The sequence below is a fragment of the Heptranchias perlo genome, chromosome 6 (assembly GCF_035084215.1).
Source record: "Heptranchias perlo isolate sHepPer1 chromosome 6, sHepPer1.hap1, whole genome shotgun sequence".
Lineage (NCBI taxonomy): Eukaryota > Metazoa > Chordata > Chondrichthyes > Hexanchiformes > Hexanchidae > Heptranchias > Heptranchias perlo.
Genome location: NC_090330.1, coordinates 88242691 through 88314779, shown reverse-complemented (window position 1 = coordinate 88314779; position 72089 = coordinate 88242691).

The following is a 72089-nucleotide window of genomic DNA, read 5'->3' as shown; positions in this document are numbered from 1 at the left end:
TTCTTTGGTTTAGTACTTGGGTACACCTGTCATCCATAGCATGTAATTGATTTCAAATCAAGTTTGCAATCTGCTGTGGGGAATGAAGTGCCTCCTTTCAATTAGAGAGTATTTTAATCATTATTTGAATGAATGTTGAGAATACAGTAATTTCAAGCTGAGCAGACTGTTTAACTGAACTTGAACTTTCTACTTCCTCCATTTCATCAAATTGTCAGTCAGTTACATTCTGTCAGCTAGCTCCTAAGACAGTGACATTTTAATGGTGAAGAAGGATTCACTATTAAAGGATTTGAGATGTGCTCAGATAAACTTTGTAATAAATAGGACTACATGCATAAACACAGCCTATACAGTAGCTGCCATTTTGCATTGACTCATTTCCCTTGTTTATGCTACAGACCTGAAATAGATTTATTGTCATACTGAAGTAAGACAATAGCCCCCAAATCTGATTACATAGTCTGTTATTACCAAGTTAAAGTAGTAACATGAATTTTAACTTTGCCCTATTTTCACCAAGGTACAAGTTTCCTACCCAGTGGGTTAATGAGAGGCATCTGATCCCTGGTCATCTAGAAAATATTGGAAGGACTATTGGATACCTAGCAGGCCAGTATCTAATGCTTTAGTTTGTTTATTTATTTGTTTTATTACAAACTTCATTGGACTTCATGTTTCAAAAATTATCAAAATTGAAGCTTACGATTTCTGACTTTGTTCCCACCCATCACCTGTCCTTTCCCTACCACTCACCACAGCAAATGTAACACCTGTCTATTCATCTTTCCCTCAAAATTGTTCAGGGCCCCAAGCACCCCTCTGTGTAAGACAGCAATTTACATGTAGTTCCTCCAATCTAATGTACTATAGGCACTGTTTATTGTGGGGCCTCATTTACACAGGGAGGACCAAATGCAGATTGTTCTGACCACAAGTGTGCTCCTAATCGCTCTTTCGCTCACCATTCTTACTCTTACGTTTTCCGTTTTTGGCACATGGTTTTAACCAATGCAAACTTCAGGAATGGTATCTCATCTTTCTCCTGGGCTTTCAGATCTAAATGTTGCCTTTGACGGGCGGGTGGGTGGTGAGGTAATGGGGCCCAGTTGCTGCCCGCCAGTACCAAGAGCAGACTGCCAGCAGCAAGATAAGCTGTGGGGTGGGGGTGTTCCAAATATCTTGCGACTGGGGAGGGGGTTCCCAAGGCAGCAAAGTCCTGAACTTTCCTTGTGGGGTCCATGGGAAGTATTCAAAGGAGTATTTGGTACAATACAAGACTAGTGCATTCCCCTAAAAGGCAAAAGCTCCACTTGTGTAGTTAGGCAAGCATGGTCAACAATGTAATATGCAATATAAAGCTAAAAGAAGAGGCTTACACAAATGCAAAGAAAAGTGGAAATCCAGGAGACGGGGAGAACTATGAAAAACAATAAAGGCATACAAAGAAAGTATTAAGAGCTGCAAAAAGAGAATACAAAAAGAACTTGCAAGGGATATCAAGCTTAACAAAAAACGTTTTTATAAATATATTAAGAGGAAGTGAGTGGCTAAGGGAAATATGGGATCATTAAAGATAGACATAGATGATACTGTAATTGACAATAAGGAAATGGCAGACTTGTTAAATTAATACTTTGCATCCATCTTCACATTAGAGGAAGAGGATACCATACTAGCGGTACAAGGGAAACTAAAAATAAATCAAGGGAAGGAATTTATTGAATTTAATATAAGTAAAAAAATAAGAAAATAATGAGACTTAAGATAGACAAATCTCCAGGACCTGATGGATTCCACCCCAAGGTATTAACAGAAGTAGGCAAGGAAATTACAGATGTGGTAGTCATAGCCTTCTCCTTTTCTTATGTTCCTCCTGGCCCCACTAAGAAAAGTTTTTAACTTACTTTGTTGGCTTCCCGACATCTTCACCTGGCGGGGTTGCCCCAGCGGGTTGCCCACCCAGGAGTTGGTTAAAATTGCGTTGGGATCCTATGTACATCATAAAACCCAGATAAGCATTTATTAATGAGACTCCCACCGGATATCAGCGAGCGTCTCCTCCACTACCATAACCGACGGTGTTAAAATGGTGAATTGGCAGGAACAGAGCAGGATTTGCAGCCGCTCCATTTTAACTCCCTCCCGCCACCCCGGCTCTGTTCCTGCCAACTGAAGAGTGTTAAAATTCCCCCCAGTGAGTACTAGGATTGCATATCCGATTTGTTGGCCTCTGGGGGGGGGGAGGGGAGTGAAATTGATGGTCCTTGTGGGGAGTCTGCACCTGGGGCAGTAATCTGCCTTTTCTCTTTCTGGGTGTTGATGGACCTGCTGCATGTTCCCAGCATTTTGTATATTTATTGCAAGTTTCCAGCGTTTAAAGTTTTGTTTTCCTTTATCTGCCTCTGATTTTCTTCTGTTTCATTTGCCTCCATTTTGGATTTTTTTTATATCTCTCTCTTACCACGTGGGTCGGGGGGGGGAGATCGCAGAGGCCAGGGGAGACCATGCAGGGCATGGGAGAGATCGTAGGTCGGGGGGGGCGATCGTTGGTTGGGGGAGAAGATTGCGAGTCGTGGGTGAGATTGTGTAAGGCATGGGCGAGATTGTGGATTTTAACCCTATTTGCCCGCTGACTAGTCATTATTTTAACCTGCTCCACTGAGCAGGCAGCAAGGACATCCATCCAAAGTCAGTGGGGTTCTTTTTAACATGAGTGCAATTTTAACCGGAGTACAATTTTTCATGGATGATGGCAGTGAATTTCCTGCCAGGCCAACCCAGCACATAAGTGGATCGGGACCAGAAGAGGCCTGCAAAGTTAAGTTTAATTATTTTTTCTTCTTGTGGGGCCAGAAGTGCTTCACTGGGCCCCACAAGGAAATCTTAGGCCTCCTCTGCAGTGATTTCGCACCCCCAGCGGTCATTCCAACAGCAGATTCTGTGCACTTAACTGCTCGGTGGGTGTCCTCTGGGCCAAACAACTATACGCCACTTCCCATCTGGAATGGATGGAAAGTCGGCCGGCAGCATTTAAATGAGGCCCAGGAGGTAATATCCACTGGGCCTCTTTTTGCTGCAGCAGATGGGTTTTGAACTGGCACCAAACTCACCTGCCGAAAACTGGCTCCCAGTTAAAATCAGGGCCATTAATTTTCTGTATCAATACTGTTTACTCTTTTGCTGATGACACATTGCTTCACTTGATGACATGATGATTTTCGTGGAAAAGTGGGTTACTTGGCAATTCTGCTGACACAATGGGCTGCAATGTTAGTTTTTATTTCCATTACAATGATGAAGACAAGCCCGAAATCAGTGCTTCTGTGAAGGATCATAAAAATTCTTTCTTTACGTGAGTCAGCAGACTGCACTTTGCCTGAGCAGTTTCAATTCCTTCAATCGGCTTATTTTGTGACATGCATTATCGATTCTGGTTACTCGAATGACAGTTTGAGACAACCATTCAGATTGAAACTTTATAAATTGAACTTCCAGGTTTCAAAAACAGCTGGATGAGTAGAGACTGAAAGACAGAATCTGTCAATATAATATTTCACGCAGATGAAGATAACCGTCTCATTAAATGTTGTCTGCTTTTTGTATTTTCAAGAACTTGGCCACCAAAAGGAATACTTTTGACACATATTCACACATATCGATATGATGTTGTTTCTCAGCCAATTTGATTTATTTGTGTGTAACATAAAAAATGCCACCAAAAGACCACAGGACCATTTTACTGGTGTTGCTCTCCACAGGCGGAACGTTCATCCACCAGTCCCCTGCAGCATTGACCCCACCAGAGAATCAACTAATTTAAATATACATTGGTGTTTCACCAGTGCCTGTAACACAGGAGTATCGCACTGGGAAGTGGATGGAAATTTGTCTGGCAGGCCTCTAAAAAGGCTGAAGAATGCAGCAGCAGGCTGGAGGAACAACAGGTAAGCACTGAACATCTTGTAAGATTGAGATAACTGTCAGGTATATGTCATGGACGACTCATTTGAGATTTTGTGACATTTAAGGTATGTTTTCAAGTGGAAGACCTGTATTAGAAAGAATAGAGCAAATACAGGAAGGAGGCAAAAAAGAACACATAATTTTACCGAGAACAACTTAAAGATTTTTTTTATTCGTTCATGGGATGTGGGCGTCGCTGGCAAGGCCAGCATTTATTGCCCATCCCTGATATATTGCTGGATGAAATATAGCAACGGAGAGAGCCTGCTTGGTGCCCATAGGAGCAGGACGCAGAAACGTATCATAGTAGGTACAGCACAGGAGGAGGCCATTCGGCCCATCATACCTCTGCCAGCTCTTTGAAAGAGCTATCCAATTAGTCTCATTCACCTGCTATTGTATCTTAGTAGGTATCTCATGACATGTGGAGGGAAGTGGCACTGAGTGCCAACTACCTCAACGCCAGAAGTGCAGACCAGTTCTGCAAGCTGTTCAATGAGCTGGTGAGGACAGGCAAGATACTGGACTTGCCACTGCCCCTTTTCTTCCTTGGGCACCATGGGCATCAGCACGCTATTCACACTTCGAAATTAACAGAAGCACAAAAAACTAACTTGGTTACTTTTAATATGTTTTATCATCTCCTCCAGTTGCAAGCAGAACCTTATAACCCACTTTAACAGGGTGATACCACATCAATAACTTCAGCTACCTGACGCTACCTAGGAAACAATCCTCAAATATCAGCCAAAACCTAATGTACTCGATCTGAGGAATGCCATCTCAGTCACATGGGCCTTTTGTGGCAAAGAAACAGCCAGCCACCCCTTGCTATATTGGCCTGAGGAGAAGTACTAAATAGCCATCCATTGGAAGCATGTTGTGAGGGAAGAGTAGGGTGTCTTATGTTCACTTTTGATTTCCTTATAATGAAGAAGAATGTGCGCTTATTTTGTGCTCAGTACTTCATTGATATTACAGTGGTACAGGAAGAAGAGCACTTATTCATTCAGGTGATTTAGACTTGCATGGTCTTGTAGGGCCAAAGAGGTTTGATGTCATGTGATGATGTAGGATAGGTGATATGTCACCTCATTCTCCTTTCTTCCATTCTTTACTGCTCCCCTCCCCTTCCATTATAATTGCAAACAAAGGAATGATCATTGGGAATGTCATGCCTGGTTCTCTGAACCTCTTACTGTGGGTGGGAGATAAAACATCTCTGTGATCTCACAGACACTCAGTCTGTTACAGGAAAGTACAGCTCTGTCCATCTGGAAAGCAAAACAAAGTGCTGCAACAACTCCTTTTTAGGTTCAATAATCAGTGCTCAAAGTGTCCTCAGTTTTCGAGATCCAAAATAAATCACTGCTGCTAATCTCACCAGTTCCTGTCAACATGTACTTCTCATTTAAATCATTCTAAGTTAGCCCTGGTGCATTGCAAGTGTAACGTCCAGAATTTTAGTGTACCATTGCCATAGGTCCTCAGTTACATGTATTTAAGTGAGTAGAGAATCAGCAGACAGATTGGGGAAGAAGGCCTCAATGGAGATTTGTAGGGGGTGGTGGTCTGTGTCAGCTTCACCTCTGACTACTGAGCGGTCCGAATTGCTCCCACTCCCTGGGTTCTAGACCTTGGACTTATTTGGGGGTTGTGACAAAAAATGCAGCAGACAACTGGTTTTGGTACAAGAAAAGAAACTGGGTTTATTGAAATCACAAATGAACTTATAACATTAGGATAACACTGAGATACAAAGTACACTTAGTTAAGAATGGGGAACACACGGCATAGCGAGGGAAAATCACCCTACTAATCCCCTTACCCTTGTCCCACCCCCAAAACCTAACTAAATTGAACTAGGAGAGGTCAGGAATCATGCTCACCAAACCAGGGTTCCTTGACAGTTCGAAATCCAGCCAGGTAAGCCGGTTGCAATTTTGGGGTACGCTCTTTGTGTCCTCTGGGCCCTGCCGTCCCCACGTGGTTCTGGTCTGTGGAATCTGCGAAGGTTCTTCAGTTGGATGGAGTCTGTTGGTGCAGTAAGGCGCAGTTGTGGGTGGACGATCTTCGTGCAGGGCTGTGGCTGCCTTCTTGCTGCTTCAAAACTGCTGTTTTAAAGCTGAACTGCTTAGAACCTGCTCCAAAACCAAAAACCCCCCTGCTTCATAACTGGTCCCCAGTTTTACTGACTTTCGAATTTCTTATCTGATTCCCAAAACAAGGTTAGTTCTTTGTGTTCTTCAGGTGATTGTTGGCTTCCTGCTTTTAGTAGTTAGTAGCGATAATTTATGCAAGGTTTTGATGGGCTTTAGTTTCGTGTAAGCTGAAGTCTTTCTCTGGGTTGATTGTTTTAAAGGGAAGAATGCGTATTCTGTCTACTCTCATTGTCTGGTTTTCAGGAACAATCCACTCTGTCGCAACAAGTCCAGGCATGTCTTGCAGGGATCCATGTTTTAAAACTAGCAGTTGATACGTCTTCAAATAAAATTCCAAAAGTCATATCCTCATTGATGATATGAAAAATGTGGGAATTTTGAGAACCCTTCAGATTGCAGATTGAATTGCTGCCCTTAGTGGGTGGAAATTATCAGAATCAGGTCCTGTAGGTACCTAAAATAGCACCTCAGAAATGCCAAAAAACATAAGTAATTTCAGCACTAATATTCTCACTACAGGAAAATTTTCTGCCATTTGTCATCTCAATGTTACCTTCTAGAAACAGTTTAATTTTATGCCCAATGACAAGGCAGCATCGCTTTGCTAATTCAAAAGCAAAATACTGCAGATGCTGGAAATCTGAAATAAAAACAGAAAATGCTGGAGAAGCTCAGCAAGTGAGGCAGCATCTGTGGAGAAAGAAACAGAGTTAACGTTTCAGGTTGAAGACTTTTCGTCAGAACCGCTAATTGATCTTTTCTCAGAAGGGAACTTGTGGGAAATTGTTTCCTTCTACATATATCTGCAAGAATCATACAAAATAATTTGTTCAGTTAATGTGTAGGAAAATTGTAGGATGTAAATGTAAAAGATCATCTCTTTGCCTACCTAGCAACAGTGACTGCAGTACAAGTAGTAATTTTATTGGTTGTGAAGCACTTTGAGACATTTGAGGATGTGATAAGACACTACATAAATGCAAGTTCTTCTTTTCTCTTTGAATCAACATGTTGGCACTATCAAACACTTGAAATACATTCTCCAAAAGAATATTGATTAGTATTTGCTGATAAAAAATGGCCCTTCCTCTCAACTATGCTGCAACAAGGCTTGAAGCATGATTCACTGTTCAATAAAGAAACAGGTACCAACAGTGTCATGTCTTTTGACATCGTCTGACTCTTTTTGGATTTCAGCTAAATAAGTAGATGTCAGTATTTTATCAACAGTGTTGTGAGATTTCCAGGGCAAAACTGAACCCTGTCATGCCCGTTTTTTGAGTGCAGAACGGAGGCAAAAAACACCAAATTTGCAGGGCTCTATTCCACGCCCAAATGGCACCAGAAGTACATCTGCCACCATATTGGGTCAGGCGATATTTAAGCATCCCTGGCAGCCACCTGAAACAGGTCCCTTGCATATGCTAATGAGCCTGTCTCACGACCCCATTCTGAAATTTAGCAGCACTGAGCAGAGCAGCGCCGGGCATGCTCAACTCAGTTTTTGAGGTTCTTCTGCAGCTTAACCAGAGCTCCTTAAATGGACCACTGGAGACCGCCAATCAAATGGTGAGCTGATAGATTTTACCTACCTTAATATGGAACCAGTAGGAGCAGGAGTGCTACTCCTGGTTCCACAACGATACTGTAGGCCGCTGCTGGCCTGCTCTTGCCCTCCTCCCGTTCACCTCCCAACCTCTGCCAGGACCGAACTGAGGGCCACTGCTAGCATTGCAGCCAGCCTAAATTGGTATCCGGCAAACCAGCGGGCTGCCATAGGATTTTTTTTATTAGTTCATAGGATGTGGGCGTCACTGACAATGCCAGCATTTATTGCCCATCCCTAATTGCCCTTGAGAATCTGGTGGTGAGCCGCCTTCTTGAACCGCTGCAGTCCATGTGGTGAAGGTTCTCCCATAGTGCTATTAGGTAGGGAGTTGCAGGATTTTGACCCAGCGACGATGAAGGGACAGCGATATACTTCCAAGTCGGGATGGTGTGTGACTTGGAGGAGAACGTGCAGGTGGTGTTGTTCCCATGTGCCTGCTGCCCTTGTCCTTCTAGGTGGTAGAGGTCGTGGGTTTGGGAGGTGCTGTTGAAGAAGCCTTGGCAAGTTGCTGCAGTGCATCCTGTGGATGGTACACACTGCAGCCACGGTGCACCGGTGGTGAAGGGAGTGAATGTTTAGGGTGGTGGATGGGGTGCCAATCAAGCGGGCTGCTTTGTCCTGAATGGTGAACTTCTTAAGTGTTGTTGGAGCTGCACTCATCCAGGCAAGTGGACAGCATTCCAACACACTCCTGATTTGTGCCTTGTAGATGGTGGAAAGGCTTTGGGGAGTCAGGAGGTGAGTCACTCGCTGCAGAATACCCAGCCTCTGACCTGCTCTTGTAGCCACAGTATTTATGTGGCAGGTCCAGTTAAGTTTCTGGTCAATGGTGACCCCCAGGATGTTGATGATGGGATTCGGCGATGGTAATGCCATTGAATGTCAAGGGGAGATGGTTATTCTCTCTCTTGTTGGAGATGGTCATTGCCTGGCACATGTCGGGCGCGAATGTTACTTGCCACTTATCAGCCCAAGCCTGGATGTTGTCCAGGTCTTGCTGCATGCGGGCACGGACTGCTTCATTATCTGAGCGGTTGCAAATGGAACTGAACACTGTGCAATCATCAGCGAACATCCCCATTTCTGAACTTATGATAGAATGAAGGTCATTGATGAAGAGCTGAAGATGGTTGGGCCTAGGACACTGCCCTGAGGAACTCCTGCACCAATATTCTCGGACTATGATGATTAGCCTCCAACAACCACTACCATCTTCCTTTGTGCTAGGTATGACTCCAGCCATTGGAGAGTTTTCCCCTGATTCCCATTGACTTCAATTTTACTAGGGCTCCTTGGTGCCACACTCGGTCAAACGCTGACTTGATGTCAAGGGCAGTCACTCTCACCTCACCTCTGGAATTCAGCTCTTTTGTCCATGTTTGGACCAAGGCTATAATGAGGTCTGGAGCCTGGCGGAACCTAAACTGAGCATCAATGAGCAGGTTATTGGTGAGTAAGTGCCGTTTGATAGCACTGTCGATGACAGCTTCCATCACTTTGCTGATGATTGAGAGTAGACTGATGGGGTGGTAATTGGCCGGATTGGATTTGTCCTGCTTTTTGTGGACATTTTCCACAATTTTTCACATTGTTGGTTAGATGCCAGTGTTGTTGCTGAACTGGAACAGTTTGGCCAGAGACGCAGCTAGTTCAGGAGCACAAGTCTTCAGCACTACAATCGGGATGTTGTCGGGGCCCATAGCCTTTGTTATATCCAGTGCACTCAGCCGTTTCTTGATATCACGTGGAGTGAATCAAATTGGCTGAAGACTGGCTTCTGTGATGGTGGGGATATCGGGAGAAGACCGAGATGGATCATCCACTCGGCACTTCTGGCTGAAGATGGTTGCAAACGCTTGAGCCTTGTCTTTTGCACTCACGTGCTGGACTCTGCCATCATTGAGGATGGGGATGTTGACAGAGCCTCCTCCTCCCGTTAGTTGTTTAATTGTCCGCCACCATTCACGACTGGATGTGGCAGGACTGCAGAGCTTTGATCTGATCCGATGGTTGTGGAATCACCTAGCTCTGTCTATAGCATGTTGCTTCCGCTGTTTAGCATGCGTGTAGTCCTGTGTTGCAGCTTCACCGGGTTGACACCTCATTTTTAGGTACGCCTGGTGCTGCTCCTTTGCATGATGCCCAATTGGCACCCGCAACTCACCGGAATTATTTAGATACCTGAGGTCCAATTTCCGACACATTTGGGCCTGCAACTTCTGACCTAAACCAATTTCTTCCCCTTCCTTCTTTGATGATGTCTGTGTTACCTATGCAGAGTTCGAACCTGGTTTCTTCACCTGGAACAGTCACTGGTTCATGTGCTGGTCATCAAACTTGATCAAGTTGGTATTTTGTCTCCAGAACTTCTCTCCTCCTGTTGCTGGACATTTGAAGCAATCTATGTTTTATTTTATATGTCAAGAAGTTTTTTTGATATTTCTGCCCGTGGCTGGCAATGACTTGTGATGGCCTTTGAGTTTGTAGAATTTTTTTTTTGTTGCTTATCATGATGTTTCTTGCTGTGAAACTTGAAAATGTTACATCTGAATTACAGCTAAACCTGGCAGACTGGAAACAATCAACATTTCAGTGCTATTCGTACTTTTTTGTTTTTACTTGAAAACAATAATGTTAATAGCAACCACTATTTTATAAAATGCTCCTACACACTCTTTGATTAACTTTCATGGTTGTATCATTTTCTCGGCAGTAAGACACGTAAGATGGACATATTCTATGATTATATAGGGGTATACTTTCCAGTGGGTGCTAATGTGAGCAAAAAGTTGGTAACAACCTTTTTGCCGACTTTTATAAGTAGATCAAAATATACTTGATAATATATATTAAGAAAGAAAGAACTTACATTCATATAGTGCCTTTCATGATCTCAGGACATCTCAAAGTGCTTCACAGCCAAAAAAGTACTTTTGAAGTGTAGCCATTGTTGTAATGCACCACAGCAAGGTCTCACAAAAATCAGTGAGATAAATAACTAATTTAACTGTTTTGCTAATATTGGTTGAGGGATAAGTATTGGCCAGGGCACCAGCAGAACTCCCCTGCTCTTTTACATCCACTTGAGAGAACAAATGGGAACTCGGTTTAATGTCTCATCCAAAAGACAGCACCTCCAACAGTGCAGCACTCCCTCAGTTCTGCACTGAAGTGTCAGCCTAGATTATGTGCTCAAGTCTCTGGAGTGGGTTTGAACCCATGACCTTCTGACTCAGTGACAAGAGTGCCAACACTGAGCCAAGGCTGCCACTACTTAAGGTCTGGCACTGGTATATATACGGTTCCACTCCAAGAGCAGGAGCTCAGATCGGACAATCAAATATAGAGGTTAGCACACATGATTTGTGGCACTTTCGATTTTCCAATGAATCACCAGAAAATCAGGAGTGCTGACCTCCATGTTCCTCACTCCCATTAAGTGAGGCTTTGTACCAGGAACACAGCCTTACAAAATTTACCCTCATATGAATATCAGCATTTGCACAGTCAAATGTGATTGTTATACCTATCTTCATTATCAACGCTGCATGTTGTTCTGTCAAATATTGACTTCATTAATATGATTTTCCACAAGTCATATGTAAAACAAGTGAATAAACTGTCAGTTTTTATCCAGTGTGCACTTCAAATTGATAGTTAGCATTTAGCAATGAATGTAATATCTTTATGAATTTTCTTTCTGACTACTACCTTAAGCAACAGTTCCATAGAATTGCTGCTAAAACCTTTGTTGAGAGAATATCAACTACTGATGCATCTTTATATTCAGGTCAGATGACCCAAAATCTTTTTATCATCCACTTGTCATACAAATATGGGAGAGTTTGGCTGCTTTCAGGTTATAATTTCTTTCCATTGTGATATTAATTGATAATTTCTCCATGGCTAATGACATTTTTTAGTATCCCATTGTGCTGGTTTGTGAAAAGTAGTTGTCATCTCTGTTGGATCTCATCCACATTTTGTTCAAATGACTGAATCAGGAAAAAGCTTCTTTTTTCTTACCAAGTATCCAGCGTGATCAGCAATTGTCAGTAGCATATTGTGTTTGGCAATGAAATCTATTAAAACAAAACCAATAGAAGAAACCTCTCAGCACGAACTGTGCTGCAATCAGTGTCAGTTCTCATGAAGCCAGTTATTTTCACGTCACTTGTGGATACATCAAAGCATGTTTTCATCTTCAAGCTTGTTTCATAATACTTTCACCCACCATGAGAACCAAAAATTATGTTTTCATATCTGATAATAAACATAATACATATCCAATTGTGGTTTAAGAACATAAGAAGCAGGAGCAGGAGTCGGCCATCCGGCCCCTCGAGCCTGGTCCACCATTCAACAAGATCATGGCTGATCTTTGATTTCAATGCCATTTTCCTGCACTATCCCCATATCCCTTGATGCCTTTAATATCTAGAAATCTATCGATCTCTGTTTTGAATGTACTCAATGACTGAGCCTTCACAGCCAACTGGGGTAGAGAATTCCAAAGATTCACCACCCTCTGGGTGAAGAAATTTCTCCTCATCTCAGTCCTAAATGGCCTACCCCTTATTCTGAAACTGTGTCCCCCTGGTGCTAGACTCCCCAACCAGGGGAAACATCCTCCCTGCATCTACCCTGTCGAGCCCTATAAGAATTTTGTATGTTTCAATGAGATCACCTCTCATTCTTCTAAACTCTAGAGAATACAGGCCAAGTCTACTCAATCTCTCCTCATACGACAATCCCGCCATCCCAGGAATCAGTCTGGTGAACCTTTGTTGCATTCCCTCTTTGGCAAGTATATCCTTTCTTAGGTAAGGAGACCAAAATTGTATACAATACTTCAGGTGCGGTCTCACCAAGCCACTATATAATTGCAGTAAGACATCTTTACTCCTGTACTCAAATCCTCTTTTAATAAAGGCCAACATTCCATTTGCCTTCCTAATTGCTTGCTGCACCTGCATGTTAGCTTTCAATGACTCATGTACAAGGACACCCAGGTCCCTTTGAACATCAACATTTCCCAATCTCTCACCACTTAAAAAAGTCTCTGAATTTCTGTTTTTCCTACCAAAGATTTTCCTTCCAAAAATGTAAAAAACTTCACATTTTTCCTTATTTTAGTCCATCTGCCATGTTCTTGCCCTCTCACTTAGCTTGTCTATATCCCCTTGAAGCCTCTTTGCATCCTCCTCACAACTCACATTCCCACCTAGTTTTGTGTCATCAGCAAATAAGTTTGCCAACCTGAAAAAGACCCATTTATTCCTGTTCTCAGTTTTCTGTTTGTTATCCAATTCTCAATCAATGCCAGTATATTACCCCCAATTCCACGTACTCTAACTTTGTTCACCACCCTCCTGTGTGGGACCTTATCAAAAGTCTTCTGAAAATCCAAATACACCACATCCACTGGTTCCCCTTATCTATTCTACTAGTTACAGTCTCAAAGAACTCCAATAAGTTTGTCAAACATGAATTTCCTTTCATAAATCAATGTTGACTCTGCCAAATCCTATTATTATTTTCTAAGTGTCCTGTTATCACATCCTTTATAATAGATTATAACATTTTCCCTACGACTGATGTCAGTCTAACAGATCTGTAGTTCCCTGTTTTCTCTCTCCCTCCTTTCTTAAATAATGGGGTTACATTTGCTACCCTCCAATCTGCAGGAACCATTCCAGAATCTATAGAATTTTAGAAGATGACAACCAATGCATCCACTATCTCTATAGCCACCTCTTTCAAAACCCTGGGATGTAGGTCATCAGGTCCTTGGGATTTATTGACTTTCAATCTGATTAATTTCTCTAGTACTATTTTTTTACGAATATCAATTTCTTTCAGTTCCTCATTCTCGCCAGACCCTTGGTTCTCTCATATTTCTGAGAGGTTTTTTGTGTCTTTTTCTGTGAAGACAGACACAAGGGGCCCGATGTTAGCAGGGCTGCGGGTTCTCGGCGGGGGGGGGCTATCGGGCGCATGGGTAACGCACCCGGTGAAATTAGTCAGTTTCCCGCGCGATTGTAGCATCCAATCCACTAATTGGAACCACTTACCTGCTCCTCCGGGTTCCCCACTGCTGATCTGCGCGTCGGGCGGACTGCGCATGTGCAGTAAGATCTGTCAGCTGGAGGAGCTCTATTTAAAGGGGCAGTCCTCCACTGACAGATGCTGCAACAAATAGCAAAAATTACAGCATGGAGCAGCCCAGGGGGAAGGCTGCTCCCAGTTTAATGATGCCTCACTCCAGGTATCAATACATGGGGTGAGGAGGAGGGGGAGGACAGAGATCTTCCTCCCGGCGTGCGGGAGGAAGCGGCCTGCCTCTGCCACCAGGAAGGCCTGGCTCGAGGTGGCAGAGGAGGTCACCAGCGCAACCAACGTATCGCCCACCTGCATACAGTGCAGGAGGCGCTCCAATGACCTCAGTAGGTCAGCCAAAGTGAGTACACGTAGTCTTTCTCCTACACTCCGTCTGCCACATCACTGCCCCCGCCCCACATCTCCTTCAGCACTGCCAACACAACTCTGTCACATCACCCCTCATACCAACTCAAACCTCATCCTCATCTTACCTGCACCTACTCACCTCGCCAGTACTCATCCCGCCACTACCACTCAACCCAATCCTCATACAATCTCATGGCTCTCTCTCATACTCACCCTCTCGTGCATCTCTTTCACGGCCAGCCTCACTCAACCTGCCACTACCTGTGCTGCAGCCACAGGGCATGCATCACATATGTGCAGTAGGCAGCGTAAGGCAAACGTGTCGTGAGCATGAAGGGGATGCACGAGGGTGTTTGAGGGTTTGTCATGGGTGTTACTTATATTGAATTTCTGACCAACTCACATTACATATTATATTGGCACCTCTACTGCCATGTCTTTGTGAATCCTGTCTGGTTTGTGCAATAATGCCCTCTCCTGAGGATCACTATGAGGACCCACAACTGATGCCACCCATTGTGTCACTGCAGAGTGGGTGTAGGTGTATTTGCAGGGCTCTTTTGCGCAGACGACTGAGAGACATTGGCGATGTCCCCGGTTGCACCCTGGAAGGATGCAGAGGAGAAGTTGTTGAGGGCAGTGGTGACATTGACAGCGACAGGTAAGAAGATGGTTCTCGGGCCAGCCAGGAGCAGCTCGGCATGAAAGAGGCTGCAGATGTCCACGACTACATGTCGAGTGACTCTGAGCCTCCGTGTGCACTGCTGCTCAGAGAGGTCCAGGAAGCTGAGCCTCGGTCTGTGGACCCTGTGGCAAGGATAGTGCCCTCTGCGACGTGTCTCTCTCACAGCGAGTGCTGTGACACATCCACCTTTCCTGCTGTAAAGGTGGATGTGTCACAGCACTCTGTTGTGGAGCTCCACGTGTCAGAGGTGGACGGCGTGGATGGCGAGGCTGGTGAGGCTGGTGATGCTGTTCGCCCTCCGAGGAGGTCATGACTGCAGCTACGGCGGCCCCCATCCGCAAGATGTACACCTGAGGGGGTCCGCAAGGTAGGTACATGTCTCTGGACCCCGGGGTAAGTATGCAGGTTGGTGACTTTGACTGTCAGGAGAAGGGTGGTGGAGGCCAAACTTTGTCCCAAGTGACAGAGTGGCCTCCTGCAATGGGTGAGGGTCTCCCCTCCAACCTGTCAAATGGACCTTTGCAGCTGCCACAGGCTGACAGCTGCAACACGTCCATTTGACCTGGGAGTGTTTCCCCCAGTGTGGGAAACAGTCCCAGTTTGCTCTAAAATCCCACATAATCCCTTAATCAGGTCAGTTAATGACCTGAAATACCTAAATAAATACCTTCAAGTGGAACCCTGCTGGCTTTAATTGTCTGCGGGATTCCCACCAGCGGGGGCTGCGCGCGCACGCCGGCGCGTCAGCGGGGAACCCGGAAATGCGCGGGTTCGGGGCGGGCTCCGGTACCGCGCCGGGATTCTCCGATTCTTGGAGCCCCCCCGGCAGGAACGCACCCGATAGCGGGTGCTAAAATGACGCCCAAAGTATTTGTTTAATTTCTCTGCCATTTCCTTATTCCCCATTATAAATACCTGGCATACTACTTTGTTTCATTTCTCCTGGTTTGTTTTTCGTGCCTTCACACTCTTCCCTAGGAGTGATTAGTGTGAAGTGGTGGAAGGATTCGCAGGCTGATTAAAAGTCTAACAGGCTATGATGTAAATGCTCCTTCCATGGCCGTAACCATCTTTATATCAGCTGATAGGGTGGTTAGTCCTATACAGCAGGTTGGTTTCTACAACCCATACGATGAAGGGATGTCTCCCACTGGACGCGAGCATCCCATTGGATGTCAACCCAGAATTTAGAGCCAGATCTCTAGTCTCCAGTCTCCAGGACCATCCAAAGCAGTGTTCAAACCCTGCACCTTCTGACTCAGAGGCAGGTACGCTACCAATAAGCCAAAGGCTCACTCCATTTCTCTTAGTAATAATTTATTTTATTGGTACTAATAACTGCTATTATGATGAGATTCACCAACATCTATTCTTATTTGCAGGCTATTTATTTTTTGTAAATATTTTTCCATTTCATCATTTAGCCTTTATTTTGTGGATACTGCAGCAATCTCTTTCTGTGCTTTTCAGCAAATCAGTTAAACGCAAGTATACTATGTCCCGCATTCTATTTCTTTTGAATATCATGATAAATTTGGCATTTCTTCTATTTATTATTGCCAACAGTAAACATTTGGCCTTTATTAGTTTTCCTTGCTTTAAGGTACAGAAAAATATAGATATAATTTTCAGTCTATCTAAGCCAACAAAATAATGGACTCTGGTGATTGAACTGAATATTAGTTCATTTATTAAAAAATTATGAGAACTATGCATGTAATAGACAGGAAATTGTTGCTTACGTAACAGGCAGCGGTGAGAAACACAGAATATGAATGTTTGTAACCTGAGCACTGAGGTTAACTGGGAGATTGAGAGATTATGGGCTAGAAATTCGGCCATGTAGTGCCCGTTTTTCAGGTGCTACGCGGCCACCTGAGTTCCCAAAATGGCGTCCGGACTGCGCGCGCATGCTTCTAATGTGACATGCTCCGGACACCATCGTGGTAAAGGGGTACGCACAGGCACAGATAACGAATGCCGGCAGCATATAAAGTAGGGAAAATATGCGTTAGATCAGTGTGCAACGCTGATTTAAAGGGATAGATACCATTTTGGCATTCAATGCTCCAGCCAATGCCTTGTCTTAACCACGACCAGTTGAACATGTCTTAGATGGCCTGGAGGATCCCCCGCCAGTGCTATTTAAAGGGTCCATGCAGGATTTACAGGTTAGTTGATGGATTATTGTTTTTGGCTGCTGATGCATTTGTACCTGTTTTTGGAGGTCTTCTATACTTGAATATTAGGACGAGGGGACATAGCCTAACATTTAGAGCCAAGACTTGCAGGAGTGAAGTTAGGAAATGCTTTTACACACAAAGGGTGGTAGAAGTTTGGAACACTCTTCTGCAAATGGCAGTTGATGCTAGCTCAATTGTTAATGTTAAATCTGAGATTGACAGATTTCTGTTAACCTAGGTTATTAAGGGATATGGGGCTAAGGCAGGTGTATGGAGTTAGGTCACAGATCCACCATGATTTCATTGAATGGCAGAACAGTCTCGAGGGGCTAAATGCCACTGCCACTTGCTGCCTCCTGTTATGCACCACTTTCTCCTGCAAGAAAGCAAGAAGTGTGTCGGTGAGTGTCCAGTAGGATGTCTGGGTGCTATGCCTGTCATGGTTGAATAGCTGCCAGTGTGTGTGACCTGTGAGTTGTGGGTGTGCGGCTTGCAACAGTTGTAACGTGTAAGGATGAGAGGAAGCATCTGGTTGGAAGAGTTGAGAACTGATTGAAAGAATTTGTTGGTATGTGGGTGATGGGGGGGTGTAGTGTGCAACCTTTATTCAATGTTTTAACATAACTCAACAGTTTGTAAACATAGGGACGGGACCTGCACCCGTGTTTTACATGTGCAATGCCTGTTCTCCGTTCAGACTCCGTGCGGACCCGTATTTTATATTTTGCACATAAGAGGTACAGGCTGCCTTTAAGAGGTGCGAACGACTCACGTGATATCTGGGCTCCCCGGCTGATGAGAAGTGCAAAGCTGGTGAGAATATCACAACTAGGCCTGACTGCTGCACTATAATCAGGTGAATGAAGAGGCAGTACGAATCTCACGTGCTGCCTGCATCGGAACCACCAGGCGCGGATTAATCGTGCACCACGATCCCCGGATTCAGGGGTTAACCAATTTAACCCCCTATAGCTTTGGTGTCAGCCGTAGTTCAGTTGTAGCACCCTTGCCTCTGAATCAGAAGGTTGTGGGTGCAAGTTCCACTCCAGGGACTTGAGCACAAGATCTAGGCTGACACCCCAGTGCAATACTGAGGGAGTGCCGTTGGAAGTGCCGTCTTTCGGATGGGATGTTAAACCGAGGTCCTATCTACCCTCTCAGGTGGATGTAAAAGACCCTTGGCAATATTTGAAGAGCAGGGGAGTCCTGGCCAATATTTATCACTCAACCAACATCATTTAAACAATTTATCTTGTCATTATCACATTGCTGTTTGTGGGACCTTTCTGTATGCAAATTGGCTGCCATGTTTCCTACATTACAACAGTGACTATACTTCAAAATTGGCTATAAAGCACTTTGGGATTTCCTGAGGTCATGAAAGTTGCTATATAAATGCAAGCCCTTTCTTTTCTTTTTTTGTGAAACAAAGGGGCCATATTCCTAATTTTGCTCATTTCAGGTAAAGAATAGACATGAGTAAGAGGTGGTGGAATGTTGATATAAATGGTTAAAGAGCTATTTGACTTAATCTGAGGAGTCCTACCCCCTTAACAAACAGCAAGAAGTTATTTAAAAAAAAACTATTTTTACTTGTTAAGATTGTCATGAGGAACTCTTGCAGTATTCTTCAGTTTCATATTCAAATCAAAAAATAAATATTTTACTCCACATCAGACCAGTTCAGTGAGCTTAACACCAAAGTAGTGACAGGAGGGAATAGTACATAGCAGATTCTTGCATTGGTCGTTGATGGGTACATCACAGTGAAGCAGTAGGAAAAGCAAGAAGAGGAGAGGCCATGAATGCAAAGGACAACTCTCAGTGAGTCTACAGCAACAGAATCAGCCAGCTGGGTAAAGGAGAAGTGTATGAGGAGCTGAGGCTCACCAAGGTGGCTGTGACTCAGGTACACAAAAACCTGCAGCTGCAGTCAGCCATCTGCAGTGCACTAGAAGCCGGGGTATTAGTAGCGATGCTACATTTCACCTCTGCAGTCTTGAGTTAGGGAGAAGCAATAGAATCATAGATCAGAGAATCATAGAAAGGTTACAGCACAGAAAGAGGCCATTCGGCCCATCGAGCCCACGCCAGCTCTATACAAGAGCAATCCAGCTAGTCCCACTCCCCTGCTCTTTCCCCATAGCCCTGCACATTTTTTACTTTCAAGTACTTATCCAGTTCCCTTTTGAACGCCATGATTGAATCTGCCTCCTCCACCCCCTCGGGCAGTGCATTCTAGATCCTAACCACTCGCTGTATAAAAAAGTTTTTCTTCATGTCACCTTTGGTTCTTTTGCCAATCACCTTAAATCTATGTCCTCTGGTTCTTGACCCTTCCACCAATGGGAACAGTTTCTCTCTATCTACTCTGTCTAGACCCTTTATGATTTTGAATACCTCTATCAAATCTCCTCGCAACCGTCTCTGTTCCAAGGAGAACAACCGCAGCTTCTCCAGTCTATCCACGTAACTAAAGTCCCTCATCCCTGGAACCAGTCTAGTAAATCTCCTCTGCACCCTCTCTAAGACCTTCACATCCTTCCTAAAGTGCGGTGCCCAGAACTGGACACAATACTCCAGTTGTGGCTGAACCAGTGTTTTATAAAGGTTCATCATGACTTCCATACTTTTGTACGCTATGCCTCTATTTATAAAGCCCAGGATCCCAAATGCTTTTTTAACCGCTTTCTCAATCTGCCCTGCCACCTTCAACTATTGGTGCATATATACCCCCGATATCTCTGTTTGTCTACCCCTTTTAGAGTTGTGCCCTCTAGTTTATATTGCCTCTCCTCGTTCTTCCTACCGAAATGTATCACTTCGCATTTTTCTGCGTTAACTTCCATCTGCCACATGTCCGCCCATTCCACCAGCCTGTCTATCACTATCCTCCTCACTGTTTTCCAAGTTTTGTGTCATCCGCAAATTTTGAAATTGTGCCCTATACACCAAAGGGCTTCCGTTACTGATCATTCTTAAATGATTCTTGCTGGAATATGTATATGTATGGTCATTGGATGAGGATAGGATTGGGCTCGGCTGTGATGTACTCCATGGTCACATAGTCTGTTGACACTCACTGTTGCGTACTATCTCTAAATCTGTTACAATAGTAGGACAGCACTTAACTAATATTAATCTAGTTCAGTCCAGATATCTGCGAAGGTTTAGAAAAAGAAATCCCGAGAACAGAGGAAACAGAAACATAGATGAATTTTCCTTTTTCTTTATATATGTTATGCTCATTCAATTACAAACTATTTGATAGGTACATTTGTTACACTAGTTAATAAACAGAGAATCTCACGATAGCACTGGCTTAATCGGAAGTGATATCTTCTTTCTTCTCTGTCTGTTGATCTCTCAACCAATTATTTTAACCTGATATAGACCAGCTACACATAAAAGTTTAGAAAAGGGATCGATAGCATAGGTATAATTGGAAGTGAAGTCTTCTTTCTTTTTTTTTCTTTTTTTCCTCATGGTCTCTCCCTTTAGGGTAGGGCCCAGTCTTTGGATGTTTTTTTCCTTCAGTTGGTCCAGAGCTTGGCTGCTTTCCAGTTGGAAAGTTACCTCTACTTATGTCTCATTTGTTTATTATAAAGTTCTGCCAACTTAGACAGTCTTATTTGCTGTTCCTTAGAGCAGATGTATAGGTTTTAATTCTTACAGTTTCAACAATGGGATTCAGCTCAACTCAGATATTTGCAAGTGATCCATCCCTTTTCCATGTTAGTTTTTCTCAAGGTTCCTTTAATTGAATTCAGTGTTGATTAGTTTTCCTTTTAAGGTTGTTTCTAAAAATCTTTTTGTTTCATTAGGGTTATCGGTTTCATAAACTCCCATCTGACAGCACAAAGAGTTCAAACATTCATTCCTGCAGTTCACAACCAAGCTGCAAGCAATAAATTATATTAAGCAAAATCAAAGCACAACTACACTGAGCAATACAAAACATGATAGAAAGCACAATTCTACTTCACAGTACTGTCCAGGTTCACATTTGATGAATAGACATTCAATGAGACACCGGAGGATTGCTAACATCTGAGGAGCTTTACCCTTGCATAAGTCGGTACTTTTATGGGTGAGGAAAAATTAAATCAATCAAAGTGCAAATAAATGAAATGTTTTTTTTTCTGAAGAGTTGCCCATGCAATTGTAGTGGTGTCCTAAATCACTGTACAGATCTTTCTGGGAGAAACAAAAAATGCTATAAGTTTGCATGTATGTCTAAACATTCTGTTTTACTCCAGCCATCGATCAAGTACAAGTCTGCTCTGAGATCTGAAGCTTATGTTTTGTATCTTTGCGTAAGAATGTGATTGATTATAATTTTAAGGGAGGGAGAGGGGGAGAGACTGTCTACAACAGCACATCTACTTGTAGATTGGTACTGTTGTCTTAAAGAACTTCCTTGTGTTGAGTTGCTTTGTACCAAAGAGTTTCCTTGATGACAATGTGAAGGATAATTTTAATGGAACCATGCTTCTGGTGTTGAGCTTTGCCTCGACCACTGGGAGCGCTAATCAGGAGTTTGAGCATGCCCCCATGATTTTCTGTCCATTAAAGTTAATGGATGAGAAATCTTGGGGGAGGGGGGTCACACCCAAATTCCTGATGTGCACTCCTGGCAGGCAAGGCTCCATGCCAAGAGTGTGATTTTGTATAATTATCCCTACAATGTCTTCAAGGACTCAGTCTTTTTAGCACTGTCCTTTCACTTGTGGGACCCACGGTTGAATCCAGTACCGATAAATGAAATAAAAGTCTCTTCTCTATGAAAGATTCCTTAGTGAAATTAGCTTTAGATCAGTCTCAAACCAACTCTTGGTACATAGGAGCCTACATAAAAACTGTAAATAATTCAGCACTAATTGGAATAATTGAATAGACCATCTCACACATGCACTAAGGTTGATTTGTATGGGGAGAAACTGCGACCATCACACTGGTGCAGGAGGGAGTGTTCTGATTTTGGGGCTAATAGTGTGATAAAGGAGGCTACACAGCTTCTACTGGAGAGTCCAAGGTTCACCAAAACAGGTGGTTTCTGCTGATACCCCCAGAGACACAACTGCCCTTACGAACATGCGACCATACAAAATTGACGGGCATGAAAAGACCAGCTGGTCCATCAAGCCTGCCCACACCTCATGATGGCCGGACCATCATGACTAGACACTTCCTCCCTCCCTCCCTCCCTCCCTCCCTCTGCCCCCGCCCCCCACCCCAGCAGCCATGTAATCTCCTGGGAGAGGCAAAAAAAAACAGGGCCAAAAAGGAAAAAATACTCTGGAAAATTCCTCTCCAACCCCTTCAGGTGATCAAAACCAGTCCAGGAGATCACATGGACCAAGTGTTATCTATGAAGACACTTACCTTCTATATGATGCTATCTCTGCCCCAGTCAAGAATTGGTCCAGCTCCCTCTTGAAAGTGCACAGAGAATCAACACCCACCATACCAGCCAGCAATGTATTCCAGAGGCTCACTCCTCTCTGGGAAAAGAAGAACTGCCTAACATCCAGTCTATTCCTACTCTTACATAGTTTAAACTCGTGACTCTTGGTCCTCCCCAATCTGTTAAACTGGAATAATCTATCAATAGGCATGCTATCCAGCCCTTTTAGACTTCTACCAGGTCACCTCTAAGTCTATGCTGCTCTAAAGTAAATAGATCAAGATCTTTGAGCCTATCTAAGTTGCTGAGATTCTTTAAGCTTGGAATCATTCTTGCAGCTCTCCTCTGGACCTTTTCCAAGGCCGCTATATCACCCACCATGTGAGGGGACCAAAACTGGGAACAATACTCCACATGTCTGACCAGCGACCTGTATTTTGACAATATATTTATACTGAATGGTTCAATTAGCTGAGGCTGAGGCGGCGGAGCAGAGGAACGGCCCATAAAAAGGCGGGAGACAGGAGCACAGGATCAGCTGAGGCGGCGGAGCAGAGGAACGGCCCATAAAAAGGCGGGAGACAGGAGCACAGGATCAGCTGAGGCGGCGGAGCAGAGGAACGGCCCATAAAAAGGCGGGAGTCAGGAGCACAGGATCAGCTGAGGCAGCAGAGCAGAGGAGCGACCCATAAAAAGGCGGGAGACAGGAGCACAGGATCAGCTGAGGCGGCGGAGCAGAGGAGCGGCCCATAAAAAGGCGGGAGTCAGGAGCACAGGATCAGCTGAGGCAGCGGAGCAGAGGAGCGACCCATAAAAAGGCGGGAGACAGGAGCACAGGATCAGCTGAGGCGGCGGAGCAGAGGCGGGAGACAGGAGCACAGGATCAGCTGAGGCGGCGGAGCAGAGGAGCGACCCATAAAAAGGCGGGAGTCAGGAGCACAGGATCAGCTGAGGCGGCGGAGCAGAGGAGCGGCCCATAAAAAGGCGGGAGTCAGGAGCACAGGATCAGCTGAGGAGGCGGAGCAGAGGAGCGACCCATAAAAAGGCGGGAGTCAGGAGCACAGGATCAGCTGAGGAGGCGGAGCAGAGGAGCGGCCCATAAAAAGGCGGGAGTCAGGAGCACAGGATCAGCTGAGGCGGCGGAGCAGAGGAGCGGCCGAGCACGAGGGTTACGGAGAGAGGAAAAAAAAGCCAAAGTGACGTCAGCAGAAGGGAAGGAGCTGATTGATGAGTAGCTGATTCTTTAGGAGGAGGATTGAGCTACTGCAGCTGCTGGAGGCACGAAGTCACAGCCAACAGGTAAGCGATTGGCTGGTGACTGGTAAGTAGTTTTTCTTTCCTTTTTTTTTTCTCTTGACATTAAGCTAACTTAATGGTTAAGTCATGGCAGAAGATCCCAGAGCCGTGTCATGTTCCTCTTGTGGGATTTGGGAATTCAGGGATCCTTCCTGTGTCCCTGGTTCCTTCACCTGCGGGAAGTGTGTCCAGCTGCAGCTACTGTTTGACCGCTTGACGGCTCTGGAGCTGCGGATGGACTCACTTTGGAGCATCCGCGATGCTGAGGAAGTCGTGGATAGCACGTTCAGTGAGTTGGTCACACCACAGATAAAAATTACTGAGGGAGATAGTGAATGGGTGACCAACAGACAGAGGAAGAGTAGGAAGGCAGTGCAGGGGTCCCCTGCGGTCATCTCCCTCCAAAACAGGTATACCGTTTTGGATACTGTTGTGGGAGATGGCTCACCAGGGGAAGGTGGCAGCGGCCAGGTTCATGGCACCGTGGCTGGCTCTGCTGCACAGTAGGGCAGGAAAAAGAGTGGCAGAGCTATAGTGATAGGGGACTCGATTGTAAGTGGAATAGACAGGCGTTTCTGCGGACGCAACCGAGACCGCAGGATGGTATGTTGCCTCCCTGGCACAAGGGTCAGGGATGTCTCGGAGCGGCTGCAGGACATTCTGGAGGGGGAGGGTGAACAGCCAGTTGTCATGGTACATATAGGTACCAACGATATAGGTAAAAAACGGGATGAGGTCCTACAAGCTGAATTTAGGGAGTTAGGAGTTAAACTAAAAAGTAGGACCTCAAAGGTAGTAATCTCAGGATTGCTACCAGTGCCACGGGCTAGTCAGAGTAGGAATGACAGGATAGCTAGGATGAATACGTGGCTTGAGAGATGGTGCAAGATGGAGGGATTCAAATTCCTGGGCCAATGGAACCGGTTCTGGGGGAGGTGGGACCAGTACAAATTGGACGGTCTGCATCTGGGCAGGACTGGAACCAATGTCCTAGGGGGAGTGTTTGCTAGTGCTGTTGGGGAGGGTTTAAACTAATGTGGCAGGGGGATGGGAACCGATGCAGGAAGTCAGTGGGAAGTAAAGTGGTGATAGAAACAAAAGGCAGTAAGGGAGAGTGTACAAAACATGACCGGACAGATGGTCTGAGAAAGCAGGGCAAAGACCAAGGGAAGTCTAGATTAAACTGCATTTATTTCAATGCAAGAAGTCTGATGGGCAAGGCAGATGAACTCAGGGCATGGATGGGTACATGGGACTGGGATGTTATAGCTATGACTGAAACATGGCTAAGGGAGGGGCAGGACTGGCAGCTCAATGTTCCAGGGTACAGATGCTATAGGAAAGATAGAGCAGGAGGTAAGAGAGGAGGGGGAGTTGCGTTCTTGATTAGGGAGAACATCACGGCAGTAGTGAGAGGGGATATATCCGAGGGTTCGCCCACTGAGTGTATATGGGTAGAACTGAAAAATAAGAAGGGAGAGATCACTTTGATAGGATTGTACTACAGACCCCCAAACAGTCAACGGGAAATTGAGGAGCAAATATGTAAGGAGATTACAGACAGCTGCAAGAAAAATAGGGTGGTAATAGTAGGGGACTTTAACTTTCCCAACATTGACTGGGACAGCCATAGCATTAGGGGCTTGGATGGGGAGAAATTTGTTGAGTGTATTCAGGAGGAATTTCTCATTCAGTATGTGGATGACCCGACTAGAGAGGGGGCAAAACTTGAGCTCCTCTTGGGAAATAAGGAAGGGCAGGTGACAGAAGTGTTAGTGAGGGATCACTTTGGGACCAGTGATCATAATTCCATTAGTTTTAAGATAGCTATGGAGTGTACAAAATTATGAGGGGCACAGATAGGATGGATACTAAGGAGCTTTTTCCCTTCGTTGAGGGTTCTATAACAAGGGGACATAGATTCAAGGTAAAAGGCGGGAGGTTTAGAGGGGATTTGAGAAAGAACTTTTTCACCCAGAGGGTGGTTGGAGTCTGGAACTCACTGCCTGAAAGGGTTGTGGAGGCAGGAACCCTCACAACATTCAAGAAGCATTTGGATGAGCACTTGAAATGCCATAGCATACAAGGCTACGGACCAAATGCTAGAATATGGGATTAGAGTAGACAGGGCTTGATGGCCGGCGCGGACACGATGGGCCGAAGGGCCTCTATCCGTGCTGTATAACTCTATGACTCTATGACTCTAATGATAGGTCTGGCCCAAAAGTTAAAATTCTAAATTGGGGAAAGGCCAATTTTGATGGTAATAGACAGGAACTTTCAGAAGTTGATTGGGAGAGTCTGTTGGCAGGCAAAGGGATGTCTGGTAAGTGGGAGGCTTTCAAAAGTGTGCTAACCAGGGTTCAGGGTAAGCACATTCCTCATAAAGTGAAGGGCAAGGCTGGTAGAAGTAGGGAACCTTGGATGACTCGGGAGATTGAGGCCCTAGTCAAAAAGAAGAAGGAGGCATATGACATGCACAGGCAGCTGGGATCAAGTGGATCCCTTGAAGAGTATAGAGATTGCCGGAGTAGAGTTAAGAGAGAAATCAGGAGGGCAAAAAGGGGACATGAGATTGCTTTGGCAGATAAGGCAAAGGAGAATCCAAAGAGCTTCTACAAATACATAAAGGGCAAAAGAGTAACTAGGGAGAGAGTAGGGCCTCTTAAGGATCAACGAGGTCATCTATGTGCGGAACCACAAGAGATGGGTGAGATCCTAAATGATTATTTCACATCGGTATTTACGGTTGAGAAAGGCATGGATGTTAGGGAACTTGGGGAAATAAATAGTGATGTCTTGAGGAGTGTACATATTATAGAGAGGGAGGTGCTGGAAGTCTTAACGCGCATCAAGGTAGATAAATATCCGGGACCTGATGAAATGTATCCCAGGACGTTATGAGAGGTTAGGGAGGAAATTGCGGGTCCCCTAGCAGAGATATTTGAATCATCGACAGCTACAGGTGAGGTGCCTGAAGATTGGAGGGTAGCAAATGTTGTGCCTTTGTTTAAGAAGGGCGGCAGGGAAAAGCCTGGGAACTACAGACCGGTGAGCCTGACATCTGTAGTGGGTAAGTTGTTAGAGGGTATTCTGAGAGACAGGATCTACAGGCATTTGGAGAGGCAGGGACTGATTAGGAACAGTCAGCATGGTTTTGTGAGAGGAAAATCATGTCTCACGAATTTGATTGAGTTTTTTGAAGGGGTAACCAAGAAGATAGATGAGAGCTGTGCAGTAGACGTGGTCTACATGGACTTCAGCAAAGCCTTTGACAAGGTACCGCATGGTAGGTTGTTACATAAGGTTAAATCTCATGGGATCCAAGGTGAGGTAGCCAATTGGATACAAAATTGGATTGACGATAGAAGACAGAGGGTGGTTGTCGAGGGTTGTGTTTCAAACTGGAGGCCTGTGACCAGCAGTGTGCCTCAGGGATCGGTGCTGGGTCCGCTGTTATTTGTTATTTATATTAATGATTTGGATGAGAATTTAGGAGGCATGGTTAGTAAGTTTGCAGATGACACCAAGATTGGTGGTATTGTGGACAGTGAAGAAGGTTATGCAATGGGATCTTGATAAATTGGGCCAGTGGGCCGATGAATGGCAGATGGAGTTTAATTTAGATTAATGTGAGGTGATGCATTTTGGTAGATCGAATCGGGCCAGGACCTACTCCATTAATGGTAGGGCATTGGGGAGAGTTATAGAACAAAGAGATCTAGGAGTACAGGTTCATAGCTCCTTGAAAGTGGAGTCACAGGTGGATAGGGTGGTGAAGAAGGCATTCAGCATGCTTGGTTTCATTGGTCAGAACATTGAATACAGGAGTTGGGATGTCTTATTGAAGTTGTACAAGACATTAGTAAGGCCACACTTGGAATACTGTGTACAGTTCTGGTCACCCTATTATAGAAAGGATATTATTAAACTAGAAAGAGTGCAGAAAAGATTTACTAGGATGCGACCGGGACTTGATGGTTTGACTTATAGGGAGAGGTTGGATAGACTGAGACTTTTTTCCCTGGAGAGTAGGAGGTTCAGGGGTGATCTTATAGAAGTCTATAAAATAATGAGGGGCATAGATAAGGTCGATAGTCAAAATCTTTTCCCAAAGGTAGGGGAGTCTATAACGAGGGGGCATAGATTTAAGGTGAGAGAGGAGAGATACAAAAGGGTCCAGAGGGGCAATATTTTCACTCAAAGGGTGGTGAGTGTCTGGAACGAGCTGCCAGAGGCAGTAGGAGAGGCAGGTACAATTTTGTCTTTTAAAAAGCATTTGGACAGTTACATGGGTAAGATGGATATAGAGGGATATGGGCCAAGTGCAGGCAATTGGGACTAGCTTAGTGGTATAAACTGGGCGACATGGACATGTTGGACCGAAGGGCCTGTTTCCATGTTGTAAACTTCTATGATTCTATGATTCTATGATTCTATTAATACAACCCAATACCCTATTAGCTTTAGCTACGGTGTATTCATACTGGTCGTGAACCTGCAGATGTCCAGATAAGACTGTCTAAGTTGGCAGAACTTTGTAAAAAACAAATGAGACATAAATAGAGCTAACCTTCCAACCGGAGAGCAGCCAAGCTCTGGATCTTCTGAAGTAAAAAGCATCCAAAGATTGCGCTCTAAGATAAGGCCTCGGGCCATAAGATTGCAACTTAAAATAACTGCATAGTTTGCAATCTGGCTGGTGTAGAATCTGCCCTGAGTCAGTATTGCAGAACCGCTTCTTGAAGCTGTTCTGCAACATGAACACATACACTACCACATTACTACTATTACTACCACTACTGCAATAATAGCAACAATTTATATTGCACCTTTAATGTAATAAAACCTCCCACGATGCTTCACAGAGATGAAAACGGAAGCTGAGTCCTGAATTAAGAATTAGGGGAGGTGATCGAAGTGATAAGCAAAAAGAAGCTTCTGAAGGTAGCAAGACAGAAGGGTTTAGGTAGAAGTTTCCAGTGTGTGGGGCATAGATAGCTGAACACTCCGTGACGGAAAGTGAAGTGAAAGATAGGAGGATGCAAAGGAGGCCAGAGTGGTAAGTGTGTAAGATTGAAGGAGGTTGAAGAAGTCGGAAGGAGCAAGGTTAAGGGTAGACTTGTAGATGAGTGGGTAGAATTACATCAAGTTACATCGAAACTACAGCACAAAACAGGCCATTTGGCCCAACTGATCTGTGCAGGCGCTTATGCTCCACACAAGCTTCCTCTCTCCCTTCTTCATCTAACCCTATCAGCATATCCTCCTATTCCTTTCTCTCTCATGTGTTTATCTAGCTTCCCTTTAAATGGAAAGATTGGGGGGGCAGGCGATTAATCTGCTCTCCAGAGGCGGGTCTGTAATTTAATTATTTTAATCAGGTTATGTGCCTCAAATCTTAGCAGATTTTACATTTAACGGCTGCGGGCTGGGCTTCCCAGGGCTTGAGAAACCCGGCAGCTGGAGAGAGGTGAGAAAAGCCGGATCCAGCAGTTAAGTGCCTTTCCAGCACTACTTGTGGCCAGGAGGAGCAGGAGTGCTTCCCCCCAGCCAACCAAGCAAACCACCTTCCCTCCTCATGATCCACCAAAGCCCCTCCCCAACACGATCCAATCTCCCTCCCCCGATCCACGATCACCAACTCCCCCCCCAAGGCCTCTGATCTCCCCTCAACCTCCAATCCCCCCAATTTCCGATCTCCCATCTCCCTAAGGCCTCCAATCTCCCCCCGACCTCCGATCACCCCAAGACCTCCGATTACCCCAAGACCTCCGATCTCCCCCCCAACTTTCGATTTCCCCATGGTCTCTGATCTCCCCGCAACCTCCAAACTCCACAAAGCCTCTGATCTCACCCCCAACCTCCAACCTCCCCAAGGCCCCCGATCACACCCAACCTCCAATCTCTCCAAGGCCCCCGATCTCCCCCAAACCTCCAATCTCCCCCCAACCTCTGATCTCCTTCCGACATCCGATCTCCTCCCGACTTCCGATCTCCCCCAACCTCTGCTCTCTCCAAGACCTCGATCTCCCCCCGGCCTTCGATCTCCCCAAAGCCTCCAATCTCCCCCCGACCTCGGATCTCCCCAAGTCCTCCGATCTTCCCCACAACCTCCAAGGCCTCCGATCTCCCCCCGATCTCCAATCTCCCCAAAGCCTCTGATCTCACTCCGACCTATGACCTCCAATCTCCCCACGGCCTCTGATCTCTCCAAGGCCTCCAATTTCCCACCCGACCTCTGATCTTTCCCACAACCACTGATCTCCCTGCATCCTCCAATCTGCCCCTGACCTCCGATCACCCCAAGCCCCGTGATATCCCCCCCAACCTCGGAACTCCCCGCGTCCTCCAATCTGCCCCTGACCTCCGATCACCCCAAGGCCCATGATATCCCCCCCAACCTCGGATCTCCCCGCGTCCTCCAATCTGCCCCTGACCTCCGATCACCCCAAGGCCGCTCATCTCCCCCGACCTCCAATCTCCCCCCGTCCTCCAATCTGCCCCTGACCTCCAATCACCCCAAGGACCCCGATCTCCCACCAACCTCGGATCTCCCCCCGAACTCTGATCTCCTCCCGACTTCCGATCTCCCCCCCAACCTTCGATCTCCTGCCACCCTCCAATCTCCCCCCCAACCTCTGATCTCCCCCCCAACCTTCGATCTCCTGCCAACCTCTGATCTCCGATCTCCTTCCGACTTCTGATCTCCCAACCAACCTCTGATCTCCTCCCGATCTCCCCATGGCCTCCGGTCTCCCACAGCCTCCAATCCTTCGATCACCCCAAGAGCTCCATTCTCCCTCCCAACCTCCTATTTCCCCCCGTCCTCCAATCTGCCCCTAACTTCCGATCACCCCAGGGCCTCTGATCTCCCCCAATCTCCGATCACCCCAAAGCCTCCGATCTCCACCCAACCTACAATCTTCCCAAGGCCTCCAATCTTCAAGTGCCTTTCTGATCTCCCCCGGCCTCCACGATCTTTCCCTCCCTCCTCTTCCCTCCCCGGTTAAGGCATACCAGCCCAGTTTTTCCACACGGCAGCGAGCCAGCCTCTCAATCTGGCTGCCAGCCGGGAAACGGAGACAAAAGTTTAAGTGAGGTCCTGCTGTTAAATTCGGCAGGACCTCCGGGTTACCCGCATTTCAGGCTATCCTGGCCACTACAATGCCCCTCTCTCCACCCTCGCCCGCTCCATCTCTGCCTCCCTGTAAATATCGGGGCCTACTTCTCTGTTTCCCAAATTGTAACAAGTTTTGCTATCAAACTGTAAAATATCATATAAAATCAAAGCATTATACAAATTCTATTCAAGCCGTGAGAACTTCTTTGGCGTAACTGCCAGAAGAGGACCAGAAAATGGCATGAACCCCAATTCCATCAGAATGCTGCCTGTAGAGAAAAGGCCAGAAAATTCCAGTGGGGGAAGAGGTTAAATCTTCTGTCCACCACTTTACATCAAGGGGGCATATCTGGGGGAGTTCCTGAGCTTCCTCAGGATTCTACCCATTTTACCCTTTAAAACCCTCACAGGGCCTAATGCCAACTAAGAACTGGCATTAGCACTGCTGAGGCCTCAGCAAAGGTTCCACAACTATTGTTGTCACAGAGACGATCAATTATGTACAAGAAATCCCAAAATAAGTCCTTTGGTAACTGAAAAATAAAAAAGAAAGACATTTCTATTGGGCCCTTCTTGCGCCTTCTTCAGCCATTGGAGCAGCAGGGCAAAGTCGCTCCAGCATTCCGGGCCCCCACTTTTTTTTTATTTGTTCATGGTATGTGGGCGTCACTGGCAAGGCTAGCATTTTTTGCCCATCCCGAATTGCCCTTGAGAAGGTGGTGGTGAGCCGCCTTCTTGAATCACTGCAGCCCGTGTGGTGAAGGTTCTCCAACAGTGCTGTTAGGTAGGGAGTTCCAGGATTTTGACCAAGCAATGATGAAGGTACGGTGATATATTTCCAAGTCGGGATGGTGTGTGACTTGGAGGGGAACGTGCAGGTGGTGTTGTTCCCATGTGCCTGCTGACCTTGTCCTTCTAGGTGGTAGAGGTCATGGGTTTGGGAGGTGCTGTCGAAGAAGCCTTGGCGAGTTGCTGCAGTGCATCCTGTAGATGGTACACACTGCAGCCATGATGCGCCGGTGGAGAAGGGAGTGAATGTTTAGGGTGGTGGATGGGGTGCCAATCAAGCGTGCTGCTTTGTCCTAGATGGTGTCGAGCTTCGAGTGTTGCTGCAGCTGCATTCATCCAGGCAAGTGGAGAGTATTCCATCACACTCCTAACTTGTGCCTTGTAGATGGTGGAAAGGCTTTGGGGAGTCAGGAGGTGAGTCACTCGCCACAGAATATCCAGCCTCTGACCTGCTCTTGTAGTCACAGTATTTATGTGGCTGGTCCAGTTAAGTTTCTGGTCAATGATGACCCCCAGGATGTTGATGGTGGGGATTCGGTGATGGTTATGCCGTTGAATGTCAAGGGGAGATGGTTAGACTCTCTCTTGTTGGAGATGGTCATTGTCTGGCACTTATCTGGCGCGAATGTTACTTGCCACTTATCAGCCCAAGCCTGGATGTTGTCCAAGTCCTGCTGCATGCGGGCAAGGACTGCTTCATTATTTGAGGGGTTGCGAATGGAACTGAACACTGTGCAATCGTCAGCAAACATCCCCATTTCTGACCTCATGATGGAGGGAAGGTCATTGATGAAGCAGCTGAAGATGGTTGGGTCCATGACACTATCCTGAGGAACTCCTGCAGCAATGTCCTGGGGCTGTGATGATTGGCCTCCAACAACCACGACCCTCTTCCTTTGTGCTAGGTGCTGGAGAGTTTTCCCCCTGATTCCCCTTGACTTCAATTTTACTAGGGCTTCTTGGGGCCACATAGTTCAAATACTGCCTTGATGTCAAGGGCAGTCACTCTCACTTCACCTCTGGAATTCAGCTCTTCTGTCCATATTTGGACCAATGCTGTAATGAGGTCTGGAGCCGAGTGGTCCTGGCAGAACCTAAACTGAGCATCGTTGAACAGGTTATTGGTGAGTAAGTGCCACTTGACAGCACTGTCGACAACACCTTCCATCACTTTGCTGATCCCACTGGGGCAGGCACTGCTGAAGCAACCTAACTGGCACAATGTGCCTTTCCTGAGCATGTGCACTTAAGGCCTATTCCACTGCACTTCCATTGGTGGAGCAGGCCAATTGGAATTTTGGCCTCTATGACTTAAAAATGGGGAATGAATGATACCTGTGAACTCTGATGTAATTATCCCTCGTGCTCAAAACTAGCTTCACCTGAAGACTGCAGTTGGTCTTGACTCCCCATGCGCAATGATTAATAATATATTAAAAATCTTGGGGTAAATTTTAACATACCGGCAGGAACTCAGCATGGGGAATCAATGCGCGCATGAGAAACCAGGAAAACTTTTGTGCCTTTTCTCGGGCGATCGCAACTCAATAGAGGAGCCCTTAATGTGACTTCCGGTTTCACGTCTCCAAACTGCACAGTGGGCGCACTGCGCACTCAAATGACGTGCTGGGAGCTGGATTATTTAAAGGGCCATTGCAAGCATGGATTTTGAGGGAGAAAGGAGGAATTGGCCAGGTGGAGCAAAAAGGATGAGACCAGCACTCCAGTTCAGTGACTCTTCTCTTGAGTTGCTATTAGGTGGTGTGAGGAGCAGGAGGGAAACATTGTACCTGGCTGACAGGAGGAAGTGCTCTGCCTCTGCCAACAAGGCCAGGCTCGGGTGGCAGAGGAGGTGACCAGCAGGAGCACCATCTGACAGACTTGGGTGCAATGCAGGAAGTGCTTCTATCACCTAAGTCAGGAAAAGTGAGTACAGTTACAGTACAGTTACAGTCACTGATTTACCACACCCTGTGGTGCACATCACATCCCCCCATCCCCACACTGTCCTGTCAAGCCTACTCCATCACATCACTTCTCACACCCACTTAAGGCTCAGTATCAACTTATCTTCACTTTCTGTGCACTTCCTCACCTCCCTATTTGTGAACCCACCACTCTCACTCACTCCAATCCTGATGCAATGTGATGAACCTGTCTAATATACATCCTGTGATGCATCTCTTTCATTGTCAGCCTCATCCAAAGCAATGCATCCACGGGTGATCCTGTCACCCTTACTCACTCTCCCCTTGTAGGAGAACAGAACGCAAAATGCAAGGGAGAGGAGTAGGACTGAAGGGGGGCCTCCACAAATAGTGACCCTGACAGAGGCGGAGGAGGAGGCCTTGGAGAACAGCTGAACGCTGGAATGCCTGACTGTCCGAGCTGCCGAGACTGGCATCCCGCAAACGTCTGGTAACAGAACTTTAACAACATCAATTTATGTTGTGTGTGAAGGATATCAGTGATCGACCTGTTGCACACCTCAGTATGTTAATCGCAACATAACTTCTGCGATGATTCTTAACATTGCTGTATGTTCTCTTCCAGGGCCTTCACGGCTTGCTGAAGCAGCAGACGACTTGGACAAGGCGATTCCTCAGAGGAGCTCCATGCCTCTGAAGGTGCACCATCACATCATATCCAGCCATTCACCAGCACAGATACTCATACCTCAGTGGGTCCTGTTAGACAGTTAGTTGGGTTTCACCTGGTGATTCACCATACACAAGTGAGCACAAGCAGACACCAGTGGCAGTGCAGCTGTGGAGAGTCCGCGTCGGATGGCGCACTCATCTCCAAGCTCTGCTCAGCTGGACGCAGATGCTGAACCTCGGGGCCATTTTTGACAAGGAGAATGATAGAAGTACAGCTGCACCTTTGCAAGGTACTGGAAGACATGCCACGCTCACTCTCTACAACAGCGGAGTCCACCTCCGGCATTAGTGGAATGGTGGCGCAGATAAGTGCAGGAATGTCTGCGATGGAGAGAATGGCAGCCTCCATTGAGCTTCAAACACTACTCACAAATGAGTCCATTCAGGCACTGACAATAGGCATGCGGACTCAGGGTGCTGACTATTCTGCCGCCTTAAACAGGCAGACACTTTTGCAGTGGCCTTATAATGCAGATGTTTTCCAAGCTGTTGTCCAGCAGAGTGGTAGAAGTGATGTGTCCATGCCCTGGAGAGGGATGATGGTGAAAGGGGACATGGAAGTGGGGACTTCACTCAAAGCATTCCCATGTCTCACCCATTGCCCCACTTCAACCAGTACCCGCAATGTTGCCTCCTCTCTCGATGGCTGGGTCTGCCCCTGAACAGGTGCAGGTGGAACAGTTTTTGGAGGAGCCCACACGGGCTCCAAAACCCAGAGGGCATAGGCTGAGAACATCTCAGCAGTCAAGGCAGGGACCTGAGCAACCTGCCACTACCTCTGCTGAAGCCACAGGGGATGCACCACGTAGAAGCAGTAGGAAGAGGAAGGCGAAGATTTTGTAATCACCAAGGATATGCACAAGGGTGTCAGACTAAATGCTATGTTTTTCATTTATATTTATTTTTTGTTACATTCACATTAAATGTCATACTGGTCACCACCACTGCCATGTCTTGTCCATTCTTGAGTCCCTTTTGTGAAAGTGCCCTTGCATGTGCTTCATCATGAACGGCGAAACTTGATGCCACCCATTGGGTGCATTTACAATGGGTGTATGTGTGGTTGTAGGACTGCTTTGTGCAAGCCGGGTTGGGTGGGAGGTGGTGGTGGTGGGAGGGGGCGCTGGTGTGGGTGTTGGTGGTGGTCATTCCAGGTAGTCTGAGTACTTCACTATCTTCACTTTGCAGATCTCCTTATGAGAATTTATCAGTAGCAAAGGCACAGAATATACTCTGGGTTGGGACTTCAATGTCCATCACCAAGAGTAGCTCGGTAGCACCACTACTGACCGAGCTGGTCGAGTCCTGAAGGACATAGCTGCCAGACTGGGACTGCAGCAGGTGGTGAGTGAACCAACATGAGGGAAAAACCCACTTGACCTCGGCCTCACCAAACTACCTGTCACAGATGTATCTGTCCATTTCAGTATTGGTAGGAGTGACCACCGCACAGTCCTTGTGGAGACGAAGTCCCGTCTTCACACCTGAGGATACAGTCCAACGTATTGTGTGGCACTACCACCGTGCTAAATGGGATAGATCCAGAACAGATTTGCAGCTCAAAACTGGGCATCCATGAGGCGCTGTGGGCCATCAGCAGCAGCAGATTTGTATTCCAGCACAATCTGCAACCTCATGGCCTGGCATATTCCTCACTCTACCATTACCAACAAGCCAGGGGATCAACCCTGGTTCAATGAGGAGTGTAGAAAAGCATGCCAGGAGCTGCACCAGGCGTACCTAAAAATGAGATACCAACCTGGTGAAGCAACAACACAGGACTATATGCATGCTAAACAGTGGAAGCAACATGCTATAGACAGAAGCAAGCGACTACACGACCGATGGATCAGATCAAAGCTCTGCAGTCCTGCCACATCCAGTCATGAATGGTGGTGGATGATTAAACAACTAATGGGAGGAGGAGGTTCTGTAAACATCCCCATCCTCAATGATGGCAGAGTCCAGCACATGAGTGCAAAAGACAAGGCTGAAGCATTTGCAACCATCTTCAGCCAGAAGTTTTTTTTTATTCGTTCATGGGATGTGGGCGTCGTTGGCAAGGCCAGCATTTATTGCCCATCCCTAATTGCCCTTGAGAAGGTAGTGGTGAGCCGCCTTCTTGAACCGCTGCAGTCCGTGTGGTGAAGGTTCTCCCACAGTGCTGTTAGGAAGGGAGTTCCAGGATTTTGACCCAGCGACAATGAAGGAACGGCGATATATTTCCAAGTCGGGATGGTGTGTGACTTGGAGGGGAACGTGCAGGTGGTGTTGTTCCCATGTGCCTGCTGCTCTTGTTCTTCTAGGTGGTAGAGGTCGCGGGTTTGAGAGATGCTGTCGAAGAAACCTTGGCGAGTTGCTGCAGTGCATCCTGTGGATGGTACACACTGCAGCCACTGTGCGCCGGTGGTGAAGGGAGTGAATGTTTAGGATTGTGGATGGGGTGCCAATCACACAGGCTGCTTTGTCCTGAATTGTGTCGAGCTTCTTGAGTGTTGTTGGAGCTGCACTCATCCAAGCAAGTGGAGAGTATTCCATCACACTCCTGACTTATGCCTTGTAGATGGTGGAAAGGCTTTGGGGAGTCAGGAGGTGAGTCACTTGCCGCAGAATACCCAGCCTCTGACCTGCTCTTGTAGCCATAGTACTTATATGGCTGGTCCAGTTAAGTTTCTGGTCAATGATGACCCCCAGGATGTTGATGATGGGGGATTCAGTGATGGTAATGCCGTTGAATGTCAAGGGGAGGTGGTTAGACTCTCTCTTGTTGGAGATGGTCATTGCCTGGCGCTTGACTGGCGCGAATGTTACTTGGCACTTATCAGCCCAAGCCTGGATATTGTCCCGGTCTTGCTGCATGCGGGCGCGGACAGCTTCATTATCTGAGTGGTTGCGAATGGAACTGAACACTGTGCAATCATCAGCGAACATCCCCAACTCTGACCTTATGATGGAGGGAAGTTCATTGATGAAGCAGCTGAAGATGGTTGGGCCTAGGACACTGCCCTGAGGAACGCCTGCACCAATGTCCTGGGGCTGAAATGATTGGCATCCAACAACCACGACCCTCTTCCTTTGTGTTAGGTATGACTCCAGCCACAGGAGAGTATTCCCCCTGATTCCCATTGACTTCAAGGGCTCCTTGGTGCTACATTCGGTCAAATGCTGCCTTGATGTCAAATGCAGTTACTCTCACCTCACCTCTGGAATTCAGCTCTTTCCTCCATGTTTGGACCAAGGCTATAATGAGGTCTCCCAAACCCGCAACCTCTACCACCTAGAAGGACAAGGGCAGCAGAAACATGGGAACAACACCACCTGCACATTCCTTTCCAAGTCACACACCATCCCGACTTGGAAATATATCGACGTTCCTTCATCGTCGCTGGATCAAAATCCTGGAACTCCCCACCTAACAGCATTGTGGGAGAACCTTCACCTCACGGACTGCAGAGGTTCAAGAAGGAGGCTCACCGCCACCTTCTCAAGGGCAATTAGGGATGGGCAATAAATGCTGGCCTCGCCAGCGACGCCCACATCCCATGAATGAATTAAAAAAATGAGTGACCCCCTGGCACCACGAGCAGCCAGGTGTGCTGCTGCTCTGCTGATGGGTTGCCCATTGTCATCATCGTCGTTACCTCCTTTTCGTCCTCCTTCTCGTCTTCTTCAAAATTTATGGCAGATGCAGATGCTTCATGAGCGCATGGGAGCTCCTCCACCTGTAACCCTCTTTGCCGAACTATGTTGTGCAGGACGCAACACACGACTTTATTCTACACACCCTCGCTGATGAGTGGTAAATGGATCCTCTAGATCGATCCAGGCACCTGAAGCGCATCTTGAGTATTCCAATGGCTTGTTTCTCAGAGGTGTCATGAGCCACGTCTGCAGGGGGTATTCCTTGTCTCCAAGCAGTCAGCCCTTAAGTCTTGTGCGTGGCAGAGGGCAGGGATGTTGGACTCGCACAAAATGAAGGAATCATGGCAGCTGCCAGGGAATTTTGTACACAGCTGCAGAAACCTCTTCCGGTGGTCGCAAACCAGCTGCGTATTGATGGAGTGATATCCGTTTCGGTTAATGAACAGTCCTGGCTCATATGCAGGTCCTCGGATTGCTACTTGTGTGCAATCAATTGCACTCTGCACCCATGGGAAGCCAGCCAGAGAGTGGAACCCACTGTCCTCTCAGCCTGGCTTATATTGTTGCAGGGGAAGTTGATGACGTGGAATGCCCTGGCAAACAAGCCATCTGTGACCTGTCATATACACTTATGTGCAGAGATCCTGATGATGTCACTGGTGGCGCCCTGGAAGAATCTGGAGGTGAAGAAATTGAGGACAGTGGTGATTCTAACTGTGACGGGCAGTGCGTGGCCACCAGGCCCAGCCAGGAACAGCTCTGCATGGAGGAGTATGCAGATCTGGCGTCTCAATCTGAGCCTGCATAGGCACTGCTCCTCAGGAATGTCCAGAAAGCTCAGCCTCTGCCTGTACACCCTCTCACCTGGGTAGTGCCCCCTGCGACACCGTGGCATCTCAGTTCTGCATCTCCCAGCTCCACAGGCTATGTTGCAGCAAAACTCTTACCCTCCTATCAACTCTTCTTCTCTGCCCCCCAAAAAGCCACATGTCTTGCTATTTAACTATAAATTATCATATAGAATCAAAGTATTATACAAAATAAGGACAGAATGCATGACTTTAAAATGGAGTCCGTATTACATCTGCATGCCTTGTTCCAATTCCCCCCCATCTTTTAACCCCACTTCACCTGAAAACCATACTTGGTCTTGGCTCCCCGTGTGCAATAGCAAGGAGATTGACAAGTTATTTATATACACAGTAAACAGCAATAGCCCTACTGCACAGTCACCGAGTTGGTTACCACCCACTCTACAGTGGGTCACAGTACAGCCAATCATTGATCCAGAACATTATAGTATCTCTAAGGTGGATTTCTCCATCCTTTTGGTTACCATAGTAAGCTCTTTGGCCACAGCATTGTGGTTACATTTTTCGTGCTTCAATACTCTAACTTTGAAAATGAACCCACTGAGCTCTGTGCTTACCATTCTCTCTGTTTAGGCCTTGGGTCTATAACTCTACATGATTGCTCTGTTATGCCCTGAACTAATAGAGCTGCTACATCCTCTGTGCTCAGTGGGTTATTAAGTTCTAAAGATGCAGACAGCTCTGTATCTGTGCTGGTTAGTATCTTAAGCTGTAGCAGTGATAGTGTGAGTAGTTTGTGGTGTTTGATTGGTGTATGGTGTTCTGCATTCCAAATGGTCCAGTGTCCATAAAGCAGAAAATTTTGTGCATGAAGTAAGTAATCATGGGTGATAGCATTTTTTTGAACTTTTAATGTGGGCTACACTTCCTACCACTAATGCACAGTGGACAATGTAAGATTTGAAGGGAGGATTCATTGGCAGATAAACTCCTGATCAGTCTCAGTGATTCCCTTTAAATGCTCCAAGCCAAACTGTTCTAAACTGTTTCTTCAATTAGCATTAAAACTTTTGATTTCTTGCTGCCCTTCGCTTTGTGTCGTACCTGTTTGACTGTTGAAGGCCATTTTTGCTTTGTTTTTTTCACATTAGAGAACCATTTTCTGACTTGGCATGTTTGATGGATAGTAGATACAACATTGACTCCTTTGGTGATGTCCTCCTATGTTTGTTTTCAGGCACACGTATGGGCTTGGGGGTTTGAGCCTGAACTGAATATCACTCCCTTCCTGGCCAGTGTTTCTGTCATGACAATTGATTGACATATCAGTTTTAGAATGGTTTTTGGACTTTAGCTCTAAAGTTTCTTTTCAGCAGGTATTGATTGGTGACCATTTCTTTACTTATAGGGTCAAGAGTCTAATACCCTGCTTCTTAAAGCACAAAACTGAGATAGAGTTGCACTCGGCTATGACCAGTTCATTGAACTACATGGACAGGAAATTGCAGCACCATTTGAACTTTTGTAGCACCATTTGAACATAGAAATTTGAACTTTGTACACCCTCCCCCATTTGATCATTACTCCCTCTTCTTCAACTGTGCATCCCATGGGACTTAAAAAGAGAAATCAACCTTGTAAACATTACTGTATACACCACTTCTTAGAAAAAAATGACAAGTATAAATTACATTCAAAATCCAGCTCTGCTACTGTGAAAACAATTCCAAAATAAGTTTGTACACAACTGCAACATGCCTTACTGTGCTTCTGTTGTCTCAAGCCAGTGATTCATAAACAGTTTGCCTTGCATGAATAAATCCACGGTTAAAGCTTATAATTCCAACAGCCAGAGAATTGACCTCTTAGTTATCTAGTTGTGTCAGCGAACTAGAAAAACAGTCTTGAAAATCTTCAGTGCAAAGGGTTGGCCTTGAGATGGTGCAGAGGCGAGCAACAAAGATGATTCATAGAATCAAAGTTATGAGGAATGGTTGAGCAGGTTGGACTTTTTTTGGAGAAGAGGAGACTCAAAGTGATCTCGTCAAGGTTTCAAAGATTATGAAGAGAATCGACAAAATTGTAAGGTAAGTTGTTCATTACACTGAAGACATCAAAGATCACGGACACAAGTTAAGAATTAGGAAAACAAAAACAGAAAACGTTGGAAATAGTCAGCAGGTCAGGCAGCATCTGTAGAGAAACAGAAGTGGGTTGACGTTTCAGGTCCAACATCCTTCCTCAGGACTTCTGTTTCAGATGCTGACTATTTCCAGCTTTTTCTGTTTTTGTTTTCAGATTTCTAGCATCTGCAGTAGTTTGCTTTTTGTTTAAAAATTAGGACAATAGAAAAAGGATAAATCAGGTGCAATATTTTCACATAAAGAGCAATAAATTATTAGGGAAGGCCATTTAAATATACAGTATAAATGTGTTCAAGAAACATTTGGATGCATTTCTGGAGATAGAAGGGGATTACATAGAACTACATAGGAAATACAACATGGAAACAAGCCTTTTGGCCCAAAACACTCTGTGCTGATGTTTATACTCCAAGTAGTACCCTAATCCCACGTGCCCTCTCTGTTTCTATATTCCTTTAATCCCCCCTCTTCAACCACCTATCTATTCTTAAATGTTGACATGGGGCTCAATTTTCCCAGGAAATTGAGGGTGCGTTGGAAGCTCCAAAAATCGGGGAAGTCCCGATCGGGTTTGGAATCCGGCTCCAATCCGCAGACTACCGGGTTCCCCACTGACGCGTCTGGGTGCGTGCGCACCTCCCAAATGCGGAAGTCCCACCGGCAATTAAAGCCGGCGGGATGATACTTCACACAGTTGTTGTGATAGTTTAAGTAGTTGAATTTTTTCCACATTGAGGCAAGGGTGTGATTTTGAAGCATCCTCATTGTGGATGTGGGAAACACTCCATGTTGCAACAGACGTGTTTCAGCCAGCAGCCAGTTGCACATTCAAATGCTTCTTTGACAAATGGGGAGAAAAGGTCACTTATTGCAGCAGGGCATTCAATTCGTTCAGACAAAGTTTTGGCTGCAAGATCTTTGTGTTTTCACTGAAAATTCTTACTTTTCACTCAAAATTCTTCTGTTCAAACAACTTTGCGGACCCCCTCAAACTCACACCATCAGGATGGGGGGCGCCATGGTTGCATTCACAACTACATCCGAGGACGAGCAACATCACCAGCCTCGCCAGGCATAGCGACAACCTCCGCCACTTGGAGCTCCACAACACAGTGCTGCGTCACAGGCAACTGCACAAGAGCACAGAGGGCAACAACAGAGAGAGCGACGTTGCAGGAGGCACTACCCTCGCCACAGGGTCTACAGACCGAGGCTCAGCTTCCTGGACCTCTCTGAGGAGCAGTGCATACGGAAGCTCAGAGTCAGTCACCGGGTAGTCGCAGACATCTGCAGCCTCCTTCATGCCGAGCAGCATCTCCTTACCTGTCGCTGTCAAAGTCAACACTGCCCTCAACTTCTTCACCTCCGGATCATTCCAGGGTGCCACCGGGAACATCGCCGGGGTCTGTCAGTCGTCTGCAAACAAGTGCATAAGGCAGGTCACCGACGGCTTGTTTCGCAGGGCCTCGCAGTACGTCAACTTCCCCATGGACGACCTCAGCCAGACGGAGAGGGCAGTGGGATTCCACTCTGTGGCTGGCTTCCCACAGGTGCAGGGTACAATCGATTGCACCCAGACAGCAATCTGAGCACCTCCACATGAGCCAGGACTATTCATCAACAGGAAGGGGTATCACTCTATCAACGCTCAGCTCGTTTGTGACCACCACAAAAGATTCCTTCACGTCTGCACCAGATTCCCTGGCAACTGCCACGATTCCTTCATCCTTCGGGAATCCAACATCCCTCCCCTCTTCCACGCACCGAACATCCTTAAGGGCTGGCTCCTCGGGGACAAGGGATACCACCTTGACACGTGGTCATGACACCTCTAAGGAACCCCAACACTGAGCAATAGTGTCGATATAACAACAGCCACATCACCACAAGGTCTACAATTGAGCATGCTATAGGGCTGCTCAAAGTGCGATTTAGGTGCCTTGATTGTTCTGGGGGAGCGCTATAATACACACCTGAAAGAGTGGGGACAGATGTGTTGTGTGTTGTGCCCTGCATAACGGGGCACAACAGAGAGGGGTGCCGCTTGAGGAGGCCCCATCCACATCCGCCATCCACAATGAGGAGGCGGCAGAGGAGGAGGAGGAGGAGGAACCCATGGGTGGAGCAGCAGCTCACTGGCTGCTCGTGAGGCCAGGTAGTCACTGATATGTGAACGGTTATCCTAACATCAGAAAGTGTGAAGAGTCCAGTCCTCAGAGCACCAGGAAAGAGCAGCGCCCACACCAGTCCCTCCACCCCACTCCTCCCTGCACAAATCAGTCCTGCAACTACACATAGGCCCACTGAAAAGTGACCCAATGGGTGGCACCAAGTGTCGCCGTTCTTAGTAAATCTCACGAAAGGGCCCTATCATAAAAGCCAGTCAAGAATGGGCAAGACGTGGCAGTAGTGGTGCCAATCATATCATTTAATGTGAGTTTAACAAAAAGCAAATATAAATGAAAAACATCAACCGTCAATCACCCATGTGCATAACCTTCATGCTTACAAAACATTCACCTTTCTCTTCTGACTACTTCTAAGTGGTGCATCCCCTGTGCCTGCAGCAGAGGTAGTGGCAGGTTGCTCTTGTTCATGCCCTGAGTGCTTAGATGCTTTGGGCCTATGCCCTCTGGGATTTGGCAAGGGCCTCTCCAAAGACTGCTCTACCTGCACCTGTGCAGGGGCAGACTCAGTCACCTAGAGAGGAAGCAACATAACGGGTACTGGTTGGGAGGGAGGCAACGGGTGAGACGTGGGAGCGCTTTGAGTGGTGTCCCCACTTCCATGTCCCCTTTCACCATCATCTCTCCCCTGGGCCAGGCCACACCGCTCCTACCACTCTACTGGACAACACTTTGGAGGATATGTGTGAAGCCTTGTAAGACCAGTGCTAGTGTATCTGTCTGCCTGTTTAAGGCGGCAGTATGTTGTTCACTGTAAGTCTGAACGGCTATTGTCAGGCCCTGAATAGACTCATTTGTGAACCGTGCTTGAAGCTCAATGGAGGCTAGCCTTCTCTCCATCACAGACATTCCCACATTTATTTGTGACAGTATCTCAGAGAGTTGCTCACGTCCCTGTGACACTATCTCAGAGATTCCCTCCCATACCTGTGCCACCATTCCACTCATGCAGGAGTTGGACTCCTCCATCCTTTGCGGTATTGTGGAGAGTGCGCATGGCACCTGTTTCAGCACCTCGCAAATGTGCTGCTGTCCCTCGATCATTCTCCTTTTAAAGGATGGTCCCCAGGGTTCAGCATCTGCGTCCAGCTGAGCAGAGCCTGGAGAGGAATGCTCCCATCGATGCAAACTCTCCACAGCTGTCTCTGCCACTAGCGTCTGCTCGTGCTCACATGTGTGTGGTAACTCACCGCCAACCCAACTAACTGAGGACTAGGACCCATCAAGGTGTGAGTATCTGCGCTGATGGATGGCTCGCTAAGATGTGACAGTGCACCCTCAGAGGCCGGCAGGTCCTCTGAGGAATCTTCCTCTGCCATCAGAGCAATCGCTGAAGGCCCTGTAAGAGAACAGAAGGCAATATTAAGCATCTTCACAGATGTGTCGTGTTGCAATGAGCATACTGAGGTGCTGAAGATGGCAAGGCATGTTAACATCAATTCATATTGTGTGTGATGAATGTTAAAGTTGTGTCACCAGACATTTGTGGGGTGCCAGTCTCGGCGTCCCAGACACTCGACAGTTCAGCTGAACTCCAGCGCCTCCTGCTGCACCTCTGTGAGGACGACGATTTGTTGCGGCCCCCCTCCGGTCCTCGCCCTCTCCCGTGCATTCTGTGCTCTCTTCTCCTATAAGGGGAGAAGGTACAGATGCATGAGTGAGTGATGGTGATGTGGCCAACCAATGAATGCATTGGTTTGAAGCGGCTGACCCTGAAAGGGATGCATCAGAGGGTGAGTATGCGCCAGAGCCATGACATTGTATGAGGATTGGGATGAGTGGTGGTGGTGGGGTGACTAATGGGGAGGTGAGGAAATGCTAAGGAAGTGCAGGTAAGTTCAGGATGAGCCTTAAGTGGGTGTGAGGAGAGATGTGAATGAGTAGTGTTGGCAGCTCAGAATGAGTTGGGGGGTGGGGGCAGTGATGTGGAACACGGAGTGTAAGAGAATGAGTAAGTGTACTCACTTTGGCTGACCAAGTTAGGTCATTGAAACGCTTCCTGCACTGGATCCAGGTGCAGGATATATTACTGCTGCCGGTGACTTCCTCTGCCACCTTGAGCCAGGCTTTCTTGGTGGCAGAGGCAGGCCACTTCCTCCCGTCTGCCGGGTAAAACAGATCCCACTTCCTCCTCACCCCATCCAGTAGCACCTGGAGTGAGGCATCGTTGAATCTTGAAGCAGCCTTGCCCCTGTGCTGCTCCATTGTGTGTATGGGTGTTTGCTCCAGGAAAAGCCATTGGAGGACTGCCCCTTTAAATAGAGCTCCACCAGCTGACAGCCAATGATGTGGGTGCGCAGTCCGCCCGCTCCACAGCTTTCAGACGGCAAATCTGGAAACCACCTTAAGTGGCACCAATTGAATCGCGATCGCGTGGAAAATTGACTTTTTTTATCGAGCGGGTTACCCTTGCACCCAATCACCCCTCCCCACTGCCATCCCGCCTCCAATCTAATATCGGGGCCATGGTCTCTGCTTCATTCACTAACTCCAATAATGCACTCCACAGCCACACAACCCCCTGTAAAAAAAGTTTCTCCTGCTCTCTGTCCTAAATCACTTCAATTTAATCTGATATCTATGTTCCCTCGGTCTAGATCCTTCAATCATTGAGGTGATAGGGCAGAATATTTCTATCTATTCCGCCCCATCCCTTCATAATTTTAAACACCTCTATTAAATCATCCCATAATCCCCTCTGTATTAATGAAAATAGTCCCAAATATTCAAATCTTTCTTTGTATTTGTATTTCATCATACTATTCAATAACCTACTGAATCTGTGCTATACCTCACTATTGCTTCAACATCCTTCCCATAGTGTGGAGCCCTAAACTGCACACATTATTCCAACTGTGGTCTTACTAAGGTTTTATATAGATTCACCATTCCAGAGTCCTCCCACCACCACAGCAGTCTCAAAGACCATTGCCACCTCCCCTGCCGCTCAGCCTCCTCCCAATCGCCTCATATCCCCCGATCACTCTCCTCCCAGTACCTACCTACGTGGAACTGGCGAGCTGCCTCTGGACATCCAATTGGCATCTGCAACTCCGCAGCAATAAGCTTAGAGGCTCAATGCCAAATTTCGAGTGAGCTTCGGGCCTCCAGCTTCTGGCGCGCCACCTATTTCAGGCCTGAAAATGGGCCGAAACGAATTTCCACCCCTCAGTGTGCTTTTTACTCTATCTCTGACAGTTGTTAGCAATTAAAATGTTTACTTTTTCTAACTGTCAATGTAACAGACAATAATCAAATAAATAGAGGCTGCTTCAATATTCAATTAATTTCATTTTGAAATGAACTCAACAACAATGAGGAAAGACACTGCGGGGTGGATTTTCACTTACTCTGCTGGGTGGAAACGGGTCGGCAGCATCCTGAAAATCGTGGGGAATAACTTACCACTGCATTCCCTCTGCCAAGCCAAGTAATGGCATTTTATTCAGGCCAATGACATCAATAGAGCCCCAATGTCATTTTGACAGAAGTAGCAATGAATGCCGGATCCACCTATTAATACTTCACGGTACAGGCTGGAAACGTCAATTGAGAGGGTTATTTAAAGGGTACTTACCTCCAAACTGTCATCTGCCTGAAAGTAGTTTGGTTGCATCTTTTGGAGCTTTTGCACAGTTTTTTGGACATTTGTTTGCTACTTTATTCCAGAATCCTTCAATGAGGGAGGCTGTGGGAAGTTTCAGTGAATATATAAGTGGTGTTATGTAAATTTCATTTGTACATTACACCTTGCCACGCCATAAGCAGCATAGAGAAATTTGGAATGAGATTGCAATCAGTTGCTGTTTGATTATAATAATCACCAGAAGGACTTCAACTGCAGTTCAATAAGAAGGCCCACTGTCATCTTCTCAGGGTAACTAGGGATGGGCAATAAATGTGGCCTTCCTAGTGTTGCCTAGATCCCGAGAACAAATAAAAATAAATCTCATGTTCCTGTGAATGATACACAAACATTATTTGAACTGCAGACTGTAATGCAAATTGTTGGGTTTGGATATAATAAACCACAAGAGCGAAAATTATTTGCTTTGTGAATGTCATCTGAATGCCAAGACCATGTACCTCCCCACGCCCCCCCCCCCTACCCGCCACCCTCAGAAAAAAAACCTCACTCCAATGTCACTGATTTTTGATTTCATTTAATGCATATTGTATTGATTTTAAGGATCGAGCCAAAGAGAGAAATCATCATACTACAATTATCATAGCAACAATCAGTGGACATGAAATTTACAAAATGCAATCAAGCAATGTCAGAAAACCAAGACGGTACCTATAAAGTGAACAGCCATTTACGTACAACTCTCTCCTGAAGAGCTTTTTAATCTTATACTTCGATTCTGGATTATGGAACAGTGAAAACGTCATATATTGCTCCCTCTAGACCAATAAACTCCAGGTTCCCCTGTTGTATGTGGTGTTATGTTATTTTTTTTGTACATACTTACAATGTTGTGATGGCCAATGAGACGGTGGAGACCTCTACAGTCTGCAGTTCCCCAATCATGATAATCTTCAAAAGAATGACAATGCTTGTTACATTGCATGACAAACTGTGGAGTACAACAGAAGGACTTCATGCTGGGGAAAAAAGGATCTAAAGGTAGATGTTCAAACACATTACTGGAAAATCACAGTCAGTTTTTATACAATGAAAATCCTATATATTTTATTTTTGTAACAGCTATACCCTATTTCCAAAAAATGAAGAAAACTACTGAGTGAATTTATAAAATTTACTCTTTAAACAGACACCTCAACAATACAATTCACAGAAAGATGTTACAGGAAAGTCTTGATAATGAAAAATTGAAATGAAATATGCTATTTTTAAAAAATGTCTGCATTTTTTTCAAATCCATTCTTAGCAGTCATTTTGTAACAGTCATTTCTTTATTCTTTCTCTTAGCAGGAAGTGCCATGAGAAAAGAGAAAGGATGAAGGGAGCACCATCTACTGGGGGAGTAGTGAAACCTCTGTTATACTAATAATTATGACAGAAATTGTACAAAGGATTCAAGATTAACATTTAAATTATCCGCTTCCGTGAAGGAGTAGTGTCAACTTACATAAAGTACCCTTGCAATACTTTACTAAGCTTATGAATGGAAGATTGCAAATCATGCCATTATCAATATAACGATCCTATAGACGCATCGTGTCCAAGCTTTTTGTCTTCATGGCAACTTAAATGTATAATCTGTATCATCATGGGCCACATATAGAATTTAAATCAACGTTCAAATAACTTTCATATATCTGAAACTGCGAATACTAACAAATCTTCAAGTTCTGATTTAGGAATTATTAGCCAATGAGGCAACAACTTAAGGACAGGCCTTGGAAAACCTCCACACCCACAAAATTCAAATAGAACAAACCAGCAGGAAAAACATTATAGACGCAAGTAGGAATGAGTTTCTGGCCTTCGGAAGATAGGCTTGCAAGGTTTACTAGTGTGGATAACTCTAGCACAGAATCACCAACTTTTTCTAGAACCAAAATTAGTTTTAACTTAGTTTGAAAACAAAAACGGAGACAAATATAGGAAATATGTGTTGTGTTCATGCTGAAGCATATACAACATCCACAGCAGGCAATATCAAGATATCAGCAGCGGAAATTTTAGAACAGGCTATTTAACTGTTCCAAGAACTAAGCCTAACCAAAATTTATGATGCAGCGGCACTGCTCCTTCAAAGCAATCGTGCTTGCAGGGAAAATGAAAGTTGTGGTGTTGTGGGTTCTTTTGATCAAACTCAGGCACAAAACAAACAACTGTGTTTTAATAACCCAGACATTGCACTCCCCATGTTTGCTGCTCCACACTTGTTTACTCGTAATTTCATGCTGCCTGAAAGCTACAGCAATTTAACAGATAGGGCCAGTCTCTGCCTCTGTTTCCGGACACTCCCTGCATTCACCTTTCTATCTTCTGTGAACCAGTAAAAGGAGAAAGAAAGAAAGGAAGAAAGAAAGTAAGAAACTTGCATTAAGTTAACCTTTCATGACCTCAGGGCATCTCAAAATGATTCACAGTCAAGTACTTTTGAACTGTAGTCACTGTTGTTGGGAAATGCAGCAGCCAATTTGTGCACAGCAAGATCTCACAAATAGCGATGAGATAAATAGCCAGACGATCTGTTTTAGTGATAGAGGGATTAATGTTGGCCAGGACACCAGGAGAGCACGCTATTTCTCTTTGAATAGTGCCATGGGATCTTATATGTCCACCTGCGAGAGCAAATGGGACCTAGGTTTAACATCTGAAAGATGAATAGCTGTGTAACTTAGATAATACTATAGGGTAAATTCATCAATCCCATGCTTTCATTGGGAAGTCATGCTAAATTGCTGTAGCTATTCTCTGGCCCACACTTCCTTTAAGGTGGCAGGTGGAATCTGTGAATTTGTACTTATCTTGTCCGTTATTTATTCCACTAAGAAACTTCCCATTTCTACATGAATATTCTGTTGTATTTCTGCAACTGTTTTATTACTTTCTTTTTTAGTATTCCGGTCTCTCTCTCTTTCTCTCTCTCTCTTTTAACTAGGCATGGGAATCAGTTGGATGTGGTTAAAGACAACTGGGTCACTTAAAATTTTCAAGACTAAGATCGACAAATTTTTATTAGGTAATGGTATCAAGGGACATGGATCCAAGATGGGTAAATGGAGTTGAGCTACAGATCAGTCATGATCTAACTGAATAGCCGAACAGGCTTGAGGGGCTGAATGGCCTACTTCTGTTCCTATGTTCCAAACCACTAATCATAGCTATAACATAATATGATATGAAAATTTCCATTTACTTCATAATTATACACAAACTAGATCGCATGAGACAGATTATAGTTTTTCTTTCAATTTTAGCTACAACTTTAAATAATATTCAGTCTTAAAGTTCCTTTTATGCCACCCTCATGGCAATTTTCTGAGCAAAAGGAGTATACGTTATATCTTTCAAAGCTTAACAAGGAAAGAAGTTGAATACCTACAGATAATGAGCATATTGTTCCACTGAGCTATGAGATGGTTTCTTGAGGACCAAAAACTCAAAACTTAAGACATTAAACTTACTTGCATATTCCCTCCGTCATCAAATATCTGTGCAACAGTACTTAATATTACTAAAGGGCTTATATAACGTCTTAATTTAGGACATTTTATTTGAATAATGGCATAGTCCTTCCAAAAATTTTCCTCCTTTAAATTCAACCTTTTTATGCTATTCTTGTGTTCTCTCTCAGGTACACACAAATAAAAGTGATTCAATCACCCAAGCACTCAGAACACAATACAAAATAAACAAACACTGGTAAAATTTCAAGTGGAAAGTATCATTTGTGTGGCTACTTCCTCTTGCACTTTGGGTGTATTTTTCTGGAGACCTTGCTTGACTTCTCTGCCTTATTAACAAGGAGATTTGGTACTTGCAATAATAGTATGAGAGTCTCTGTTGATCTGGCACAAGCATGATATTACATTAATTGGTACCTGAACAACAAATGTTCAGGAAAAGGATGCCTCGACTATCACTGTTGCTTTGTTTCATATGTCCATTATGCACACTTGGGAGGTAATTTTAACCACTAAGAGTGGTTGGTTTGGGGGCCAGTTGGAGGTTAAAATAATAGCTTTTTGGAGCGGGACCGCACCCCTGCTCCAACACGCCCACTTTTGAGTTTGACCCAGGCACGTTTGCATGCCCGCGCACAACAGACACCTGAATGTCCCGTTACCACTTAAAGTCAGGCGGCTGATACTTAGAGGGTTAATGTACCTCATTAAAATAGTTGAGGTACTTGATTCTTTGTGGATTACAATGGTAAAATGAATTTAACCTTACCTGTTTGGGTTTCCCATCACTTCCGATTCCCGTCAGGTGAAAGCAGGCAGGAAGGGCCGGATCCATGAGCTGAGTGCCTTTATTGCACTGCTTATGGGCCCGGAGGAGCAGGAGAGCTCCTTTCAGGCCCAACAAGCTCACCTGGCACAGCTGGACCCCCCCCCACTGATGCTGGATCCCCCCGATCCTGATGCTGGCCCCTCCCCCCACCCGATGTCATCTACACCCCCCCAACTCCCCTCCCCCCCCACCCACCTTCCAATTTGTTCCAGGGCCCACAGTCTCTCTCTCTCTCCCTCCCGCCTCTCTAATTCACTGCTTCTTTCCCTTCCGACTGGCAGCCAACCTGTCAATCTGGCTGCCTGGCATGGGAAACCCGGAAGCACAAATATTCACCTTCAATTGAGTTGTGATCACAGATTGTGACGCACTTATTTGGCTTCTGGATTCCCCACATGAATATCTAGGGATGGGCTGGATTCCCAGCTCCAAATTAAAATCATGCCCTTGGTCTCCAGTGTTCAGTCTTGGTAGTACCTTCACTCTTGAATTGAAGTCTTCCACTTGGCACTTCTTGCATGTTTCTTCCCTTTCTGTGAATCAGGACATGGATGACAACTTGGGGTTTATGTTTGCTAAAAGCACAGGTAGAGACATTCTTAATTATTTGTCCATTAATAATTCTGAGGGCTGTATCTATTTGCCATTAATATGGATCTTTTGACATCTTAAGCAGATTCTTTATAATCTGTATTACTCTTTCTATCTTGCCATGATGTTGCAAATACCTGGAGCTGCTCACAATGTCCAGAGCTGAAAATTGTGGGCCAATATCTGAAAATGCCTGTTCTGGTATTCCATGAAATGTAAATAATATCTTGCGAAGCAGTGTGTTGTGTATCAACGATGCTACCTCTGTGACATGCAAGAAGTCGACAACCAAAATATAATTATTGCCTTTCCAGTTGAATAACTTTCTACAAAGTTCACTTGGGCAGAGCAGATGGTATCATAAATTCAACTGGATTTAGTCTTTCCTTGGAATATTTTAGACAATCCTATAATACAAATGTGTTTACTTAAGCCAGGCTGCCATGTGGCCTTTTCAGCATGCTGTATATGTTTTTAGATGTTTTGATATTCAGGATGTGCTTTCTCTAGCATCTCAAGTTACATTGATGTAGGAATCACAACAGTGCTTCTGAAGTAATCCATCTTACATGCTATTTACTTTTCACAGGCCAGCGTGATTTCAATCTGCTACCCAGTTCAGTTTTTTCCAGCCAGCCCACCATGCAGTTATCCACAATCAGGCTACACACTTCACCATATTGTAGCTATGATTTTACTCCCAATAATGGTATGAGTGACTTGTGAGCAGTTTGAATGTGGAAAGTCCTCCCAATTAGTAGTTATTGAATCATTCACAGACTCATTCTATAGCCAAATTTGTGCATTAACTCTACCTAAAATACTTAAACCATTAGATTCTATCAGGATTTAGGAACATAGGAACAGGAGAAGGTCATTCAGCCCCTCAAGCCTGTTCCACCATCCAATTAGATCATGGCTGATCTGCATCTTATCTCCATCTACTTGCCTTAGTTCCATAATCCTTAACATCCTTGTTTAACAAAAATCTATCAATCTCAGTTGGAAATTTTCAACTGACCTAGCCTCAACAGCCTTTTGGGGGAGAGAGTTCCAGATTCCCACTACCCTTTGTGTGAAGAAATGCTTCCTGATATCAATTGTAAACAATTTTACAACACCAAGTTATAGTCCAGCAATTTTATTTTAAATTCACAAGCTTTCGGAGGCTTCCTCCTTCCTCAGGTGAACGTTGTTGGAAATCTGAGGAAGGAGGAAGCCTCCGAAAGCTTGTGAATTTAAAATAAAATTGCTGGACTATAACTTGGTGTTGTAAAACTGTTTACAATTGTCAACCCCAGTCCATCACCGGCATCTCCACATCCTGATATCACACCTCAACAGCTTGGCTCTAATTTTAAGGTCATGCCCCCTTGTTCTGGACTCTCCCACCAAAGGAAATAATTTCTCTCTACCCTATCAAATCCTTTGGTCATTTTAAACACCTCAATTGCATCACCGCTTAATCTTCTATACTCAAGGGAATACAAGCCTAGTCTATGCAACCGGTCCTCATAGTTTAACCCTTTTAGACCCGGTATAATTCTGGTGACTCTGCGCTGCACCCCCTCCAAGGCCAATATATCCTTTCTGAGGTGCGGTGCCCAGAACTGAATGCAGTACTCCAGGTGGGACCTAAGCAGAGCTCTGTAAAGCTGTAACATAACTTCCATCCTTTTTTTTTTATTCGTTCATGGGATTTGGGCGTCGCTGGCAAGGCCAGCATTTATTGCCCATCCCAAATTGCCCTTAAGAAGGTGGTGGTGAGCCACCTTCTTGAACCGCTGCAGTCCGTGTGGCAAAGTTTCTCCAACAGTGCTATTAGGAAGGGAGTTCCAGGATTTTGACCCAGCAATGATGAAAGAACTGCGATATATTTCCAAGTCGGGATGATGTGTGACTTGGAGGGGAACGTGCAGGTGGTGTTGTTCCCATGTGCCTGCTGCCCTTGTACTTCTAGGTGGTAGAGGCCGCGGGTTTGGGAGGTTCTGTCAAAGAAGTCTGGGCGAGTTGCTGCAGTGCATCCTGTGGATAGTACACACTGCAGCCACAGTATACCAGTGGTGAAGGGAGTGAACGTTTAGGGTGGTGGATGGGGTTCTAATCAAGTGGGCTGTTTTGTTCTGGATGGTGTTGAGCTTCTTGAGTGTTGTTGGAGCTGCACTCATCCAGGCAAGTGCAGAGTATTCCATCACACTCCTGACTTGTGCCTTGTAGATGGTGGAAAGACTTTGGGGAGTCAGGAGGTGAGTCACTCACCACAGAATATCCAGCCTCTGACCTGCTCTAGTAGCCACAGTATTTATGTGGCAGGTCCAGTTAAGTTTCTTGTCAGTGGTGACCCCCAGGATGTTGATGGTGGGGGATTTGGCAATGGTAATGCCGTTGAATGTTGGAGATGGTCATTGCCTGCCACTTGTCTGGTGTGAATGTTACTTCCCACTTATCAGCCCAAACCTGGATGTTGTCCAGGTCCTGCTGCATGCGGGCATGGACTACTTCATTATCTGAGGGGTTGCGAATGGAACTGAACACTGTGCAATCATCAGCGAACATCCCCATTTCTGACCTTATGATGGAGGGAAGGTCATTGATGAAGCAGCTGAAGATGGTTGGTCCTAGGACACTGCCCCTTTATTTGTATTCCAGCCCCTCTTTTTGAGATAAAGGCCATCATTCCATTAACCTTTTTAATTATTTTTTGTACCTGTCCACTAGCTTTTAGTGATTTCTGTACTTGGGCCCCTAAATCTCCCTGCTCATCCACAGTTCCTAGCTTCTCACAATTTAGAAAATATTCTGATCTATCTTTCGTAGGTCCAAAGCAGATTGATTTTCCCACATTGAACTCTGCCACAGTTTCACCCACTGAATTAATCAATTCATATCTATTTACCAGCAAATCAGTCATGTTTTTATTTTCGGCCTAATTGGGTGCCCTGGGCGAGGATGAATGCTCGCGGGGAGTGCTGGTCAAGAAATCACAGGCTCACAGCCCCTAATTTTCCATACATTCCTATGTATAGATATGACCTGTGATTCCCTAGCCAATGCTCGCTGCAACCATTGATCCTCTCCAGGAGCATGTGATCGAGAAATTGCAGATGTTTTGCTATGCTTCATGATCTAGGAAGTAGACTCTGTAGATTTGATTCTGGTGTAATTAATTTTTCTAAGTATATTGTATCTAGAATTCTAATAATTCCATTTCAGCATGTGTCTTGACAAAAAATGTATGTTTGTCTATATTCGGTTATTAATTTGGATTCTTTATTACTAGCAACAGTACACATTGGGTTAATATAGTTTCTATGTGGGTTGGTTATGCAAGGTGCAGAAATATACATTTCATTACAACAGGCAATTAATATGCCTCTGCATTTTAGTCCTCATGGAACAAAAATCTATTTTATTATGCTGTTGTTGATTGAATGCGAATACATTGTATTGTACCTCTTTTAAAGTATCTTGGTGATTGTTTGAGAAAACTTCTTAAGTTCCAATTATCACAGATATTGCAACTGGGGGACAAACATCCTAATGCAAAAATGACTGACCGTCATTTCGATAATTTAATTACTGGAAATGTAGCTCTTTGTGAATGGGCTTTGTGTCAGTACATCTTCAAAGGGGTTAGTCTCTAGCTAACAAAGGATCTGTGCTGGTTTGTCTCCATTGTTGGTTGCACCATGTATGAACTAAGCAATCATTTTCAGTGATCTAGTTATATTGAAAGATAGCTCGGGAGAAGCATTCTCATTGCTGTCCTTCAGATGTCAAAAACAAAGTTTGCAAATACATTTTTTTCCTGAATAAGAACATAAGAAATAGGAGCAGGAGTAGGCCAATCGGCCCTTCGAGCCTGCTCCGCCATTTAATAAGATCATGGCTGATCTGATCCTAACCTCAAATCTAAATTCATGTCCAATTTCCTGCCCGCTCCCCGTAACCCCTAATTCCCTTTACTTCTAGGAAACTGTCTATTTCTGTTTTAAATACTGTTGATTTTTCTGGTCTATGTTAAAATAAATTGCCTTTGGTTTATAGCCTGAGTCTCAGTCTGAATCCACCTACTGAAGAAAAAGAGAATCACGTGGTGTCACATGGTACATTGCATTAAGCCAGTGTAAGTGGCAGGGCTTCTCTGTTCAATCCTTCAGTCTCACTATCATTTACCGAGATATTGAGCAGGTAAAGGCACATCCACATCATAGTGGACAAGAAACCTGTTTACATGATTGGTTAGTAATGCTGAACCTGATTAGAATATCTAGCATAAAACCCCAACATCTAACAATATTAAAGAAGTACTATAAATATAAATGTACCCATACAGGAAACAAACAAAATAAAAGTAAAATCCAAAAAAGAAAAAAACAGTACCTTGGGTACAGGATTGTTCCTCATTTATCTGTATGGGCTGTTCTCAAACCCAACTTAGCTAATGGGGGAATGGAAACAGTTTGCTTCATATAGGAGATTAAACCAGTCACTTCAGGCTGCTATTGTGCACCCACTATAATTTGGCTCAAGAACAACATTAGCAGAGGCATCAGAACAATTTGCCTAATTTCGGCTGGAGTTCAGTGTGTTGTCGAAAGAGAGCAGCAAGGGGAAGAAAAGGAAATTAATTAAAATGGGAGAAAAAAATTAGTACAAAATAATAAGGTACAAATATGGTAGGGGGGGGGGGCGCTGAGCATGATGCCAGCGAGGAAGTCACAGGTTGGAGCGGAACCCGGATCTGCCAGATTTTTCACCCCAGTTACATGAGGAAGAAAAATTGGACCCAGGGTGGGTGGGGACTTCCTAGGCCCACCTTTGTTCTGCTGGACAGCAAATTTGGGAGGATGTCTGGGGGAGGTTCCTGGGCTACCCTGGGAATTCTTTCCAGCTCATCCCTGATAGGTCCTGTGGGATCTACACCTGTTCAGTGGAGACATGGTTTCCATTATGGATCTACTGAAGGCCTCAAGAGGAGAAAAAACAAAGTTGCTCTTTTTATGCTCAATACATATCTCAGGGTCCCCCTTGGAGAGGTAGGGTGCCACTCCGACTTCTGCCTCTTCAGCAATGCATGAGTCTTTGTTGTGCTACAAAAGACACCCACTCCAAATGTCCTAATGACCTCTGTTCCCAGGAATTAGGATGGGGTCAATGGCAGGGCATAGTGGCAAATGGAGGTTGCGCTTCACTGCTCTTTTGCCCCTCAAAAGGGTTTGTGAAATTTTCAGCCTAATATATTAAGTAGTTGATTTGAACATGCATATAACAGAAGATGACAAAAATTTGAGGAAAAAATATAAATATTCAACTTTACATAAATACACATATCTATATCAGTTATACTGTCAGCACAAAAATCATTTAATAGTTCAAATTAAAATCATCAGAGCCTAATTCCCTAATTAGTATTCTCAGTGCCACACACCCACACACTGAGAAAATACATACTGTAAACTAGAATGTTACATATCCCACAAAAGATGTTAATTATTACTTCCAAGACATATTTGCTTGATGTATTTTGAAGAAATGACTACATTACAAGATGCAGGCACAGTGAGGAAACCAGGCAAACAATATGCGAAAGAGTGGAACATCCACATTCTATACTGAGTGACTGGACTCAAGTCACGTACTATGTACAGTGCAAATGATAATGCACAAAGCATCTAATGAATTTATATAGCCAGTAATATTCTTTAATATAAGAAAAAATTAGGACCCTTTGTTACATGATTGTAGGTCAGCTTTCAAAAATAATTACAACTACATTTAACACAGTTTACATTTCGCTCCAACATGAAATGTTTGATATTAGTTTGTGAAGCAAGTGCTATTCTTTAATTTCTACCCCGAGAGGACTATAAGCTTTTTATTGCTTAATCAATCAGCCTATGTACTTGACAATGCACAATTTACTTTATGTGATTAACATTTGGAGTCATGCTTCATGGACAAGCTATTTTGCCTCACTACATTTTGTGTCCCCAAGTACTTTTGCTCTCTATGGCACCAATTACGTTTAAGAAAAAGCCTTAAGTTGTAAGACATCTGGCACAGTCCTGAATTCAGTTTTGAATTTTTATCTATAATCAACATTTTTCATGATATAGATAGACAAAAAACTGTAATTTACTTACATGTAAAGATATAACATTGTTTTGGTCAGCCAAGTGTCTGACACACATGGAACTCATCACCATTTCTTTTTATTTATTTGTTCATGGGATGTGGGCGCGCTGGCGAGGCCGGCATTTATTGCCCATCCATAATTGCCCTTGAGAAGGTGGTGGTGAGCCACCTTCTTGAACCGCTGCAGTCCGTGTGGTGACGGTTCTCCCACAGTGCTGTTAGGAAGGGAGTTCCAGGATTTTGACCCAGCGACGATGAAGGAACGGCGATATATTTCCAAGTCGGCATGGTGTGTGACTTGGAGGGGAACGTGCAGGTGGTGTTGTTCCCATGTGCCTGCTACTCTTGTCCTTCTAGGCGGTAGAGGTAGCGGGTTTGGGAGGTGCTGTCGAAGAAGGCTTGGCGAGTTGCTGCAGTGCATCCTGTGGATGGTACACACTGCAGTCACTGTGCGCCGGTGGTGAAGAGAGTGAATGTTTAGGGTGGTGGATGGGGTGCCAATCAAACGGGCTGCTTTGTCCTGGATGGTGTCGAGCTTCTTGAGTGTTGTTGGAGCTGCACTCATCCAAGCAAGTGGAGAGTATTCCATCACACTCCTGACTTGTGCCTTGCAGATGGTGGAAAGGCTTTGGAGAGTCAGGAGGTGAGTCACTCGACACAGAATACCCAGCCTCTGACCTGCTCTTGTAGCCACAGTATTTATATGGCTGGTCCAGTTAAGTTTCTGGTCAATGGTGACCCCCAGGATGTTGATGGTGGGGGATTCAGCGATGGTAATGCCGTTGAATGTCAAGGGGAGGTGGTTAGACACTCTCTTGTTGGAGATGGTCATTGCCTGGCACTTGTCTAGCGTGAATGTTACTTGCCACTTATGAGCCCAAGCCTGGATGCTGTCCAGGTCTTGCTGCATGCAGGCTCGGACTGCTTCATTATTTGAGGGGTTGCGAATGGAACTGAACACTGTGCAATCATCAGCGAACATCCCCATTTCTGACCTTATGATGGAGGGAAGGTCATTGATGAAGCAGCTGAAGATGGTTGGGCCTAGGACACTGCCCTGAGGAACTCCTGCAGCAATGTCCTGGGGCTGAGATGATAGGCCTCCAACAACCACTACCATCTTCCTTTGTGCTAGGTATCACTCCAGCCACTGGAGAGTTTTCCCCCTGATTCCCATTGACTTCAATTTTACTAGGGCTCCTTGGTGCCACACTTGGTCAAATGCTGCCTTGATGTCAAGGGCAGTCACTCTCACCTCACCTCTGGAATTCAGCTCTTTTGTCCAAGGCTGTAATGAGGTCTGAAGCCGAGTGGTCCTGGCGGAACCCAAACTGAGCATCGGTGAGCAGGTTATCGGTAAGTGCCGCTTGATAGCACTGTCGACGACACCTTCCATCACTTTGCTGATGATTGGGAGTAGACTGATGGAGCGATAATTGGCCGGATTGGATTTGTCCTGCTTTTTGTGGACTGGACATACCTGGGCAATTTTCCACATTGTCGGGTAGATGCCAGTGTTGTAGCTATACTGGAACAGCTTGGCTAGAGGCGCGAATAGTTCTGGAGCACAAGTCTTCAGCACTACAGCCGGGATGTTGTCGGGGCCAATAGCCTTTGCTGTATCCAGTGCACTCAGCCGTTTCTTGATATCACGTGGAGTGAATCGAATTGGCTGAAGACTGGCTTCTGTGATGGTGGGGATATCGGGAGGAGGCCGAGATGGATCATCCACTCGGCACTTCTGGCTGAAGATGGTTGCAAACGCTTCAGCCTTGTCTTTTGCACTCACGTGCTGGACTCCGCCATCATTGAGGATGGAGATGTTTGCAGACCCTCCTCCTCCAGTTAGTTGTTTAATTGTCCACCACCATTCACGACTGGATGTGGCAGGACTGCAGAGCTTTGATCTGATCCGTTGGTTGTGGAATCGCTTAGCTCTGTCTATAGCATGTTGCTTCCGCTGTTTATCATGCATGTAGTTCTGAGTTGTAGCTTCACCAGGTTGGCACCTCATTTTTAGGTATGCCTGGTGCTGCTCCTGGCATGCATCTTCTACACTCCTCATTGAACCAGGGTTGATCCCCTGGCTTGTTGGTAATGGTAGAGTGAGGAATATGCCAGGCCATGAGGTTACAGATTGTGCTGGAATACAATTCTGCTGCTGATGGCCCACAGTGCCTCTTGGATGCCCAGTTTTGAGCTGCTCGATCTGTTCTGAATCTATCCCATTTAGCATGGTGGTAATGCCATTCAACACATTGGATGGTGTCCTCAGTGCGAAGACGGGACTTCATCGTCACGAGGACTGTGTGGTGGTCACTCCTACCAATACTGTCATGGACAGGTGCATTTGCGACAGATAGACTGGTGAGGACGAGGTCAAGTAAGTTTTTCCCTCGTGTTGGTTCGCTTAACACCTGCCGCAGGCCCAGTCTAGCAGTGCTTCAGGACTCGGCCAGTCGTGGTGCTCTGGGTGGGGGACATTGAAGTCCCCCACCCAGAGTATATTCTGTGCCCTTGCTACCCTCAGTGCTTCTTCCAAGTGGTGTTCAACATGGAGGAGGACTGATTCATCAGCTGAGGGAGGGCAGTAGGTTTCCTTGGCCTTGTTTGATCTGATGCCATGAGATTTCATGAGGTCCAGAGTCAATGTTAAGGACTCCCAGGGACACTCCCTCCTGACTGTATATCACTGTACCACCACCTCTGGTGGGTCTGTCCTGCCGGTGGGACAGGACATATCCAGGGATGGTGATGGAAGAGTCTGGGACGTTGGCTGAAAGGTATGATTCTTTAGTATGGCTATGTCAGGCTGTTGCCCTCTGAAATGGCCTAACAAGCCACTCAGTTGTAAAAGCTCGCTACGAAAAGTCATAATAAGAATAAAACCGGACGGACCACTAGGCACCGGACACGACAACGGCAAACCAAGCCCAGTCGACCCTGCAAAGACCTCCTCACTAACATCTGGGGACTTGTGCCAAAACTTTACTTCCGTGGATTTCTCAGTAGTTTCTTTTGGACATTCATGAGCATGGTACGGTAGTATAGTGGTTATGCTGTGGGTCTGGAGTCACATATAGGCCAGACCGGGTAAGGACAACAGGTTTCCTTCCCTGAAGGATATTAGTGAATCAGATGGGTATTTCCAACAATCTGGTAGTTTCATAGTCACCATTACTGATACTAGTATTTTAATTCCAGATTTTTATTTAATTAATTGAATTTAAATTCGCCAGCTGCCGTGGTGGGATTTGAACTCATAACTCCAGATTTTCGTCCGGGCCTCTGGATTACTGGTCTAGTAACATAACCACTATACTACCGTACCATGCTCATGAATGTCCAAAAGAAACTACTGAGAAATCCACGGAAGTAAAGTTTCTGTTTGCCCATAATGGAGTGCACACTTGGATGGAGGCACACCCTGCTTACAAAGCGCCAGAACCCCAGGAAACCTTGGTACAGGTTGGGAAAAGCCGTGATTTACAGACCCACAATGTTGTGCATGAATGTTACTGTGATTTCACCAGCTAAAACATTGAACATGTTCAAGGCTGAGATAGATAGATATTTGGACTCTCGGGGAATCAAGGGATATGGAGATCGGGCAGGAAAGTGGAGTTGAGGTCAAAGATCAGCCATGATCTTATTGAATGGCAGAGCAGGCTTGAGGGGCCGTAAGGCCAACTCCTGCTCCTATTTCTTATGTTCTTAAAACCATGTAGCTTGCCAGCAGCATCACTGGTAAGCTTCCTGCTACTTTTCCAGCTGGAAACACTCTACCTGTTTGGACAGCAATGTCAAACACATGGCCGTCAGGCTAGATCTGGCTAATGAATTCCCAGAGGGGTGTTTTCATTAGTCTGCCAGATAGTCTTTGAGCTAGTGAGCTGTCTAATATATCACTTGGTGTATTGCACCACTCAAAAAGAGTAATTGTAAACAATTTTACAACACCAAGTTATAGTCCAGCAATTTTATTTTAAATTCACAAGCTTTCGGAGATTTTCTCCTTCCTCAGGCAAATGTTTCAAGATCTCCTTGAAGCCTACGCATTTATACATATTGAACAATAATAAATGGTGTTTACAGACTGCCTCTGCAACTGCCCGTTGCCAAGGCAATCACCGTGTTCAGACAGAGAGGTGTTACCTGCAGAACCTCCGAATACACATTCAATAAAAAAACAAACAGGGAAAAAAAAACAGAGAAAAAAAAACACAGAGAGAGGCAGAAACATCCGGAAGGCAGAGAGAGCCAGCAAATGACCCATTATATTAAAAACAGATAACATTTGTTCGCTGGTGGGGTAACGTGTAGCGTGACATGAACCCAAGATCCCGGTTGAGGCCGTCCTCATGGGTGCGGAACTTGGCTATCAATTTCTGCTCGACGATTTTGCGTTGTCGTGTGTCTCGAAGGCCGCCTTGGAGTACGCTTACCCGAAGGTCGGTGGATGAATGTTCATGACTGCTGAAGTGTTCCCCGACTGGGAGGGAACCCTCCTGTTTGGCGATTGTTGCGCGGTGTCCGTTCATCCGTTGTCGCAGCGTCTGCATGGTCTCGCCAATGTACCATGCTCTGGGGCATCCTTTCCTGCAACGTATGAGGTAGACAACGTTGGCTGAGTCACAGGAGTATGAACCATGCACCTGGTGGGTGGTGTCATCTCGTGTGATGGTGGTATCTGTGTCGATGATCTGGCATGTCTTGCAGAGGTTACCGTGGCAGGGTTGTGTGGCGTCGTGGACGCTGTTCTCTTGAAAGCTAGGTAGTTTGCTGCGAACGATGGTCTGTTTGAGGTTGGGTGGCTGTTTAAAGGCGAGTAGTGGAGGTGTGGGGATGGCCATAGCGAGGTGTTTGTCCTCATTGATGACATGTTGAAGGCTGCGGAGAACATGGCGTAGTTTCTCCGCTCCGGGGAAGTACTGGACGACAAAGGGTACTCTGTTGGTTGCGTCCCGTGTTAGTCTCCTGAGGAGGTCTATGCGATTTTTTGCTGTGGCCCGTCGGAACTGTCGATCGATGAGTCGAGCGTCATATCCCGTTCTTACTAGGGCGTCTTTCAGCGTCTGTAGGTGTCCATCACGTTCCTCCTCGTCTGAGCAGACCCTGTGTATTCGCAGGGCCTGTCCATAGGGGATGGCCTCTTTGACGTGGTTAGGGTGGAAGCTGGAAAAGTGGAGCATCGTGAGGTTGTCCGTGGGCTTGCGGTAGAGTGAGGTGCTGAGGTGCCCGTCTTTGATGGAGATTCGTGTGTCCAAGAAAGAAACTGATTCTGAGGAGTAGTCCATGGTGAGCTTGATGGTGGGATGGAACTTGTTGATGTTATCGTGTAGTCTCTTTAGTGATTCCTTGCCGTGGGTCCATAGAAAGAAAATGTCGTCGATGTATCTGGTGTATAGTGTTGGTTGGAGGTCTTGTGCAGTGAAGAAGTCCCGCTCGAACTTGTGCATGAAAATGTTGGCGTATTGGGGTGCGAATTTGGTCCCCATGGCTGTTCCGTGTGTTTGGGTAAAGAACTGGTTATCGAAGGTGAAGACATTGTGATCCAGGATGAAGCGGATGAGTTGTAGGATGGCTTCCGGAGATTGGCTGTTGTTGGTGTTGAGTATTGATGCTGTCGCAGCGATGCCGTCATCGTGGGGGATACTGGTGTATAGTGCCGAGACGTCCATCGTGGTGAGAAGTGTTCCTGGTTCAACTGGTCCGTGGGTACTGAGTTTTTGTAGGAAGTCTGTAGTGTCACGACAGAAGCTGGGGGTTCCCTGTACGATGGGTTTCAGGATGCCCTCGATGTATCCAGAGAGGTTCTCACACAGGGTTCCGTTGCCTGATACGATGGGACGTCCGGGTGTACAGGTAACTGCAGGTTCTGCAGGTAACACCTCTCTGTCTGAACACGGTGATTGCCTTGGCAACGGGCAGTTGCAGAGGCAGTCTGTAAACACCATTTATTATTGTTCAATATGTATAAATGCGTAGGCTTCAAGGAGATCTTGAAACATTTGCCTGAGGAAGGAGAAAATCTCCGAAAGCTTGTGAATTTAAAATAAAATTGCTGGACTATAACTTGGTGTTGTAAAATTGTTTACAATTGTCAACCCCAGTCCATCACCGGCATCTCCACATCAAAAAGAGTAAGGTAAGGGTCTATGCCGGATCTGTCTGCTTTTTCTAGGAATGCTTTTACAATGTTAAAATAATCTTCTGCCTTTCCATTTGAATATGGATACCTTGGTGAGCCGGTGACTTGACTGAACTTGACTGTGCAAAAATGTTGGAATTCCCTTGAGGTAAATGGTGACTACTGTCTGATATAAGCTAATTTGGAATTCCATGGTATGCAAAATGAGCTTTCATCTCAGCTCTGCCTTCTTTCCCTTTTTTTATCACACAGTCAATCTACTTCAAATAAATCAGACTAATAGCCAGAACATATGAGAGACTTTTTTGCATCCACTTCAAACAGATTACACCCTGCTTTCTCTCAGGGCCTTTCTGGAATTTAGTGACTACTAAGCAGTTCCTTTGGCTGTTTGGCTTGGAATGGTATATATCACACTTTGATATGTATGTCCTTTGTCCTTGTTCCTCAGAGGACAGTAAATCACTTCTATACATTTCATCTCCAAAGCGGTATAAATATTCATTCTCCCTTGAATTCTTGACGCTGAATTTGCCTCTAATGTTGAAATAAACAACAATCTGAGGTGACATTTCTCTTGTCATTCTCAACAATTTCAGATCTCCGTTTATTCCAGTAGCTTGGGCATTACATCCTCAAGTGGGGCTAAATATTGCAGCATACAGATGGTTTAGATCTTTTTTTTCCTGCTTCCTTGTGTCAATTGACGTGACTTCCAATGTTTCTAGTCATATGAAGTAGATACGCTCTGCTCAATGTGCCAGCAAGAAATATCTTCTTGCCTCTCTTCTCGACAGCATTAAAGTGAAGATATAACATCTCTCTCTGGAGCCATTTGGGTGCACTAATTAGACTACTTTTCAAAACAGTTTCAAGTGGCTTGTTATCCCTTTCCACAATCATTTTCTTACCAAAAATAAATGGACAGATTTTCTTCTTATTGTGCCAGACTGCATTGGATCAGTTCTCCTGGGCACTGCTTTTAACAGCCCGAGAGGACTGCGCCTTTTAAATTTTGTGGTGCAGCAGCCCCATCCCCCACTCCATGATGTCAACTCCCACCCCCCCCCCCCCCCGCCTCCCGACGCCACAGAGAACTGGCCTCTGTTTAGGGATGACTGGAAACAGAATCAGCTGATGGAGGGGAGAGATACAGAACAGGGTGAAGTGCGGGGCAGAGCTGGAAGGGTAAACAGAGCAGGAGATTTGCAATCAGCAGGGGGGGTGGGGAAAGAGAGTAACAAGGAACTGGGGGTCAGGGGAGAGGGACTAGGGGTCAGAGATGGGGGCTCGGGGGAGGGAGGAAGTCTAGGGAATGGATGTCAGGAGATTAGAGCTTGAGCGGGGTAAAGAGGGAGACTAAGGAATGGTTGTCGGGAGATTGGGACTCAGGCAGAGGGAGAGAGGGAAACTGGGGACTGGACGTGGCCATTACAGAGACGTGGTTGCAAGGTGACCAAGGTTGGGAACCAATTACTCAGGGTTATTTAAGATTTCGGAAGGTTAGGAAAAAAGGTAAAGGTGGTGTGGTAGCTCTGTTAATAAAGGATGAAATTGGTATAATAGTGAGAAATGATCTTGGCTCAGAAGATCAAGATGTCGAATCAATTTGGGTGGATGTAAGAAATAGCAAGGGAAAGAAATCATTGGTGGGAGTAGTATATAGGCCCCCTAACAGTAGCTACACTGTAGGGCAAAATATCACTCTGGGAATAAGGGGAGCTTGTAAAAAAAGGTAATGCAATAATCATGGGCGATTTTAACTTTCACATTGATTGGACAAATCAAATTGGCAAAATAACCCTGAGGAGGAGTTCACAGAGTGAATTAGGGACTGTTTCTTAGACCAATACTTCAGGGAACCAATCAGGGAACAGGCCATTTTGGATCTAGTAATGCGTAACGAAACAGGATTAATTAATGATCTCAAAGTAAAGGATCCCTTGGGAAGCAGTGATTATAACATGATAGAATTTCACATCCAGTTTGAGAGCGAGGATCTTGGGTCGGAAACTACTGTATTAAACTTAAATAAGGACAATTATAAAGGAATGAGGGTGGAATTGGCTAAAGTGGACTGGGTAAACAGATTAGATGGTATGATGGTGGATAAGCAGTGGCAAACATTTAAAAAGATATTTCATGACTCGCAACAAAAATATATCCCTGTGAGGAGGAAAGACTCCACAAAAAGGGTGAACCAACCATGGCTAACTAAGGAAGTCAAGGATGGAATCAGGTTAAAAGAAAAAGCATATAACATGGCAAAGATTACTGGTAAGTCCGAAGATTGGGAAAACTTTAAAAACCAGCAAAGGATGACTAAAAGAAGAATAAAGAGGGAGAAAATAAATTATGAGAGTAAACTAGCAAGAAATATAAAAACTGACAGGAAAAGCTTTGACAAGTATATAAAAAGGAAGGGGTTACTAAAGTACACATTGATCCCTTAGAGGATGAGACTGGGGAAATAATAATGGAAAACAAGGAAATGGCAGAGAAATTGAACAGATATTTTGTATCTGTCTTCACAGTAGAAGACACGAATAACATACCAATAATAGTAGAAAAGCAAGGGGCAAAGGGGAGGGAGGAACTAAAAACAATCACTATCACGACAGAAAAAGTATTTGGTGAACTAATGGGTCTAAGGTTGACAAGTCCCCTGGACCTGATGGCTTGCATCCAAGGGTCTTAAAGGAAGTGGCTACAGAGGTAATGGATGCATTGGTTGTAATCTTCCAGAATTCACTAGATTCTGGAAAGGTCCCAGCGGATTGGAAAATCGCAAACGTAACACTCCTATTCAAGAAGGGAGTGAGACAGAAAGCAGGTAACTATAGACCAGTTAGCCTAACATCTGTCATTGGGAAAAATGCTAGAATCCATTATTAACGAAGTAGTAGCAGCACATTTGGAGACTCATAATACAATCAAGGAGGGTCAACGTGGTTTTGTGAAGGGGAAATCGTGTCTGACAAATTTATTAGCATTCTTTGAGGAAGTAATGGGAAGGGTGGATAATGGGGAACCAATGGATGCAGTATATTTGGATTTGCATTCGATAAGGTGCCACATAAAAGATTATTGCACAAGATAAGAGCTCATGGTGTTGGGGGTAATATACTGGCATGGATAGAGGATTGGCTAACTAACAGAAAACAAAGAGTCAGGATAAAAGGGTCATTTTCAAAATGGCAATCTGTAACTAGTGGGGTGCCGCAGGGATCAGTGCTGGGGCCTCAACTATTTACAATATAAATCAATGACTTGGATGAAGGAACAGAGTGTCTTGTGGCCAAATATGCTGATGATACAAAGATAGGTGGAAAAGCAAGTTGCGATGAGGACACAAAGGGCCTGATTTTACCAGGCCTGCGGGTTTCCGGCGGGTTGGGTTTCGGGAGCGTGGTCAACACGCTCGGTGAAATTAGTGGGTTGCCCGCGCGATCGTAGCAGGCAACACACTAATTGGATCCACTTACCTGCTCTTCCAGGCTCCGCGCTGCTGGTCTGCACGTCGGACGGGCTGCGCATGCGCAGTACGATCTGTCAGCTGGAGGCTCTCTAGTTAAAGGGGCAGTCCTCCACTAACACATGCTGCAACCAATGGAACAAATTACAGCACGGAGCAGCCCAGGGGGAAGGCTGTTCCCAGTTTAATGATGCCTCACCCCAGGTATCATCAGATGGGGTGAGGAGGAGGGGGAGGACAGAGATCTTCCACCCGGCGGACGGGAGGAAGCGGCCCGCCTCTGCCACCAAGAAGGCCTGGCTCGAGGTGGCAGAGGAGGTCACCTGCACCACCAACATATCGCCCAGCTGCATACAGTGCAGGAGGCGCTCCAATGACCGCAGTAGGTCAGCCACAGTGAGAACACGTAGTCTTTCCCCTACACTCCATCTGCCACAACACTGCCCCCACCCCACATCTCCTTCGGCACCGCCAACACTACTCTGTCACATCACCCCTCATACCCACTCAAACCCCATCCTCATCTTACCTGCACCTACTCACCTCGCGAGTACTCACCCCGCCACTAACACGCAACCCAATCCTCATATAATCTCATGGCTCTATCCCATACGCACCCTCTCGTGCATCTCCCTCACGGCCAGCCTCACTCAACCTGCCACCACCTGTGCTGCAGCCACAGGGCATGCATCACACATGTGCAGTGGGAACGTAAGGCAAACGTGTCGTGAGCATGAAGGGGGTGCACAAGGGTGTTTGAGGGTTTGTCGTGGGTGTTACCTATATTGAATTTCAGAACAACTCACATCACACATTATATTGGCACCACCACTGCCATGTCTCCGCGAATCCTGTCTGTTTTGTGCAATAATGCCCGCTCCTGGGTAACACTATGAGGACCCACCACTGATGCCACCCATTGTGTTACTGCAGAGTAGGTGCAGGTGTATTTGCAGGGCTCTTCCGCGCAGACGACTGAGAGACATCGGCGGTGTGCCCGGCTGCACCCTGGAAGGATGCGGAGGAGAAGTTGTGGAGGGCAGTGGTGACTTTGGCAGCGACAGGTAAGCAGATGGTGCTGGGGCCAGCCAGGAGCAGCTCGGCATGAAAGAGGCTGCAGATGTCCACGACTACATGTCGAGTGAATCTGCGCCTCCATGTGCACTGCTGCTCGGAGAGGTCCGGGGAGCTGCGCCTCGGTCTGTGGACCTTGTGGCGAGGGTAGTGCCCTCTGCGACGCGCCTCTCTCTGCGGTAGCCCTCCCTCCTGCTATATAGGTGGATGTGTCACAGCACTCTGTTGTGGAGCTCCACGTGTCAGAGGTGGACGGCGTGGATGGCGAGGCTGGTGATGCTGTTCGTCCTCCGAGGGGGTCATGACTGCAGCTACGGCGGCCCCCATCCGCAATATGTACATCTGAGTAGGTCCGCAATGTAGGCACATGTCTCCGGACCCCGGGGTGAGTGTACAGGTTGGTGACTTTGACCGTCAGGAGGGGGTTGGTGGAGGCCACACTTTTTCTCAAGTGACAGAGCGGCCTCCTGCAATGGGTGAGGGTCTCCCCCCCCCCACCTGTCAAATGGACCTTTGCAGCTGCCACAGGCTGACGGCTGCAACACGTCCAGTTCAACTAGGACTGTTTCCCCAAGTGTGTGAAACAGTCCCATGTTTCTCCAAAATCACACACAGTCCCTTAATCAGGTCAGTTAATGACCTGAACAAGCAAAATAAATAACCTCAAGTGGCATCCCGCTGGCTTTAATTGCCTGCGGGATTCCCACCAGCGGGGGCCGCGCACGCACCCCCGCACGTCATCGGGGAACCCGGAAGTGGGCGGGATCGTGGCGCGATCCGGTCACGTGCCTGGATATCGGGATTTTCGGGGCCCCCCCGCTGGAAACGCCCAAAGTGTCTGCAAAGGGATATTGACAGGTTAAGCGAAAGGGCAAAAATTTGGCAGATGGAATGTAATGTGGGAAAATGTGAAGTCATCCACTTTGGGAGGAAAAATAAAAAAGCAAAATATTATTTGAATGGAGAAATACTACAAAATGCTGCGGTACAGAGGGATCTGGGTGTCCTTGAACATGAAACACAAAAAGTCAACATACAGGTGCAGCAGGTAATCCGGAAGGCAAACAGAATATTGGCCTTTATTTCTCGGGGGGTGGAGTATAAAAGCAGGGAAGTCATGCTACAACTGTACAGGGTGCTGGTGAGACCACACCTGGAGTACTGCATACAGTTCTGGTGGCAGTATTTAAGGAAGGACGTACTTGCATTGGAGGCAGTTCAGAGAAGGTTCACTAGGTTGATTCTGGGTATGGAAGGGTTGTCTTATGAGGAAAGATTGAACAGGTTGGGTCTACACTCATTGGAGTTTAGAAGAATGAGAGGAGATCGTATTGAAACATACAAGATTCTGAAGGGACTCGATAGGCTAGATGCTGAGAGAATGTTACCCCTCATGGGGGAATCTAAAACTAGGGAGCACAGTCTCAGAATAAAGGGTCGCATGTTTAAGACAGAAATGAGGAGGAATTTCTTCTCCCAGAAGGCCGTGAATCTTAGGAATTCTTTACCCCAAAAAGCTGTGGAGACTGAGTCATTGAATACATTCAAGGCTGAGTTAGACAAATTTTTGATCAGCAAGGGAGTCAAAGGATATGGGGAAAGAGCAGGAAAGTGGAATTGAGGTAAAAATCAGATCAGCCATGATCTCGTTAAATGGCGGAGCAGGCTTGAGGGGCCAAATGGCCTACTCCTGCTCCCATCTCTTATGGTCTTTTGGTCTTATGGTCAGGGCAATTGGTACTTGGGCGGGGTGAAGGGGACTGAGGGTTGGGGAGATTAGGGGTTGGTGGGGGTGAGGGAGACTGGAGGTTGGGGGGGATTGGAGCTTGGGTTGGGGCGAGGGGGACTGGGGGTTGGGGGGATTAGGGGTTGGTGGGGGTGAGGGAGACTGGAGGTTGGGGGGGATTGGAGCTTGGGTTGGGGCGAGGGGGACTGGGGGTTGGGGGGATTGGGGCTTGGGTGAGGGCGGGAGAGAGGACTGAAAAATGGGGTGGAGTGAGGTGGGATGGGGTGGGTGTGGGGCTGGTGTGGGGCTGGTGTGGGGCCCAGCTTTTCATGCAGAGCCAGGAGCAGCAGCAGCATTGTGCTGTGCAGGAGTGGCATTGAGAGAGCAGCAGGGAGTATTGCGGTGAGTGAAACCTGGGAACTTTACTCTGGGTAAATAGTGAAAGATTGTAACCACTGGTGGGCAAATGGGGAACAAGAGGACAGACACTAAAGACTCTCACTGCATGCGGGGAGCTGCAAGCTCTAATTTTACATCACAAGCTCCATTACATGGGGGAGTGAGAAGCAGGAGGGCTGAGCATGGGCCAGCAGTGGCCTACAGTAGTGCTGTGAAGCTGAGAGGAACATTCCTGCTCCTCCAAGCTCCACCTGCTCCTCCATGCCCCACAGAAGGGGAAGTAAAAAAACTTTCCCTACCATTTCTTCAGCCACCTCCAGTGGTCCCTGTTTACGCCGCTGTAGAACTGGAAAAACTAGTTGGAGCATGCTTCATACTAGTTTGTGATGCACTTTATAGAAGGATCCTGAAACAGGAGCAAGATCCTTCTTTGCATATTTAAATTGATCCAATGCTGATCTCAGGCAGTCGCTAGGTACGCCTAAAAACAAAAAGGACCAATATGTTTTTGTACAAATGGGATTTAATGTGCCACCACACAGATTAGGTGCAGAGCCTCGCACCCAGAAATTGGGATATATGGCACCTGTTCTACGCCCTAAAAAGGGGCAAAATGCATTGTAATTTCTACTCCAGTGTGTCCAAATAACTTCTGCTGAATGTAACCCACGCCATGTGCTGGGATGCCAAATCAGGCTCACCATGTAAATTGAGTTTGACAGCCGTGCTTTAGAATCTAGAAGTTGTTTGGAGTGCTGAACTACAGAGAAGGCGGCCACAAGTTCAAATCCTTGGAGACACCTGGATGTTCAGCTTGCTTACTTTAGCTGGTAAACTTGGTCAATTTTCAGTCAGGCTACACAATTAATATACATCAATTTACACGACTTGAATCATTCTTCTTGCTGGCAATTATGAAGCAGCATTCACAGCGCACTCCACTCTCGGACAAAAAAAATTGTGAGGAGGAAAATAGAAGGAAAAAAATCTGAGTGTAATCTAGAGGTAATTGTCTTTCACCAAAATATTCTCTGTCATACGAATTAAGAACAGGAGTAGGCCATTCGGCCCCTAGACCCTGCTCTGCCATTTGATAAGATCATGGCTGATCTGATTGTGACCTCAACCTTACTTTCTCGTCTATCTACTATAACCTTTGACTCCCTTGTTAATCAGGAATCTATCTAACTCAGCCTTAAAGATATTCAATGACCCTGCCTCCACCGCTTTCTGAGAGAGGGATTTTCACAGACTCACGACCCTCTGAGAGAAAAAAAATTCTCCTCATCTTCGTCTTAAATGGGAGACCCCTTATTTTTAAACTGTGGCCCCCAGTTCTAGTCTCTCCCACAAGGGGAAACATCCTCTCAGCATCTACCCCTTCTAGTCCCCTCAGGATCTTATATGTTCCAAAAGATCGCCTCTTATTCTTCTAAACTCCAGTGTATACAGGCCCAACTTGTCCAACCT